The 72,089-nt window shown below is 37.1% G+C and overlaps 2 protein-coding genes and 1 pseudogene across 6 annotated transcripts; 1 reads left to right on the top strand and 2 right to left on the bottom strand.

Moving 5' to 3' along the window:
* The window catches only part of LOC122293255, a 249-nt pseudogene extending 33 nt beyond the window's left edge, over positions 1-216 (bottom strand).
* Positions 217-18,845: 18,629 nt separating this feature from the next.
* On the bottom strand, positions 18,846-33,893 carry LOC122294019 (serine/threonine-protein phosphatase 6 regulatory subunit 1-like). Of its 3 annotated transcripts, none has more exons than XM_043102487.1 (19): positions 33,614-33,893; positions 31,661-31,764; positions 31,357-31,443; positions 31,143-31,218; positions 30,966-31,040; positions 30,801-30,854; positions 29,092-29,151; positions 28,884-29,000; positions 27,693-27,787; positions 27,344-27,552; positions 25,001-25,098; positions 24,595-24,698; positions 24,280-24,445; positions 23,931-24,053; positions 23,372-23,454; positions 22,889-23,030; positions 22,736-22,765; positions 22,414-22,484; positions 18,846-19,965 (listed from the first exon to the last, which is right to left on the bottom strand). In XM_043102487.1, exons 1-19 carry the CDS (start codon positions 33,650-33,652, stop codon positions 19,182-19,184), a joined length of 2,517 nt encoding a protein of 838 aa, XP_042958421.1. In that variant the 5' UTR covers positions 33,653-33,893; the 3' UTR covers positions 18,846-19,181. The 3 variants fall into 3 exon arrangements, with proteins under 3 accessions (XP_042958421.1, XP_042958420.1, XP_042958422.1); XM_043102486.1 differs by having other exon boundaries at positions 18,846-20,010; positions 33,614-33,892; XM_043102488.1 differs by having other exon boundaries at positions 19,836-19,972.
* A 7,150-nt stretch (positions 33,894-41,043) lies between these two features.
* On the top strand, positions 41,044-59,025 carry LOC122294665 (CASP-like protein 5A2). Of its 3 annotated transcripts, none has more exons than XM_043103577.1 (4): positions 41,044-41,199; positions 41,452-41,784; positions 57,434-57,566; positions 58,467-59,025. In XM_043103577.1, exons 2-4 carry the CDS (start codon positions 41,570-41,572, stop codon positions 58,656-58,658), a joined length of 540 nt encoding a protein of 179 aa, XP_042959511.1. In that variant the 5' UTR covers positions 41,044-41,199; positions 41,452-41,569; the 3' UTR covers positions 58,659-59,025. The 3 variants fall into 3 exon arrangements, with proteins under 3 accessions (XP_042959511.1, XP_042959512.1, XP_042959510.1); XM_043103578.1 differs by having other exon boundaries at positions 41,072-41,358; XM_043103576.1 differs by having other exon boundaries at positions 41,073-41,262.
* Positions 59,026-72,089: the final 13,064 nt, after the last annotated feature.

Below are 72,089 nucleotides of genomic sequence, written 5' to 3'. Positions count from 1 at the left end.
GTGGATCTCGTAGTCCTTGAGAGTGATGTGGTCCTTTTAGATGGTGTACCACTTCTGAATACGGATCTTATCGGAACGGGTGCCGATCTGTGCCGCCACCAGCTTCTTGAGGTCGCCGATGGTGTCATCCTCGTTGCACTTGACCCGGACCTTCTTCCCGAGCTGATCGTTGAGCACAACTTCTATCATCTTTGCTTGTCTTCCAAACCTTAAGCTGATCTTTGAACCTCTGTGATGGCCCACTTTTACTTGTATTTTCACTGAAGGGTTGTTTTTAATTAATTAATATATTGATTTATTTATTTTAAACTATTGTATTTTAATTGGTTTTTAATTTATTTGATGTTGTGTTTAATTTATTTAGTCGTTTTACGATTTTTAATCTCGTTTTCAGCAGATCTGTTTTTGGTTTCCGGAGTGAGGATTGGACCTCATTTCTTTTCCTCCACCTTTTCTTTTTCTCTTTTCCTCTTTTTCCTTTCCCTTTCTTCTCTTTTCTTTCTTTTTTCTTTCTTTTCTTCGGCTGTTTCTTCCTCCCCGTGCGATTTCTTTCTCTCTCTCTCTCTCTCCTCTCCCTTGCGCGTCCGTCCAGCCACCCAAACCCGCCGCTCACCGGTGCCGTGAGCCACACCATCACCACCAATCTCTTCCCCTCCCTCCGATGAACCACCCCACAAATTTTCGCTACCAACGGAGCCGCCGTTTAGCCGAAATACCTCCTCCAAGCCGAATGGCTTTTGCTCCGATTTGCTGTCGTCGCTCCACCTCCGGCCACCACCTCTTCACCACTTCATCACCGACTCCTTGCTGTCCTAACCCACCTATTTCCGACCTCAATCCGTCGCCGGAACAGTCCCCACGAGCTAACTCTCCGATTTGGGTATTTTGGCCTCCTACCCCGTTTTCGCCGCCACCCACGGCCAAACTCCACTTCCCTTAACTTCATAAACATCCATAGGTCATTCCCTATCAATCCCAAATTTTGGTTTGTCCCTAAAGTGGGTAATTTATTACCCGCGACCACAGTGTAAATTACACTGTTACGTTGCTTTTCCTCCGCCATTTGTAACGCCGCGAGCTTTCAAAAAATACTATATAGCGCTGTAAGTATTTTTCAAATTCTACTTTTAGATTTAAATGTATTTTACTCTTACAATAAATATTTATCTGCTGGTTGATTGATTCCGGACTGAGTCCAAGGAGTTCGGGGGTCGGATGGATTGAGGACGGAATGCTTGGTTTTGGTTGTTTGTGATTGCTTGGTTATTTGTGCCATGAGGCGTGCGTTACATATTGCATACATTTGCATTTTATTTTAAGTGAGAAAATCATGTTTTGGTTGGCGTAAATGGATTTCGGGTTCATGTGTCTCATGAGCCCAAGCCGGGATGGGTTATTATCTCAATGGAGCTCCTCTGGTCATTCGGGAGCGTAATATACTGAGTGACGTCCCCTGAGTTGTCGCTGGGCGACGACGGGAGCAGGGGCTAGAGGATGCTTGGCTACGAACGCGCTGGGCGCAGAACTGGGCATCGCTCTACGCACCGACTCCGTGGCCCTTCACTGGTGAGGGCTAGAGGATGCTTGGCTACGAACGCGCGGGGCACAGAACTGGGCATCGCTCGTTTAGGTGTCACACGCGTGGTCGTTACCTGCGGTGTGGCACAGGAGTCAGGGTGTGCGGATGACCCCTAGGGGAGGTCATGGTGCATACGGATTAATTGGTTAATGGATATGAGTTGGATATGGGCCAAATGTGACTTTTGGCGCGATATTTGGAAAGGTTATGTTTTTGGGCCAAATGAGATTTTTGGCATGCGTGGAAAATTATGGTTTTATGAGACATGTGCATTACATTCTTTCATGCATGTTGTTTGAGATAATATGTTTTTATCTAGTGGTGTTTGGATTTTACTTACCTACGGTACCATTTTTGGTACCGTAGATTTTGGTGCAGAGTTCGAGGATGAGGAGGAGGCTGAGCCCGAGGATGCGGCTCCGCCGAGGTGCTGAAGTTAAAGTCTATGCTTTGTAATTAGTTTTTAAAACAATATTTGTGATTTGTAATAATTTATTATGTATGTTTTGAACGGTTTTGTATTAAACTAAGAAAAATTCTTGTACTTAGTTATATGACCTTCGTTATCCGCTGCGTTTTCTTTTGCACATTTGTTGCTTATACACACACTTGGCACTCGTCGATAGGGTGGTGACCCATGATGTCATCATCCAGACGTCTCGATTTTTCCGTTTCTGTGCGTGGGGATTTGGGGGCGTCACGAGCACTTGTTGCACCTCAGTGCAACCACACACCTCAAAAGTTCTTTCCAAGTCTCTGACCTACTTTCCAGCTTGAAGTGGATCCTCTTCTCCAGTGAAGTGTGGAGTTCTATGCGCCAGAAAGCACTCATAGGTGCATCCGGCTTGCACCATGCTATTAGGCCCTCCTGGGTAAAGCCAAGGCCCTCCCTGAGATGGCCAAGGACCTCCTTATTGTGGCCAAAGCCATCCTTGTTGCGGCCAAGACCCCTCTTGTTGTGGCCACCCTTGTAGAGCGAGAGAATAATCTGAGTATGGGCTCCCCTCCAGGACATAGGAGACGGAGTTTTTCTGGTGAAGGAAGTAGTTCGGGTTCGCCTCAGAAATTTATTCAGCGGGCCGGGACCCGACCACAAGCGTCCTCAGGTGTTCGTATGGGAGGACGGATGCCAATTTGTAAAATTTGTAATAGAGCTCATGAGGGCGAGTGTCGGCTGAGTGGTGGATCCCAGTGTTATCGATGCGGCCAACTGGGACATATTGCTCGTGAGTGCCCTGTCAGAATTCAAGGAAGCCGTGGAGGTAGACGCGATGGAAGAACAAATTCAAGACAAGCTATGCAAGCCCGGGTTTATGCTGTCACACCCGGAGGTGTGGATGATGAGGCACCAGTGACCCATGATGCTGGAGTAATTACAGGTATGGATTTGATTTTGGTGTGCTTTGATTTCTTTGTGTATTTGGATTTCATGGGTTTATGTGTTTGGTTCAGGGAGAGTCCGTTTATATGAGTTTTATGCTTGCACTTTGTTTGATTCAGGTGCGTCACAGTCGTTTGTATCTTTCACGTTTGCTCGGATGTGTAATTTGATCATGGAACTTTTGCCGAAGTCATTGGTAGTGGCTCTACCCAATGGTGAAATCGTGTGGTGTTCCAAGGTTGCTTTGGGATGCCCATTACATTTTGATGGAAGGTTCTTGGATGCTGATTTGGTGGTGTTCAAGCTGTTGGGTTTTGATATCATTCTTGGGATGGATTGGCTATATCGATATTCTGCGAGTATTAATTGCAGAAGTCGGGTAATTAGCTTTCAGCTTCCAGATGGTGATTGTCTGGAATTTGCGGGGAGTAAGCTAAAAAAAAAGCCGATAATTATATCGGCAATTCAAGCAAGAAGAGAGATTGCATGGGGAGCGGATGCCTTCTTAGTTCAGATGGTGTCTACGCAGTCTGAGAAGAATTCTTTGGTAGACATTCCCGTTGTGGAAACATTTCCGGACGTGTTTGTGGATGACTTGCCTGGGCTACCCTCTGTTCGAGAAATGGAGTTTGTTATAGACTTGAAACCTGTAGCGGCTCCTGTACATAAAGCTCCTTACTGCATGGCACCGGCTGAATTAAAAGAGTTGAAGACTCAGTTGCAAGAGCTGGTAGATAAGGGGTTCATTTAACCAAGTACTTCGCCGTGACGTGCGCCAGTTCTATTTGTTAAAAAGAAAGATGGAACCCTCCGTATGTGCATTGATTATCGGGAATTAAATAAGGTGACCATCAAGAATAAATATCCTCTCCCACGGATCGATGATTTATTTGATCAGCTTCAAGGAGCAGCTGTGTTCTCGAAGATTGATCTGAGGTCGGGATACTACCAGTTGAGGATAAGAGACAAGGATGTGCCCAAAACTGCTTTCAGGTTGAGATATGGGCATTATGAATTTAAGGTGATGCCGTTTAGATTAGCCAATGCCCCTGCTGCTTTCATAGATTTAATGAATCAGGTATTTAGGCCTTATTTGGATTCCTTTGTGGTAGTATTCATTGATAATATTCTGATTTATTTCCGAGATGTTGAAGAGCATGTGTATCATCTTCGTCTAGTTCTTGAGAAATTGATAGAACACCAGTTGTATGCCAAGCTCAGCAAGTGTGAATTCTAGTTGGAGGAAGTCAAATTTCTTGGGCATGTGATTTCCCGAGACGGAGTGACTGTTGATCCTAGTAAGGTGGAAGCCATTTTGTCATGGCAGCATCCGACTACAGTGCGCGAGATCCGGAGTTTCTTGGGACTTGCCGGATATTACCGAAGATTTGTGGAGGGATTTGCTCGCCTATCCGGACCTCTCACAGCATTGACTAGAAAGAATGCAGAATTTGTTTGGTCAGATAAGTGTGAGAGAAGCTTCCAAGAATTGAAAAACAGGTTGACGACTGCACCAGTGTTAGCGCTCCCAAAACCGCATAAGCCATTCGTAGTCTTCAGCGATGCGTTTAAATTCGGATTGGGTTGTGTCCTTATGCAGGAATGACGGGTTGTTGCTTATGCATCTCGTCAGCTAAAGGACTATGAGAAGAATTATCCGACGCACGATTTGGAATTGGCTGCTATTGTTTTTGCTCTTAAGATCTGGCGGCACTTTTTGTATGGGGAAGCTTGCGAAGTATACACCGATCACAAGAGCTTGAAGCACTTGTTTTTCCAGAAGAATCTGAACATGAGGCAGAGACGATGGCTGGAGTTAATCAGTGACTACCAGTTCGAGATCAAGTATCATCTGGGGAAGGCAAATATAGTTGCTGATGCTTTGAGCCGAAAATCGCACTTGGAAGATGAAGTCGAGCCGTCAGAATTGGATTCTTTGCTTTGTGGGATGAGAAGGCTCCTTATTGAGAGTTCACAGCAAGTGGAGGTATTATCTTCAGTTCTTGATATTCGGGTAACTGATTTTGAGGAATTGAAAACTCTTCAAATGAAGGATCTGAAGTTGCTGGATATCAGAAAAAGAGTCAGAAAATCTCAAGGGCCGTTGCACTATAGTATGGATAAAGATGGAATTCTTCGGTTTCGAGATCGTAGGGTGGTCCCTAAAGATTCAGAATTCAAAGAGCGGATCATGGCAGAAGCTCATGCAGCCCCTTATTTAGTTCATCTCGGCAATACAAAGATGTACCGGGACTTGAAAAAAATTATTGGTGGGATGGAATGAAGAGGGATATTGCCTTGTATGTTGAGAAATGCCACACATGCCGTCAAGTTAAGGCCAAGCATCAAAGACCCGCAGGTATGCTTCAACCTCTCCCTATTCCTGAGTGGAAATGGGATGACATCACGATGGACTTTGTAGTGGGCTTGCCGAGAACGCCTAGTGGGAAAAATTCTATTTGGGTGATTGTTGACCGGTTAACGAAGAGTGCTCATTTCTTGCCTGTTAATAACACCGATTCCTTGGGTAAGTTGACCCGCTTGTACGTCAAGGAGATAGTGCGGTTGCACGGCATACCAAAGAGTATTGTGTCGGACCGGGACCCAAGGTTCACGTCTCAGTTTTGGAAAAGTTTGCAGGCAGTATTGGGTACTAATTTGAAGTTCAGTACTGCATATCACCCGCAGACAGACGGCCAATCAGAGCGTACCATTCAGACCCTTGAAGATATGTTGCGGGTATGTGTCATGGAATTTCAAGAGAGTTGGGAAAACCACTTGCCACTTATAGAGTTTGCGTATAATAACAACTTCCATACGACCATTCAGATGGCTCCTTATGAAGCTCTTTATGGGAGGAAGTGCAGATCGCCTTTGTGTTGGGATGAAGTCGGGGATAGTAGGATAATTGGACCCGAAATAATTCAAGAAATGTAAAGCCAAGTTTGGATCATCAGGGATAAAATGGCGGCAGCTCAGAGTCGTCAGAAAAGCTACGCTGATACCAGGAGGAGAGAGTTATCTTTTGAAGAAGGTGATTGGGTTTATCTCAAAGTCTCTCCCATGAAAGGAGTTAAGCATTTTGGTAAGAAGAGGAAGCTGGATCTGAGGTATGTCGGCCCTTTCCAGATTTTGGAGAAGGTAGGGTCCATCACCTATAGAGTTGCTTTGCCAGAATATTTTGGAGATATTCATGATGTCTTCCATGTATCATCCTTGAAGAAGAGCTTTGGACAACAAGAGCCGCGCTTTGTCGACCCAGAGCGTATCCAGTTGCAACCGGAGTTACCGGACCTTACTTATAAGGTTGTTCCGTCGCAGATCATAGATTGGAAAGAGCAACAGTTGAGGTCCAAGACGATACCTTTGGTTAAGGTGGCATGGGGAGATCCGTTAGCTCAAGACTTCTCTTGGGAGAGAGTAGCTGACATGAGGGAGCAGTACCCCTACTTGTTTGAGTAATAACGGTACGTTCTTAATCTTGGTCACAGGTGGTTTTATGTGGAATTATGTGACTTGTTTCAAGTTGGTGTTTGATCTTGCAAATTTCAAGGACGAAATTTGTTTTAAGGGGGAGGATGTGATGACCCGCTTTTACGTGTATTTTCACTGAATGGTTGTTTTTAATTTAATTAATATATTGATTTATTTATTTTAAATTATTGTATTTTAATTGGTTTTTAATTTATTTGATGTTGTGTTTAATTTATTTAGTCGTTTTAAGGTTTTTAATCTCGTTTTCGGCAGATCTGTTTTTGGTTTCCGGAATGAGGATTGGACCTCATTTCTTTTCCTCCACCTTCTCTTTTCCTCTTTTTCCTTTCTCTTTCTTCTCTTTTCTTTCTTTTTTCTTTCTTTTCTTCGGCTGTTTCTTCCTCCCCGTGCGATTTCTTTCTCTCTCTCTCCTCTCCCTCGCGCGTCCGTCCAGCCACCCAGACCCACCGCTCGCCGGCGCCGTGAGCCACACCACCACCACCAATCTCTTCCCCTCCCTCCGATGAACCACCCCACAAATTTTCACTGCCAACGGAGCCGCCGTTTAGCCGAAATACCTCCTCCAAGCCGAACGGCTTTTGCTCTGATTTGCCTCCGTCGCTCCACCTTCGGCCACCACATCTTCACTAATTCATCACCGACTCCTTGCCGTCCTAACCCACCCATTTCCGGCCTCAATCCGTCGTCGGAACAGTCCCCACGAGCTAACTCTCCGATTTGGGTATTTTGACCTCCTACCGCCGTTTTCGCCGCCACCCACGGCCAAACTCCACTTCCCTTAACTTCATAAACATCCATAGGCCATTCCCAATCAATCCCGAGCTTTGGTTTGTCCCCGTTAGAAAGTGGATAATTTATTACCCACGGCCACAGTGTAAATTACACTGCTATGTTGCTTTTCCTTGGCCGTTTGTAACGCCACGAGCTTTCAAAAAATACCATATAGCGCTGTAAGTATTTTTCAAACTCTACTTTTAGATTTAAATGTATTTTACTCTTACAATAAATATTTATCTGCTGGTTGATTGATTCCAAACTGAGTCCGAGGAGTTCGGGGGTCGGATGGATTGAGGACGGAGTGTTTGGTTTTGGTTGTTTGTGATTGCTTGGTTATTTGTGCCATGAGACGTGCGTTACATATTGCATACATGTGCATTTTATTTTAAGTGAGAAAATCATGTTTTGGTTGGCGTAAATGGATTTCGGGTGCGTGTGTCTCACGAGCCCAAGCCGGGATGAGTTATTATCTCGATGGAGCTCCTCTGGTCACTCGGGAGCGTAATATACTGAGTGACGTCCCCTGAGTTATCGCTGGGCGACGACGGGAGCGGGGGCTAGAGGATGCTTGGCTACAAATGCGCTGGGCGCGGAACTGGGCATCGCTCTACGCACCGACTCTGTGGCCCTTCGCTGGCGAGGGCTAGAGGATGCTTGGCTACGAACGCGCGGGATGCGGAACTAGGCATCGCTCGTTTAGGTGTCACACGCGTGGTCGTTACCTGCGGTGTGGCACAGGAGCCAGGGTGTGCGGATGACCCCTAGGGGAGGTCATGGTGCATACAGATTAATTGGTTAATGGATATGAGTTGGATATAAGCCAAATGTGACTTTTGGCGTGATATTTGGAAAGGTTATGTTTTTAGACCAAATGGAATTTTTGGCGTGCGTGGAAAATTATGGTTTTATGGGACATGTGCATTGCATTCTTTTATGCATGTTGTTTGAGATAATATGTTTTTATCTAGTGGTGTTTGGATTTTACTTACCTGCGGCACCATTTTTGGTACCGTAGATTTTGGTGCAGAGTTCGAGAATGAGGAGGAGGTTGAGCCCGAGGATGCGGCTCCGCCGGAGTGCTGAAGTTAAAGTCTATGCTTTGTAGTTAGTTTTTAAAACAATATTTGTGATTTGTAATAATTTATTATGTATGTTTTGAACAGTTTTGTATTAAATTAAGAAAAATTCTAGTACTTAGTTATATGACATTCGTTATCCGCTACGTTTTCTTTTGCACATTCGTTGCTTATACACACACTTGGCACTCGTCGATAGGGTGGTGACTCGTGATGTCATCATTCAGACATCTCAATTTCTCCGTGTCTGTGCGTGAAGATTTGGGGGCGTCACCCATCAATTTTTTCTTCTTTTACTTTTTCCCTCTTCTCGTGTGTTTTGGGTTCTTATTATAAAGCCACGGAATTTGACCGAAAGGAATTCAAATTCTTTTCTTGCATCCCACGTATACTCAACCATTTATAACATTCTTTTGCGTACTGTTTTTATTTTCCTCGTTGACATATTGTGCTTCGATAGGTTTAGATAAAAGAATATAATTTCATCTAATTATTATAATTTTTTTAAATTTTTATATAAAATATAATAAATAATTTAATTTTTCAAATCCTTATATAAAATCTAATAATAATTCAATTTATTCAAATTTTAAAATAAAATTAATATTAAAAAATCATAATATAACAATATTTTATTCAACTTTCAATAAAATATCTTATCTTATATCATCTGAACTATATAACCAAACGAATACAAGTTTGTTTGAATTCAGAGTGTTTCATCTCATCTCATTTAATCTCATCTCACTATTACAACTTTCTCAAATTTTCGCATAAAATATAATAAATAATTCAAGTTTTTCAATTTTTAAAATAATAATAATATTAAAAAATAATATTCTAATAAAATTTTATTCAACTTTTAACTTTTATCTATAATCGTCTCATATTATCTCTAAATCCAAAAGGAGTCTTGAAATAATAATAATAATAATAATAATAAAGTCTTAAATATTTGGGTTAATTACTTAGGAGCAGTTTGAATTCAAAAATCATTTCATCTCATTATTATAATTTTTTAAAATTTCTACATAAAATATAATAAACAATTCAATTTTTTCTAATCTCAAAATAATAATAATATTTAAAAATAATATTTTATTCAACTTTAAACTTTTATCTAAAACAATCTCATCCCGTCTCACTATCTAAACAAGCATTTAAGTCCTTGCAATTTGCTAACTTATCTTTTTGCTCATTCAATTTCTAGGTATTTCGTTAAAATTCTCAAAATTGAGTTTTTTTCAATTAAAAATATTAGATATAGTTTTAAAATAGATGAGTTCTACATATTCCCTTTAAAAAAATTATGAAATCCACCCTTGAAAACCTTTTTCATGCAACGTTTAAACTTATCCATCTTTTAAAAGATTATGTAGAACTTGCATATCCTAAAATAATAAAACTATCTAAATTATTTTCTAAAATCTTTTACGTTTGAAAATTGACGTGGCATGTCACTTTATCACATCCAAAGATTGTAATGATAAAATTGAAAACTAAATTACTAAGGCCTCGTTTGGAATTTAGATTGAATTGAGATTAACTCAATTCAATTTAATTTTAAGTTGAGTCTAATATATAAACATCAAATTCTCAAATCATTAAACTCGTATCAACTCAATACCTATTTATAAGTGGAGTTTACAACCTTTTTCAACTTTAACATTTTTTAATTTTTTATAAATATATATAAACTCATCTTAACATCAAAACACATATATACCCATCTTAGTTGGGTCCTATAAAACTCTTTATCATCTTAACTCACTACTATTCATAAAGAACTTAACATCCATCTTAATTCAACTAAACATTCAAATTGATCCTAAAAAGATAACAATGTAAAATCCAAGAACTGATTAACTCATTAAAGTTCTTGACACAAAATTTTTGTTAGTCACGCTAGCTTTCCAAAGCATGAATCTTACAATAATAATGAGATCTACATTGCTTTTAGATGGTGTTGATGGTATAAATTAGATTTATAAGAAAGATTTAAAAATCCAATGTCTTATAAATCTGACGTGTTATATAAGATAGGCGAATAGGTAATTATTGAGCTGACGCAACCATCTCTTCTACCAACCCGGATTGATGTAGCGCATGACTTTTATAATTTTGGTAACTGCCTGATTATAAAGTGTCACTTTCAAATCATCTATACAGCAATCCAAACAGAGACTTTATTTTTTATTTTTATTTTTTTTGAGAAACTCTTACTTCATTTCATTGAACTAAAGGAAAAATACACTGAGGAATGTCCTCCATTGTTACATTAAAATCATCAGAAATGCTAAGAGAACCTTTTGCTAACAAATGGGCTATGTTGTTACCGTTCCTCCTAACATGAGAAACACGCCACATTGCAAAGTTTTAAGCCAAGTTCTAGTCTTATAGATAAACATGCTGGTACTGCTCCACGCTTCATTTTCTTCCTGTAGTGCCTTTGTTACCAGGAGTGAATCACCCTCCAATTCAATCTGTGTCAGTCCCAGATCCTTGGCAAACTGAACAGCTATTAAAGCCCCATAGGATTCTGTTAGTAGAGGGTCGGGGAGCTGCATCTTCTTGTGCCTCATTGTTGCTATGATCTGACCTTTCTCATCCCTTACAACTACACCTATGCCAATCAAGCATTTTGCTTTGTCTACCGCCCCATCCCAATTGACTTTAAACCAATTTGCAGGTGGACTCTGCCACGTCTCAGCTGAATTCTGTGTCTGTTGGCCCTTCTTTTGAATCTGATTCTTGTCCTTCTCTTCTTTTAGCAGCTGTAGTCTCAAACTAGTTTCTCTGAGTAGACAGTTTGGAGGTAGGAATTTGTTTTTGTAGATAAAGGAATTTCTTCTCAGCCATAACTGTCTAGCTACCATCACAAACTCCTGCATCTCCGAATCATTGAGAACTTTGATCATGTTCTCAAAGAATAAAACCATTGGCAGTTGGGAGCTTGAGCTTTTTTGCAGCCTCATCGAGCATTGGCCCCAGACATCATTGGCTGCCTCGCAGTTCCACAAGGTATGTAGAGTACTTTCTTCCTCTCTTGAGCAAATTGGACATAGGGGGACCTTCACTATCTTTTTCTTGAATAAGTTGAGTTGGGTAGGGAGGGATTCTTGGCATGCTCTCCGCATAAACATCTTGTCAATGGGAGGGACATGGAGCTGCCATATCTTTTTCCATACTTCTTTAAGTGATTTACTGGTTGAGGCTTGGCCTCTTCCTTCCATTTCCCTTGCTTTCTCCATGTGATATGCACTCTTCACTGAGAAAGAGCCATTTTTTGTGCCATGCCATATGAGCTTGTCCTTTGAATTCAAGGAGCTGATGGGAGTTTGGAGTATCACTGAAGCTTCCTCTTCTTCGAAAATTTCTTGCACTAGGTCCCTTTTCCAACTCTTGGTTGAATGGTCGATAAGTTCAGCTACTGAGGCTTCAGAACTAAGGACCTTTACAGGGCTTCTTACCATAGTTGGTTTAGACTTGACTAGCCATTTATCTGACCATATTTTAACCCTGTCTCCTATGCCAACCCTCCACAAAGACCCTGCCTCAATAGTCTGTCTAGCTGATAGAAGACTTCTCCATACAAAGGATGGCTTTGCTCCCACCTTAGCCACTTGAAAGCTCGAGTTTGGGAAATATTTAGCTTGAAGGACCCTGGCAGCAAGTGATGTTGGGTCATGGAGTATCCTCCAGCAATTCTTGGACAGCATGGCTTTGTTGAATACTTCAAGATCCCTGAAACCCAAACCACCTTCAGATTTGGCTTGCCCCATTCTCTTCCATGAGATCCAATGTATTCTTTGCTCCTTCTCTTGCTGACCCCACCAGTAGTTGTGGATTACACTGTTTATAGACTGAAGTAGATTAAGTGGTAGCTTAAAGACACTCATTGTGTAGGTTGGGAGGGCTTGAATCACTGCCTTCAAAAAAATTTCCTTTCCTGCCTGAGAGAGTGACTTGACTCTATGGTTGTTCAGTCTCATCCTGACATTGTCCAAAATATTCTTGAAGGTTTTAAATCTGTCCCTACCTACCACAGGAGGTAATCCCAAGTACCTTTCATAAGGCATAGATGTTCTTATTCCTGCTATAGACAAGATGAATTGCTGGGTTGAATGGCTTGTATTTCTACTAAAAATAATTGAGGTTTTCTCCACATTCAATCTCTGAACCGAGGCTCTTTCATAGAGTCTTAAAAGGCTGATCATTCTCCCCCACTCCAAGGCATTGGCTTTGCAAAAGATGAGGCTGTCATCTGCAAAAAAGAGATGGGATACCCTCATTTTTCCTCTTGCAATAGGAACACCATGAATGATCTCATTCTCCTCAGCTTTCTTTATCAAATTGCTCAGGACTTCTGCACACAAGATAAAGAGGTAAGGGGATAGAGGGTCCCCTTGCCTTATTCCTCGAGTGGGGGAGAAAGCTTTTTGAGGTTCCCCATTGACAAGCAGGGAGTATGTGACTGTTTCTATGCAATTCATCACCAAATCCACCCATGTGTTACAGAAACCCAGCTTAAGTAAGGCTGCTCTCAGAAATCCCCACTCCACTCTATCATATGCTTTGCTCATGTCTAACTTTAAGGCCATATAGCCCTCTTTCCCTATCATTTTACATTTCATGGTATGCAAAGACTCAAAAGCTACAATAATGTTATCTGATATAAGCCTATTTGGGACAAAAGCTTATTGAGATTCAGATATGAGATTAGGGAGAATTCTTTTAAGCCTATTTGCAATAATTTTTTAGATGAGTTTGTAGAGCACATTACAAAGGGAAATAGGCCTGAATTCTGTCACTCTAGTTGGCTTTTTCTTCTTGGGGATGAGTGCAATGAAAGTGCTGTTGATGCTTTCCATTTTGCCCCTCGAGTTGAGCACTTTCAGAACTGTATCACAGACTTGAGGACCCACTATTGACCAGTGTTTTTGATAGAAAATGGCTGGGAATCCATCTGGTCCTGGGGAGCTTAGACCATTCATTTGGAACATTGCTTCTTCCACCTCTTGAATGCAATAAGATCTAGTAAGGAACTCATTTTGGGAGGTAGTCACTCGGGTTTCTAAAGAGGCCAGGCATTCTGTTTGGTGACTAGGACTAGAGGTGGTGAAAAGATTAGTGAAATAGCCTTGGAAAAGGTCCCTAATACCTTCTCTCGAGTGCACCACATTGTCATTGTTGTCTAACAAAGTCTTTATCCTATTTGTTGACCTTCTTTGGGAAGCTGCCTGGTGGAAGAACTTTGTGTTTCTGTCCCCTTCTTTTAGCCACCTTATCTTGGCCCTTTGTTTCCACTTGATGTTTTCAGCCTCTAGCTTGTTATCAACTGCCCTCTGGACTTGCTTGATTTCCTCAATTAAGTTACCTGTATTATCCTCCTGTAGTTTAGAGAGTAATTCTAGTTGAGCCTGAGTCTCTCTCTTGGATGTGCCAAAGGTCTTCTTGCTCCATTGTGTAAGCCTCTGCTGACAGTTTTTCAGGCCTTCTGTGATACTTTTCATGTTGTTGTTGGTCAGTCGAGGTGACTTCCATGCTTCTTCCACCTTTGTAAAACAGTCTTGATTCAATGTCCAGGAGGCTTCAAACCTAAAAGGCTTTGTGTGTCTATTACCAAAGTGTTGGTGCTGTTCCATGGTGATCAAGATGGGGCTATGGTCTGAAGTAAGAAAGGGGAGGGTGTGAACACTTGGGTCTGTGTACAGGTCTAACCAGACCCTATTTCCAAGAGCCCTATCCAACCTCTCCTTTGTAAAGGCTGCCCCTTGCCTGCCATTGGTCCAGGTATATTTGTTCCCTATAAAACCCATATCTATAAGGCCACATTTGGTGATTGTGTCCCTAAACATCTCCATTTGTTTGAGAGGTCTCAATGGGCCTCCCCTCTTCTCCTTATTGCTCAAAATTTCGTTGAAGTCACCTACACACAGCCATCCCTCTCCTGCTACTGGTTGCAGTGCTTGCAGTAATTGCCAACTCTCATGTCTTTTTTCTGTAATTGGGTTGCCATAGAAACCCGTTAGGAACCATGTGACTCCTGCTTCCCTATCTTTTATTGCTAGAGAGATGTGTGAGATTGTTGAGAAGATTACTTCTGCTTCCACTTCTTCTTTCCAAAAGAAAGCTAGACCTCCCTTGGTCCCTATGGGATTGACCACAAAACTATGCTCATACTTTATCAAGCGCCTAATTGATTCCATTTTTTCTTTTTTACTCTTTGTTTCCATTAAGAAAACAAAGGATGGGAACTTTGTTTGCACCAAGTGGCACAAGTTATTAACTGACCGAGGGTTCCCAAGCCCTCGGCAGTTCCAGCTCAAGCAACTCATCTTAAATGGTGGGGCTGGATCCCAGCCACCACCATATCATTCTTGCTAGCTTCCATAGCATGTTCCTTCTCCATCTTTGGTTTCTTGAGGGCCTTAACAGATGCTGATCTAGTTATAAGGCCTGCCTCTCTCTTTGATCCAGTTGGTATGTTTTCCTTGTTCACTTCTGTTAAGGGGCCTGCACTGCCTTTGTTCCTTGCTTTCCTTTTCCATGTGGCTTGACTCTTGAATTTCTGTAGGGCTAGGACTTGGTCCGAGACAAAGTTGGCCATAGAGGATACTTGGCCCACCAGATCATTGCTACTGAGGTTCAAGACAGGTTGTTGGGCCTTGTCCTTGCTGGAGGTTTCTGCCTTGTTGATTGGCAAAACAGCATCCTCAAGGCCTTGCATCAGACAAGGTCTTGCATCCTTTGAAAACTATTCTGACTTGCCCACAACTAGCTCCACGTTTGTTTCCTTAAAAAGGACCTGACTACTTCCTGTCTTCTGATAAACAAAAAGGTGGTCTTTCACAGTTACCCCTTTTGTTTCTGTGCTGTCCCCATCCTGCAGGTTAGCATTCTGACCCCCTGGTGTATTGTCATGCTTTTTGGTTGGTGTGTCGTCCCTGACCTCTCTCTCCCTCCCCCATGGTTGCTCCTTTGTTTCTCTAGGTGGACTTGAGTTGCCATACCTTTTCCTTGAGAGGTCTCCTTCTCTGGTTGCTGGTGCTCGAAGCCAAGGCCCATACTGGAGCTTACTGCTGTCTGTTTTCATTACTTGGCAGCCTCTTTGTGCATGCTTTAAGACCCCACATTTGAAACAAAAAGATGGCAAACGTTCATATTTAAAAGGGATCCAGGTTCTCTTACCTTCAAAAGACAAGAAAAGACCTCTTTGAAGAGCCTTTGAGATGTCAACCTCCACCTTGAGTCTCAGGAACTTACCTCATCCTATGCCCCTATCATCAACTTGTACTGAGAGAGTCTTCCCTATCGTGTCACCAATCTTTTTGCCTACCTCTTCAGTTATACTTGCCAAAGGCATGTTATATGCTTGAACCCAAAATTCTTCCAAGATGAAAGGAACTTCATTGATTGATCTATCCCCTTCATACAAGTGAATGCAAACCAGCCACCTATCAAAAGACCAAGGCCTACCACGTATAACCTGTTGTAGATCCTGCTCTAAGTGGAACTCAACTAAGTATTTATTGCTTCCAACTTCAATGAATTGGATCCAGCTTTTGCATCTCCATACTCTTGCCATAGTTGTCTTAAAGGCTTCTCTATTTACCGGCCTTTCAGCTATGATCATAGCCAGCAGACAGTAGTTACTATGTAGCTGTTTTGTTGCTGTTGAACCAGGGACCAGTACTACCTCCCCCTTCTCCTTCTCCGTGAGACTCAGTTCTTCCCACTATTTTGTTATTTCCTCTGCCATCTCTCCTCTTCAAACCAGCCAAAACTAGCTTAAGAGACAAAAACTCTGCTAGAGAGAAAAAACCTCAACCTTGAGAGGAGAGGACAGACCAGCCAGAATCAAATAGAGACTTTAGGTTGTGTTTGGTCGTTGAGTGATCTTAATTAGAGTGTAATTGGCCGGTGTAGTCTGTTTTTAATAAAATTTAAAACTAAACGAGTAACACCGGTTTTACATTTTTTAAAATCGATTTCACATCGGTTATTGTCATAAACCGATACTTCTAATTTTACTGGTTTAGTCCGGTTTTCGGTTTTAATATATTATGTATATTAGTATTACTAATGAATTTATCAAAAGAAATAAGTTGAGAATTTATTATACAATAAAATGTATTTAATATATATATTTTATATTTAAAACAAATGATCAAATAAATATTCATGTTTAAGATTAAAATGTTATGTTATAAATTATAATATAGCATTTCATACATAATTATATATTATATATAAAAAAATTATAGATAATATAAAATGTATTATATATAATATTAAGAATTAATAAAATATATATAATATGTGAACCGGTCCGGTCAGATGTTAGAAAATATAAAATCAATTCCGCACCGGATTTAATCAGTTTTTAAAATAAAGAAACTGATTCCGAACCGAACCGATCGAAAGCCGTACCAAACCAACCAGTCCGAACAAGTTTTTCCGTTTTTCGGTTTATTTTTACAACCCTAATTTCAACTTATCTTAACTCAATAATTGATGGGACACACTACTTGTTCAATTTCTTATAAAAAAAATTAAACTCATTTCAGTCTATTTTATACATTTACATATATGTCTCAACATATTTACATTCAAACGCATCTCAATAGGACCTACAAAATATTACTATTCACAAATCATCTGACATCATTTTAACATCCAAACGCAACCTTGACTAATGTAAAAATATAAGAAAATTAACCAACGTGACAATAAAAATGATATTAAATAAACAATAAGGTATAGAGTATAACCGATCTTTCAAAAATACATAGCTATAAAGCCAAAAAAAAAAACTCCTTTTTAACGGTTGAGTCGGATAAATAGTAAAAAGAGTGGCTGATTAATAGGTAAAATGCACGAATTTGAGTAATTTTGTGATCATATTACAGAGGATAAATGATATTTGCAGTCATAGAGTTCATAAACGCTATACTATCTTTTTGAAAAAAGGAGTAAATACGGAACTCATATTAAAAAAGTAATAAGTTTTTAATAATAGACTTTACTCTTTTTCAAAACGATTGCATAGTACTTGTACATTTTAATACTATATATAGCATTACTATTACATAAAGAATGATAATTTTGAAAGAATTAATTTTTTTTTATTTTTTTTTTAAATTCTGAAGTGAGATTTTTCTGCTTTAGGGCAAACCATCTTTTAACAAAAATATATTGTGATGGACATTAGAAAAGAAATGTATCTGGAGTGTCAAAAGATCGTCGTTGTAACTAAGGCGTCGCCTTAATAAATACTTACCGTCATTATCCTCGTGCTATGTAGGTGTTGGTTGTATGCGACGGGTTTTCATTTTTCAAGGTGATCGCCTTAACAAAAAAATTTAGCTCAGTAACCTTTAAAACGAAACAGATCTTTTTGAAGCCTTTTTAGGGTAAAAATCAATGTTTATTTCATTTCATTTACGTTTGTAAAGCAATATTTTGGGCTCTTCCATACGGAAAATGTGCATTCTTCAACAAACTCTTAATGGTTATCCCAATGTCACCCAGTATAGATTCTTTTTATATATAAAACCCCCATGATAAATAACTATGCAATTCTTTGTGTTATAATAAAAAGAAATTTGCTTTGCAAAAGTAAGAGAACATATAGACACAATAATACAAAATTTTACAAGAGTTAGTGTGATTGTGAAAATGTGTTGTATAGGTTTGTTGCTCGAGAGTCTCTTTTGGGGTTACTACTATGCCATTTATGTTCATCAGATTCGAGGATCGTTGTGGATTTTAACCATATGCTTTGTAAATTTAGCTAAATATATATATTTTTATTACCTTTTTTATTTATTTTTTGTTGTAAGTGGAGATAGGTGGTTCCGTACCCAAGTTTTCTATTAGAAGAACCGGACTACATGTCATCTGATTATCAAGCTCTTAACTTTTTTTTACCTAATTTTGGAACTTAAAGGTATATAGAAAGTCCGTACATAATATATAAGATATGAGGTTATTAATAATGTGTCAAGGGACTGAGGAGATATCCTCCACATTCCCTTTAAAATACACTTTATATTCGTCCATTTACCTTATCAATAGTTAAATTTCACCTTAGGTAACTTTACAATTGATATCACCAACTAGCCATTATTGGATATCACCAATGTTAATATAGATCCAAACTAAGTTATGAACAGTGACATATAACTATTGCGCATGTGAACTCAAATTACACATCAGCATTCATAAAGTGGCGAGAAAAGGTTAGAGCATATGTTTGTTTGCTGAGAAAAATACCAAAATTTTAAAGTTCGTTTATCAAAAGTTTTCATGTCAAATCAGTCCATTTTTTTTCTTTTTTCAAAAGCATCACTTTTCTCTACTCTTTCTACTGAAGGATTGTAGTTGAAGTGATGGTAGATGGTACGACAATCTTTTACAAGACAATTATATTGTACTCGTATCTAGTTTCTGGTGTTCACTCCCAAGTTCCCCCCAACTGTATAATTTCACCTATATCAATATAATGTCTGCCTAGGGAAAAAGAAAAGAAGAGTTTGGACCAATATTGATTATTATAGAATCACAGAACAAGGAAACAAAAATCAAACAATATCTAGTTTCTGGCAAGAATATATATGATTATGATGGATCTGGGAAAACCCCCCATATGGAATGATAAACAAAACCTGGAATGATAAAACAACGAAGAGTAAAAATAGCTAATAGACAACAATTACCATGACACAACCTACCATCCAATTCCCATATGGAAACAAAACTATACTGTACATATGTTTGCTGCATAGGCCCTTTGCAAACCCAAAACCTGGATCGGTGTCATCGGTCCCCGAGTTTAAGTTGAAACAGTCTAAGCGGAGTCAACCCACAATCACTCCAAAACAGCCACCTCTTGATCAACCCTCCAATAATTAGCATCATTGAACTCCTTCATTCCAGGTCCACCCTCATCAGATTTCTCCTCCGGCGCCTTTTGTTTAATGTTTCTCTTTAATGCCCCTGCTTCCCCGACTATCCCCTCCTTGAGCGCCTGCTCCATAGCCTTCTCGGTACCTTCTAATTCGACACCTACAAACTCAACATCCTCTTCGAACAATGAGGGCACAGCAGCAGATCTCTGGCTTGAATCACTTTCTGCTGAACTATCACTTGAGGTTGCTGTGGTTGGAGAACCATTTGGTAGTACGGATACTCCACTGGAAAGGGAACTACCATCAGAAGTCACTAACTGAGCTTGACTAGAAGGATCGACATCAGAAATGTAGTGATCCTCAAAGGGATTCACGCTAGAACTACCAACTGGCAGATCTGATGAATTGCCCCATGCCACCCAATCAGGTAAAGGCCTATCTCCAAACAACTCCTCATTGTCGGGTGTTTCGAACCTGAAGAAGCCCATATCATCGGAAGCACTTGCCTTCTCGTTTTCCTTCTTCAAAAATTCACCATTCACGGACCCACTCCCACTAAACCCATTCAGGAATTTTGCATTGGAACTAGATGTCTCATTGACAGAGTCTTTACTTTCAGCCAACTCCTCATCATCCTCGCCAACCACCACTTCATCATCACTACTGCTGTTACCACCATTTGCAGTTCCATTAAAGTTTATCCCATCCATAATCTCTGATGTGCTAACAGTTGCATTCCCAATTCTGTCATCTTGGAATGCAAACCAGTTGGAATTCGTGAATAGGCTACTGCATAAAGGGAGGGGGGGGGGGGGGGGGGGAATGTAAACTTTTCATCTTACTGTTATTGTTAACATGACTTGCTTAACCAAAAAAAACAAAAATCAAAAATTATGATAATTCACAAAGTTGAGCAAATATGAAGCGCTTACACTACTAAATACAACAAACTAAATAGTTTTCATCAACCGATGAAACAAATTAGAGTGAGAATTTCATGATGCTGGAACCTTTGCCAGGTTTCTGAAGGCATTGATTGGCAGAGCTAAATCAAGGGCTGTCAAGGGGTTGAGTATAGTCTGAATACAGTCCAAATTCAACCTTTTCATAGGCAACCAACCCTTCCATAGGATATTAGCATACCAAATAGATCCTACAAGTATTATGCAAATCTGATTCTTCATATTTGATAATAACAAGAATGAATTTGGGATTAACTAGATTCCATCTGTTTTGGATCTGAGTTCCATTTTAAATAAGTTATTTTTAAATAGTTATATATAACTCGAACAGATATATTTTTGGGAAAAAGTGGAATGATATTTAGATGGCTCCAATTTAAATTTTTGGACTTCTGTGCGGATTTGAACTCCTATAACTTTTGGACGCCCTGATTTTGCCATATGACTAGGATTCTGCACAGCAAGTCCAATACATTGATAGCCCTACTCCAATCCCTTAGAGATAGGTTCTGAGGACCTAGACCTTAATACTCTTAACTCACACTCAAGTACTGCACAATTATGTATTTCCTTTTATGCTGAGTGTGTGTACAGTGTACACTCCCGGGATTAGTCGGAAGGCTGTTTCCAGACACCCGGTACCAATAAAAAAAAAATTATGTATTTCCTTTTATTTTTTTATAAGTAGCACAACTACGTATTCCCAAGAACCTAGGTTTCCAAGAACCTAGACCTTAATACTCTTAACTCACACTCAAGTACTGCACAATTATGTTTGATAGCCCTACTCCAATCCCTTAAAGATAGGTTCCGAGAACCTAGACCTTAATACTCTTAACTCACACTCAAGTACTGCACAATTATGTATTTCCTTTTATGCTGAGTGTGTGTACAGTGTACACTCCCGGGATTAGTCGGAAGGCTGTTTCCAGACACCCAGTACCAATAAAAAAAAAATTATGTATTTACTTTTATTTTTTTATAAGTAGCACAACTACGTATTCCCGAGAACCTAGGTTTCCAAGAACCTAGACCTTAATACTCTTAACTCACACTCAAGTACTGCACAATTATGTATTTCCTTTTATGCTGAGGGCGTGTACACTCCCGGGATTAGTCGGGAGGCTGTTTCCAGACACCCGGTACCAATAAAAAAAAAAATGTATTTCCTTTTATTTTTTTATAAGTAGCACAACTATGTATTTCAATGGGTGCTTTGATAAGAATTATAGGAAATACCAATAAAATCCAGATTTTACAGGTGTTATTCATTTTCATCTAAACAATGCCAGTTAAAATTAAGTATAGTTCTGTCTATATGGAATAATTTTGAATTCTGCATCTTTCTCGAATTTCAGAAAGAACACATTTTTAGTATATATATTTTTTCCTGGGAATTTCAGGTCTGCCAATGAGATACCCAACCTTCGGCAACTAAAGAGTGTCACTCAAATTTAAACGACTTCATATCTCATTTCTAATCGTCTTGATAATGCAGTGGGCATGGAGGAGAAAGTTTTAAATGTAGCTTGCATGTCCAATGTGTTTCTTGCATGCAGAAAATCCATAGCCCTTAATTCGGCCTCTTTCTTTGAAAGGTTCAAACTAAATTTTCTCACTGGTACCAGAAGCAGCACCACCAACAATGGGAGTGTATTCACAACACTGAAAACTGAAGTCATGAAGTGGTTGGTCCAGCAGATAAGAGAACGGGAGTGATGCCATTTGGCATGTCCTCTGTGAATTTCTTCAGTCATTGAGGACTCTTTAAAGAAGTTCAAGTAGTTTTGCAACAACCAGATTATGGCTATTTGGAAGATGATTCCTATTTGCATCATGTGGTGTGTGTGGTAGGAGCGCAATGAACGGATGTTCGAGGACAAAGAGAGATCAATGGAGGAGCTGAAAGCTTTCTTTCTTAGAACTCTTTGTACTTGGGCCATTGCTGTTAATTTTAATGGCCAAGATTTTCATGATTTCCTTGTTTCTATTGCTCCTACGTAGCTAGGACATTCTTTGTATTGAACATGGCTTTTGCCTATTCTTTTATTAATATATTTCTTATCAAAAAAAAAAAAAAAAAGAGAGAGAGAGGTTCAAAAGTGAAAAATGCAGACTATATGATGAAGAATCATTGCGCCCAAGCATATTTTCCCACCGAACTGATTGGTAGTGTGTCTGAATTGTAGGTAATATAATTTCTCCAAAACAAAATCATTCAGAAACTAACCTCCCTTGGTCATCGCCTAGCCTCAAGGATGATATTACAACTTCGGCAGATTCATCATCGAAGTACACGTCCTGAATTTTAATAAACAAGAAAAAAAAAAGACATTTAAACATCCAATTCAATGATCAAAATAAATAAATAAATTTCATCTACGGTTCAGTCCCATTGCCTCCCTATACATTCTAGATCCTTCTTAGTTTTCCATGAGCGACTCAATATAAATATGGCATAACCACACCTCAACTTTATACAATCAAATTTCATGATTACCTACCAAAAAAACTTTATACAATCAAATCAATAGTTTGAATACACCAATTACCTCATCATCACGATCAAGAGCTCCATGATCCTGCAACCATGACGATTCAAAGATCACATCAATGAGTAAAACCAGCCACCCAGGGCAGCAGAAGGGGAAATTACATATAAAAGGGATGGTTGTATAATGACTAAAAAGCATCTAACTATATACCTCTTCTGCATCTTCATTTCCGTAGATTTTGTAGCGAAAGGCCTGGCTTAAATTGTTTGCTAGAGCCGCTACATCATAATCTCTATCATGAAGCTCATCATCATCACTGTCCCTTGTCCTATCTTGCAAGGCGGTCGGACGGCTGCAAACAGTAAGTAGGAATAAAAAAGATCCATGATGTTGAATACTGGTGAAGAACATGGCAGACAGACTCAAGTCAAGATCCACTCACATATAAACTCGGATAACATTTTTCACTAGACAAAAACACCACAATAGTACTGAAGTGCAACCGTAGTCAGGGAGAACAGATACAAATATCTTATCCTGATAATGCTTTTACATTTGTTATTATTTTTTTAAGTAATCAAAAAAATTTCAATGACAGAGGTAAACCCCCAAAATCTCATATTTTCCAAATTGCTTAGACTAGAATGCATAAGTTTAGAACATGCACGGCACATAGATGAGTTAAGATCATACCCACAAGCCCATCGGAATACGTTTTCAACCACATTGCATTCATGCAGAACAGTAGCTTGCCATTCACTCCATTCACTATTTTCCTAAAAAGAACAAATGAAAGTAGTGGTGTTAGTATCGGTATTCAGTAGTACAGATCTGTTCGAAAGAGACACTGAAAAATCATCTTTAAATATATTATTATAAGTTCTTTCATTTTATCAATTACAGGTACCCACGTTGCACCAAATACCCACACAGGAATCAGTAAGAGGAAATACAGAAATTGTAACATATATTTAAAAATTTTGAATATCATGTAATATTTCAGGAGCACATAAAAAATTGATCTGAAGATAAGTTCAAAACAAACAATATTGCCAGTTGTAAATACCAAAGATTCAACAAATATCATACACGATTTAACACAAAAAATAGTCATACTGTAAAGTGAAAGAGGCCTTTTTCAAAACTCCTTTGCTATTAACCAGAGCACCAATGAAGTAATCCTTAGAAAGAAATAAACGTATACTTCCAGTCAAAGAATAGCACACAGTAGATTGCTTTACCTATAACCCACCTGAAGACACGCCTGAATGTGGCTCTGACTGTTTCCCAACTGAACAAGCTTATTAGAAATTCTCCTAATGTGTCCAATGTTTCCTACCCGAGGTGCCCGCTTTCCAGCAGCAGGAATTGTTGGCTACAATTTCAGGGAAAGTATAGAAGAATCAGAATTTCTACTGCAATCAACAGCTAAGAGAACATAAATATTTATGCAACCACATGATATTACACATAATACACCGAGTATCTATTTTTTCTTTTTCTTTTTCTTTTTGTTTTTGTACCTTTATTTTAATCTTGTTTGGTTCAGCAGAGCATTATAAATGTGCTACAATGATATTTGATAGTCATAAAAGATTGACCTGATTACTGTCATCAGAAAGAATGGGTTCTTTATCTGTTTGGAGAATCTTTCCAATTAAATTGCACTCTCGAAGAAGATGATTGGCGATGCTATCACTCTTGCTGTCCAAACAAGAGAATACAATACTCTCTACATGGTGGTGCAGCGAGTTATTGTATGGGTACCTGCGTCATTGAACACAGACGACTAACTAAAACCATGCATCTTCAGTATTACGAAAATAAAAGCAATTTTTCTTGCACGCTAAGACCAACAATTCTAAATAACAGTAACTTGGCCACTCATGCATTCAAAGTCAAAATGAGAAACTTACTCAAAGAAAAGATCAATGACTCGTCGAATGGTTCCTGTGCTGACCAATTCATTCTCTGCAGCATCATTGGCAGTTTTCAATAGCACTGCGATGAACTCCACAATCTGGAAAGAAAAAGAAAAGAAATATCAGGAAAATAAAAATGGATATCCAAAAGACAACAATAAACTCTGTTTCTGGCACAAACAAGAGTTTTTAGCCTAAACTCAAAAGGATACAACATACAAATATTGACTATGGGTAAAGAATATATGACAGCCAACTGTGTCAATTTTACTCCACTCAAGTTCAAAATTGGATTATGCTTTCTCATTAATGAAATTAATTGCTTATAAAAAACTGGGATTAGGCTCAATTATGTCTTGCAAATTAAATATAAAATACATAAACAAACAAACAAACAAACCTTTAAACGATGCTTCCCAAGAGGAGGCCTCAATTCTCCATATGTAGTAGGCAGTATCTTCTCATGAGATGACACATTCAGAAGTGCAAGCAGGTCACCTATATAATAAGAGTTGTATAATTGTAGGTTTGGGAAGTATAGAAACAGCAGCATTAGAAAGGCTATTAAGCTGTAATTGATACAGCCTGTATGGAATGATAGGTAGAGCGACCAGTCCCCCCCCCCCCCCCCTTGACGGGTCGTTCCTCTCTAAATAGTTTTATTATTAATCAGAAGATGCTGGCTTTATTCCAGAAATGACAACAATTAAATCCCTGCATGCCAATAAAGTAGGCATAAATTATAATGTTACATACTTAGTTATCTCAATATAGGAAATGGCAGTATGATTATATAGGCCCACACCATTATACATAGTCTGCTTTGTTCATCGAATAAGATGGTTCTGGATCCTATATTAAAGTGATAAAGAATTGTCATGTCCATTCGACAATCATCTTCTCCAACTTGTTTCACTATGTCATGAATGGCCCTACCAAAACGTCAAGATTCCTATGAAGAGACAAATGCATCAAATGATGGAGTATTGATCTTGGGTCATGTCTCAACAGGTGGGAGATTTGCTGGCTTCTTGTTGTAGTTCAATTAGTACCCATAGAACTCTTGAGGTTTGGAAGATGGTTCCCCTGTGCATATGTGGTGTCTTTGGTGGGAACAAAATGCTCAGACTTCTGAAGACTCTGAGAGGACGGTGCTAAAAGTTAAGAGCTCTTACATTCAATTCCCTTTATGCATGGATGTCGGCACAAAATGGTTTTCGTTCCTATAACTTTCTATATTTCACGGAATTTTGTTCTTTTTCTTTACCCATATAGATGGGTGTTTCCTACTATATACTTCTGGAGTACTTGGGCTGCGCCCCTTTGTGCTTTCAGTAAAAACTACCTCAATTATCAATATAAATAGACACTTGCTATATCAACTTCTTGGCATGCATAAGATTTCAAGCAATTAAAGTTTGTCATATGTGAGTCCTCATCTTTGTCTGTAATACCACATCTCCTAACTTAAAAATATTTTGCAGAAGTAACCAGTATGATGCATCAATGAATGCAGAATGCATGAAACTAATCAATGCACTTTATGATGCACCTCAATTATCAATATAAATAGACACTTGCTATATCAACTTCTTGGCATGCATAAGATTTCAAGCAATTAAAGTTCGTCATATGTGAGTCCTCATCTTTGTCTGTAATACCACATCTCCTAACTTAAAAATATTTTGCAGAAGTAACCAGTATGATGCATCAATGAATGCAGAATGCATGAAACTAATCAATGCACTTTATATATAAACCCAACATCAAGTAGTTGGAGATAAGGCCTTTTCAATTCCATTCAAACCATTAGTGACAAATAAACTATAAAGGAGATTTTTTTATAACCATCTATAAAATTGAAAATTTAAAATGTGATGGAATTTATAACATATATCTGACAACCAATTTTGAAACCCACAGATTTAAGTTTGACAACCATTTTTTTATAAGTTAATTTTGTCAAATAAATCAGAGGTAATGCTTTATTTTAAGGTCATCAAGCAAAATAATGAACTAAATAAAACAGGACTTTGCTCAGTAACTTAACTGACCAATAAAAGACTAACAATTTTTTTTTTTTTTTATTGGCACCAGGTGTCCAGGAACAACGTCCCGACTAATCCCAAGGGTGCACAAGCCCTTGGCAAGGAGTTTCCCGCAAGTACAACTCGGGTAATTTAAGGGAAAATCCCCCAGTCTGATGGCCCCTAGAGTGACAATCAAAGCTGTATTAGACCTGTGGGGAGCAATAAAAGGCTAACAATTTATTAGCAATGCAATTGGGAGATTCTAAAAATTCAAATCAACACAGCTTTGATTGTCACTCTGAAGAACAAGATTCAAACACCAAGCTTTATTGCACACGCCTAGATTCATTAAATTGTCTAGATTTATCAAAAAATCAATCAGTGAAAACCTAAAGCCAACTAAGGTTGAAATAACTGTTTTTCATGCCTAACATCCATCCAGTGACTTGTTAAAAAACATATAATACAAGTGATCTTCAGCATACCGTTCCAACATAAAATACACATTTAAAACGAACCTAGATAGATTTGAAATTCATCTTGAGAAAAGTAAGTTCAGACTTGAAAGATGAAACTAATAACTAATAAGTAGATATAAAATAGCATCTTCTTCTACCAAGAATCATCTCTTCCAGCCAAAGCATATAATAGTCCAGGCAAACACTTCAACAAATTTCACTAAAACCAAAAGTAAAAAACATCAACATACTCACCAAGCTTGGGGAGCATTGCACTGATTGTCTCAGGTTTAGCAGAGATTGGAGGCTCATACATATGTTGACTTCGAAAAGAATGAAACATGAAAGTAGATGCTGTCGATCTTTTCGGGTCTAACAAAGAAATACAGACAGAAAGCGAGTGCAAAAGGCAAGATTTTGATTGTGAATCTTCCAATGCATGACCGAATATCCTTGCAACAAAGCTGATATCAACAAGTTCAAAACTTATTACATAATATGTACAAACAAATAATAATATGCATTTGTGCCTACCTGGGTATAAGTATCAAATTAAATGTTTTTTTTGGGTGAGTAACAAACTAAAGGCTATCTCAAAACAAACCTTGGGCTAGAAAGTTTTGTGGCTAGAGCTGATGAAGCATTCCGTGTTATAGCACACAGAGTTTCAGCTGCATTAGCATGCACCTCAGGAGGACTCTGGTCCACGTAAAATAAGCTATTAGAGAATTTATCACCAAAAATGCCTGATTAGAACAGTTTAATATGGAAAAACATATCACAAAGTTTAATGCGCTCTTATTCTCCTCTTTATAGCTTTCCTTTTCTCATTGCTTACTAACTATATATTGTACATATAAGGGAAGTTCCAATGTAGTCCTCAGATCTTTTTCTATACGTATCAATATTTTCTAGAGTGTTACAAAAGGCATGACCCAAGTACACGGGGACATATACAAGAGAAACGTCATCCCTAAGTATTTTAATTTTGAAACAAATGAAGTCCTATCACTTAGACCAATATGCCAGCATAAAATTCATTCAGTGAAAAGTATCAGCATTTACTGGGTTATCAATTTTTGTGCCAGTACTGTCAACATTTGCCATGGAAGGGTTACTTATCAGAACGAGCCACATTGTCAAAATAAAAAATTTACAGATTTTAGATCCAGGCACCAAATTAAAAGTTATTCCATTACTCTGTGCCCAAGAATAAAATCTTTAGTGAATGCAGTAAAGTGAGCCAGTATGACCTTGTCTACATACTACGCTAATGTGGGAAAACCAAATTTGGAGGTAAAGCAACTATTCAGTAATTCCACAGTGGGCCCATCAGAAATACGCTCAAACACCACTGGCCATCATGAGAAAAGGAGCAAGAATGAAAAGACACTAATCAGACATGGCTTTAAAATCCGTAAATGTTGGCCATGTTTATCTGAATTTTGACAAAGAATGGAACCCTTGCCAAACAAATTTCACCACAAAACAGCCACCCAGATTCTAGGCTTCTGATCAGTGAGAAATACAAGAAATCTACGGCTTCATATAATTCTAAAAACAAGCATATAACTATAACCAGCTTCAAAGGTGGGACGTGCAGAATGCTTGAACATTCACTTTAAGAAACCTTCACCAGATTCACTGGTCAATCAACAAGTTGGGTTCTTTTCTTAAGGTAGTGAATATTCCGAATGCATGATATACATGTATACTCAACCAGTACAAAAATCCTTTATTAAAGGGTTAGAAGAGGCTTTTGTGATCCTAAAATAAAGTGCATTGTGACACTTACTGATGGACTGAGTTTATCCACAATCATTTCCAGCAGATTGCTCTCAGCCAACCATTGCATCACATCTACATAATTGGGATACGAATGGTCATCAGCACCTACAAGTCGAATCAAAACCTGCATTAAAAGTTCACCTCAGACCAATATAAAACTTGGAATATAAAATGCAATTATTAAAATAAAATATTACAACTGAAATATTTGTTACCTCCATGATAGATGTAATTCCTATCAAATCAACCAGATGGCGAAAAACATCCTGATGAGCCTGTAAAGATCCACTTATGTCTGAATCCAATATATTTTTGAAGTCGACAAGGAAATCAAAACATACAGACAACATTTTTTTTATAGATTTGTTTTTTTTATTGGAACTGGGTGTCTGAGAACAAAGTCCCGATTAATCTCAAGGGTGCATAGGCCCTTGGCAATGAGTTTATTGCAAGTGCACCTCAGGTAATTCAAGGAAAAACTCCCCCAGTCCGATGACCCCTAGAAATTGTTTGCACCCAAGAGGATTCAAACCTTAGACCTAGAGGGAGCATACCACCAAGACAAAGGCTTTTACCACTCGAGCCAAGCCCTAGGGAATGTAGAATTTTTTTTTTTTTTTTTTTTTTTGATAAGTCCCTAGGGAATGTAGACTTTAGAGAATGTAGACCGCAGTCGTGACTATTTCTGACAGGCAATAGCTAACTTGATTAAAAAACATTCGTTTTTCTTGTGAATAAAACTTCTTGATTACCTACCAATTAAAAAAAAAAAAGACATTCATTTCCAAGGTACCAAACCTAGAGAAGAGACTTTAGAGGCAATACACTAACCAGTGATCCAGGAATCAAATTTATACTGTGGATTAAATAAAAATCCACCACTGGAACAATATGCAGCTGAGTCCCATTTAACGTTAGGAGGTTCAGGGAAAAAAATAAACCTAAAATTTATGCTCATTAACCAACTATGCAAACTAATGAATATCAAAGAAAGGACAGAAGGCTCAAACTAAAGCATTTAATTACTTACATTCTTGCCTATGTTCATTTATGCGTCAAAAACTAGTGGCCAGAAGTTCAGGAAAAAATTTAAAGAAATTTTTATGCCAGTGGAGAATTATTTTTTTCCAAGTGATGCCAGTGGACAAATCTAAAGAATAGCATTTGAAACAGGCCAGCCCACAATAAAGTTTGATTGCACAAAGCCATGCAACATAACAAGAACTTTCACGCAAAAAGAAACTCCAATACAACCCTGGTTGGAAGGCCTCCTTTTCTGAACATTTTAAAAGAAGAAAAATTCAAAAAATCTAGCATTTTACGAATGCTTCGGACCCAACAGTCAAAGTGGTTACACGAGCATCGACATACGAGTCATAAGAAAGCACCATAGGCACTACACTATAAAGCCCAAGAACCAACCAAGCCACTATTTTGCAAAAAAACGAAAAGGAAGCCTTCAAAGATGCACTGGGTAGACAGGATAGCAATGAATTCAAGGTAATTGTAACCAAAATGACAGATTCAAAAGATACTCTTTTCAGGATCTTATGGTTATGTTACCCAAAGTATCTATTACCACTAGAATGAAAAAAGTTTGATATCAACAGTCACCCTTGCATGAAAGGACCCCAATAGCAGCAAAGAACTCTGACCATCCAGATGCAACAACATTAGTAGGGGCAAAATACCAGACAAAGTCATTCATATATTCATGAACACAAGCAAAAATCCCAAGTTGTTCTGAGGGATCAGTTGAGCCACAATATTAAGTAAAAAAATCATTCAGGCACATTAGCTTGATGTTTGCCATGAACAAGAGGAAATAAACTTCAATCTAGGGCACATTGTTGCATCTAGAACGTTGGAAAAGCTCATAATAATTCAAATCATAAAACGATGCAAAGTTGAGCAAGTTGCTTACTTGGACATAATTCATAAGGGGGACAGTCTTCCGTATCATAATACATATGACGACCTAAAATGACACCCAAAAAAAGATTCAAGAATTGCTTTGCCTGAAGAAGTAGGATTAACATTGCCCAAGAAAGATCACGGAAACCAAGTTTCTCATATCATCACAGCATACCTTGCTGAAGTACCCAGCCAACAAAGTACTACGTGGACGATTAGGTTCCAAGAAGGAGAAGAGTAAGTTCATCAGCTGCAATCACAGGGAGATTATAAGAATCAGTAACAAAACATTATTAAATCAACTTCCACCCTTTTAGATGATGTGTGATCATGAACAACCGTAGACATGTACCTCCTCTTCGTCCACCAAAGTCTTCAAAATAACATCAATTTCACATGTGAAAATCTCACATGAAATGAATGGGAACCTAAATCATTAAACAAATTTTGCCAATAAAATTAGAAGCAAGAAAGAAAGTTTCAGAACACATGGAGCATTGAAATCTGAAAACTAATGAAGATCCCTTTGTTTTTTTATATATATTTGCCGAGTCAGAGCACTTTACTTGAAGACTCGTTTGCTTTCAGCATCCTCTGGGGCTTCATCAACAATATAGTGTAATAACTGCTCCACCTGGGCTCTATCCCGGAGACTAAAACATAAACATCAAGTAGTTTCCAGCATCAGCTTCTATATTATCCAACAAACAGTCTGCAGCTCATATAAATTCTAGTAGCTTCAAAGAGGCCCAGATACGTAGAAACTCAAGGAAATTAAGCTAATAGCTGATAAAGCTTGAAAAAAAAACAAAAAAAGGAAGAAGAAGAAGAAGAAGAAAAGATGGCCGAGTTAGAATGGAGAAGAAATACAAGTTAATGAGCCGACTGTTTAATGCTTTGCATTCTTGAATTATTTCTTCTTCATCCAGAAGCTCTTGCAAAGTGAAGTTCTCCTTGTCTAATAATGACTCCACCTGTACACAAGAAAAAAAATAACAAGCTTAAATAGATTAATGATGGGGATAAAAGGAAAAGAAAAAAGTATGCAGGCAGGCAAACCCAAGTATTCATAGGATACTGCACTAAAAATGAATTACGGCCAAGTACCCATAAGCAGTAAAACATCTTTATGAGTTCGCTGTAAGTAATGTAACTCAAGGAAAGCACCAGCCACATCTATGCTATATCCCAAAAAAGGCTAACCATTTAACTTCCCATAGAATCACTTATAAATTCCAGCTTCACCTAATAAGTAGCCAATGTGGGACCTGGCACCATGACTATCTTTATAACCTACCCACTCTATGTGGACTATTCATATTCCCAATCTGGGACTTGGGTATTACAAGTAATTCTAAGAGCATTCACAATGATTTATTTCCACTTTTTTCGAAAATAGACCAAAGCCATTTTATCTATTTTGGCCAATGGCTTTTAAAATGTACTCTTCATTGGCTTATCTATTCTTTTCTTATTCTTTCTTTATTCCTTTTAGAAAATAATGTGATTGTAAGAATGTAAAGAAAGAGAGATAAAGAGAAAGAAACTATAAAAAAATTTATATAAATTAATAGTGCTTATTCAAATGTAGTCACTGTAGCACATATGAGTTTTGAATATAGTTTACATAAGCTGATGGAGATCATTTTTTGAACCATTGTTAGACATTTTGCATTCTTGTGCGAGATGGCTAAAGCATTGTGATTGCTCTAATGCCTTGAAACAACTGTATTAAATTCCTAGATATTGTTCCAACTTCAAACCCATATGACTAAAAAAATCTCATAGCTGTCGGTATGTTAGATTATTAACTTCTTTTTATTATAAATGAAATTTAATAAAATAGATATCTTTGTAGACTTAACACTTCTCGTGTGAGATTGGAGTGTTAAATACTCCCCCTCTTAAATTCCTAATGTCCTTGTGCCATGCCATGAAGTGGTCCAAATGACTGGCCTTACTAGGGCTATGATACCATATGTAATGACCTAGGAAAATTGCTACACACATCTAGGCTATAACTACCAAGAGAATAATCAAATTCAAGTTTCCCAAGAATCACTTGTAAAGCCAAATTTCAACAAGTACCATATGTAGCACTTCGCACCCATGACTACATTTATAACCAACCCACTCTATATGAGTTATTCATATTCTTAACGTGGGACTGGATTGTTACAAGTAAACATTAATGTATTGGTAAAACTATATTGAATTACTAGATATTGTTCCGATTTCAAACCCATGTGATTAAAAACTTCTCAAAGCCAATCATTCCATCCATATTCCCAGCAGTGAAAAGAAGGTGATAAGAATGTTATAAAGAAAGGTGGGACTCTGCTATTTCAACAACATTCCCAGTAAAATACCATATTGATAGGCAAATTAGAATCCCAGAGACTGAATCACTCAAATCTATACAACAAGTGACACCGTAAACAAATTCATGTAGTTTACAACTGGAAGCACAAGTATTCTATCAAAGAAGTGAGCCACTAGATGAAGTTCATGAAAAAAACAAAAAGCAGCGGCGAAAAAAGTACACGTATTCATAAACTAAAACTAGCAAAGCTCACGTCAATCAGTCCAAAGTAAATTCGAAGGAACATATCATCAAGTCGAAACAAAAGCTAAATCTTCAACAAATCAATGAAACAAAACGAGGCTAGCTTTCCATTTCCAATTACAAAAAAGAGTAAATTCGGCCCAGAAAAATACGAAAAGAAAAGACCAAATCTAAACACCGTAACCTATTTCGTCGAAATACAAAGCCAGAGAAGTAGCATTATTAAGAGTCAAGAAAATTGGGTTGAAAACACTTACGGGTGAGGAGGTAGAGAGAGATGTGATCTTCCAAAACATGTCGAAGAAAGGGGAGGATTCAGCAGAGCTCGAAGCAAGACCTGCGCAGATCTGTAAAGCCCTAGAAACAAGAGGAAATCTAGGTCAGGGAAAGACGCGGAGAGCTCGAGATTCAAGGGAGCTGTGGTTGGAGCTGGAAACCCTAATTTTTCGCGAGACGACGTACTGACAGAGCGGTGCTGGCCAAACAAAAAATCGGAGGCGAACGGAATTAACCGCTGAAGTACAGAATTTCCCAATTTGGTATGAAAAAAATAAAAACTAAGGCCAAATATTTGAGAAAATTTTAGAATTTTGATAATTATGTTGAGATCGAATTTTGATAAACTAGATAATAATTTGAGTAATTTTTAATTTAAGAATAATTATTGTATCGAAGATCTTAAAATTGAATAAATAAAATTAAAAAATAATTTGGATAATTTTAATTTTGAATTTGTAAAAATTTTATTAATTTTTGTGTTTATCTAATAATTGAATTAAAATTTGAAATAAAAGAAATCAAAATAGAAAATAGTTGAAATTAAAAAAATATATATAAGATTTAGGCTTAGGTTATACAAATTAGATGGGATGTGATTAAAATTGAAAGTTAAATAAAATATTGTTATAATATAATTTTTTAATCTTATTTTTATTTTGAGATTTAAAGAAAAAAATTTGTATTTTATATGGAAGTTTGAAAAAACTGTAATAATTGGATTAGATAAGATAGTTTGTAAAAAAAATTGTTTTTTTACACAATAGACTCCGTTAAGATGTTGAGATGGTCTCATGTCACCTAATCATAACAACTTTTTTAAATTTTCAAATAAAATATAATGAACAATTCAAATTTTTTAAATTTTGAAACAAAAATGATATTAAAAAATTATATTCTAATAATATTTTATTTAACTTTTAATTTTCATTTCATCTCAACTCACAATCCAAACCAGGTCAATTGATATGAGATGAGTTGATATGAAAGTTAAAAATTGAATAAAATATTGTTAAAATATTATTTTTTAATATTATTATATTTTAAGATTAAAAAATTAAATTATTTATTATATTTTATATAAAATTTTAAAAAAATTATAATAATAAAATAAAATGAAATAAAACTCTTCTGATATCCAAACACGGCAGTATCAATTGTCCTTCGTAACGACTAAACATTATTAAATCCAATCAAACGATTTTATTACAAAAAGTCAAAAGCATAGCCAATCCAACATCTTGGCTTCAATAACTATTGATATTAAATAAAATAACTAGTATGTTCTACTCACTTCAATCCTTTTCAGTAAGTGTAGATATTGTTCCGATTCCTTTGAGGAAGTTACAACTTTTCCCACAAATCCAATACATAAAATATGAAATACAATTAAATAACTACATATAACATATTAAAAATAATTGAAAAATATACTCGTTGAATCATACATTAAGTTTTTTCTAATGCCAATCCGAATAGGGTTGAGCAAAAATTTGAAAATACAACTCCAAATCCAACTCCGCTTTGACTCCTACAAAACGGAGTTGGAGTTGGATTTTTTTTTTTAATTTTTCAGTCGGAGTTAGAGGTGTCACTGGACCAACTCCAATCAGATCCGACTCTGACTTTATGCTCCGAATCCAACTTCAACTTTACCTTCTAACTCTTACTTTGACTCTGATATTATACATATGTTATAAAAATAAGTATTTATTTATATATTTATCATATATACTAGTATAGTTATATACTATATAACTAGAATTTATATAATTAAATTCAATAATATACTAGTATTAGTTAATTATTATAAAATAATATATTTATACTATAATATAAATAGACTAATGATAGTTTAGTATATGTAAATATCGTAGTATTACTACCAAGCATAATCAAGTATAGAAATAAATCAGACACTAATATTTAAATAAGTCTAGTATATAATTAAGATAGAAATGAGTTAAACATTAGTATAATAATATGTAATACTAATGTATAATAACATGTAATTAGACACTATAAATAATATGTAATGCTATAGTATGATAACATGTAATTAGACACTATAGTATAAGTCTAGTATAAAAATAAGATAGATATTAATATATAAGTAAATTAGCAGTTAATGATTTAGTTTTAATTTTAGAATGGGCTAAACATAAAGCTAAAACAAAGCCCAAAACTAAAAGCCTAAATCCAATTTCGCTCCAACTCCGACTCCAACAAGTCGAAGTCAAAGCCGAAGTTCAGATTTGAACTCCAATAAAGTCAGAGTCGGAGTCGGATTTAGGGGAATCCGACTCTGATTAAGTCAGTGCTCATCCCTAAATCCGAACAAAAGAAGAATGAAACCAATTCTATTTACAAATAAGGGATTCTACCATAATTAAAGACAAACTATTTCCAAAAGAATAAAGAATGTGACCTGTCATGCTAAATGAAAATTTAGAGACCAATGTAGATATTGAAATTGCAAAAACATATCGCACGACTTTTGAAATCATACGATATCTCAATGAATTAATCTTCACCAAGCCAAGATGTCAAATTCTTTATCATCTTCCTCACAATTTTCAGCTATGTATCTATTTACTTCTAATTTTCTTTCAAAAGAGTTTTTCGATTGCAAACGCTTCTTAAACGAAGCCAACCTCAATGCTTTCATATCCTCAACTTTAGTATTTATGCTACTAGTTACATCTTTGGTTGAGGAACTTATGTTTTAATCTTATGTGTAAGAACTGTTCTCTCTTTTATTTTCAATGTATGCATTGTATAATAGGTCAGAGAATCTTTCACATTCATCTTCAACTCAATCGCTCTTGTAGAATCATAAACATATATTATTTCAAAGAAAATTCAAGATATTGCAACATGAATCAAGGATCAAGAACAAGCTCCACAAACAAAACATATTCATATTTTCAAAATGCCCAATACTTATCAAAATTTTGTCTCATTTTTTCTGAAACTTTCCTTCAGCCGCTGATGTTTGGGCAGAAAAGAATGGGGTGCTTCAGAGGTGGCCAAGAGGCATAGAAGATTTTATGGAGTTATGGTAGAGGCTGATGGTAAAAAAAGCTGAGGAGGTGGAGTTGATATCAACTATTATGAGGAAAATATGGCTTAGGAGGAATGAACGGGTTTTAAATGGCAAATTTTCTAGTCCAAGTCAGGTGACTAGGGAAGCAAAAGAATGCCCGGATGAGTTTCACCAAGCTACAAGCATTCGAATAAGCTCCATGCAAAGAAGGGTCTCTGGACTAAGGGATAATTCAAAATGGTCTAAACCTTGCCATGGTTTTATCAAAGTAAATTGGGATGATGCATTGGATTAAGAAGCTAATAAGATGGGGGCTGGAGTTATTGTCAAGGACCAGAATGGGGAGGTGCGTGTGTCAGTATCTTCAAAAAGCCCGTATATTAATCATCTAGAAACTGCAAAAGCTATGGAATATGTCTCTGTCAGAATTGGAGTAGCTATGGTGGGCAAATTGAGAATCTAAGGAAACTTATGAGTACCGCTCAATCTTGGAAAAGTTCAATACATCAACAGAGTTGCAAACGGGGCTGCACATCAGCTTGCAAGGCTGGCTCCTGAGATTGAATTGGAACAGGTGTAGATGGACGATTGTCTGTCCGGGTTAAGTCATATTTTTTTTAAACAAACCAAAAAGACTTTCATTAATTAATTAACATTGTTTCAGCAATCACAAGAGCTTGAACACAATCACGGACAATCTCAATCAGAATCATATGTCTCTCTTAAGTCCACAGCAGACTTTGCTAGATTACAAGCTACGCGGTTTTGATCATGTTTTACATAATTGACTTTCTAGTGCTGCATGCAAGATAGAAATTGACTGGTATCTAGGATTAGATGATCATAATCGTTGAAGCCTTCAACTTCCATCTGTATAAGCCTCCACCACTTTTTGCATCACCCTCAATGACTATAACTGAATCCCAATTCCATACAAAAGAGCACCGTCATATAATGTCTCCAGGTCTCAGCAGCTTGTGATGTTGGACAAGCTTTTCTTGGTAGCTATCTAGATGCTAGCACTTTACCCCTTTCATCTCTAAGAATAATGCCAATGCCCATTTTCTTTGTTTTCGTATCCAAAATTATATCCCCATTTGCTTTGACAACACTTGCTTCTAGTGGCTGCCATTGTTGTGAGCCTTCCTATTGAACTACCTTTTCTCTTGCTACTTGCTGCTTTAGTTCCTGAAATTCTTTCAGAGATCCTTGTGCTAAAGCTAGTTGGGAGGGATGATGGAAAGTGTTTTCCTGGATGACCTAGTTAGTTGTTCCTTCCTAATCATAAATCTCTCGCTATAACAATCATCTGTTCCACCTCAGCCTCTAACTTAACAGACAAGGTCATGAAAATATCCAGAAAGCTGAGATCTTCGAGACTGCAATTTTGAGTCTGCTTACTACAAATGCCCCAAGCATCCTTTGCTGAAGGGCATTCCCATAGAAAAAATGTTCTGTAATTTTCTAATCTAGCTCCCGTATTGGACATAATGATTCTTGCATAGCATATTCCTTTCTTAAGGTTTGCTCGAGTTGGTAGAATATTACAACATGCTTGCCACATAAAATTATTGATTACTGGCGAAACATTTGAGTTGCAAAACGTCTCATCCCCACCCTGAGAGGAACACAACTTGTCCCATTGTATATCTCCTGCTGCAGATGGTATGCACTTTTGAAAGAACATCTACCATTTGTTATGCATCTCCACACTAATTTATCTTCACTATTTAAAGGGCTGAGAGAAAGATTCAAAATGACTCCAACTTCCTCTGTATTGAAAATCTTCTTTACTAGGTCTTTCTTCCATTCCTTCGAGTTTTGGTCAACCAATTCCTCCAATTTTGCATCCTCATCCAGGATCTTAAATTGAGATTGTACTGCAAAGGTACTAGGCTGTGGTATTCATTTATCTTTCCACATGCATATATTCTTTCCATTGCCCACTTTCCACCAAAGTCCTTCATAGAAAAGATCTTGGGCTGAAAAAATGTTTCTCCATGCATATGAAGCATTCTTAAGCAATATAGCATCTTGTAAAGAGTTACGAGGAAAATATTTGGCATTGAGGAATCAAATGATAGAGAGTTTGGAGTCTGCAGCACTATCCAAAGTTGGTTTGCCACCAAAGTCTTGTGTTGAACCAAGATCCTCTTGCTTCTTTGCCCTTCCCTTTTTTGTCATTCAACCAATGCATTCCGGTTTCATTTTCCTTGTGGCCCCCAAAAATTCTTTGCATCATTCTATTTATTTGAGAACATAGTGCTTTAGGTAGTCGAAAAATGCCTATACAATAAATTGGTATTGCTTGAATAGTAGCTTTAAGAAGAATTTATTTCCTGGCATGAGACAAGAACTTGGGTTTCCAAACAACATGTTACTTCCAAAATCCTATCCGTAATCCCTTTAAAACTTTTAATTCTAGCTCTTCCATCCATTTAAGGAAGTCCAAGATATTTCTCAAAACAACCTGTAGATCTGACCTGTGAAAAGTTTATTAACTTTTTCCTTATCTCCCTGCTTGTGTTTCAGCTGAAGTGAATTGAAGTTTTGTCTCGATTCTATTTCTGTCAAAGATCCCTCTCATAAATGTCTAGAGTTCCTTGCAATGTACACCACACCAAAGGATTTGCTTTAATGAAATGCAAACTATCATCAACTAAAATATTGAGACGCTCAAGCAATCCTCTTGCAATTGGCACACCACAAATGGCACCACTCAGATTAGCATGTGTAATAAGACATCTTAGCAACTTAGAACAAAGTATGAACAAATAGGAGAAAGGGGATCAACTTGGCAAAGTCCACCACAAGGTTGGAAAGGTTGTTGTGGTTCACCATTAACTAACATAGAGTAGGACACAGATAAAACACACTCCATAATTAGAGTTATCTATTTTGTACTGAAACTCATCTTAACCATCTTGTCTATCTTAAAAAAATCTCATTCTACCCTATCATAAGCTTTACGTCTAAATCTCACTGCCATATAACCTTCTTTTCCACATAACCAGAGTTTATAGTATGAATTATTTCGTATGTGGTATTTTGTATGTAGCAAGAGTATTGTCAGTGATAAGACTACTCGGAATGAAATCACTTTGATTTAGAGAAATGATTTGACGCATTTTGAGCATATTGGCTTAAATTTTTGATATAATCTTGTAGACAACATTATAAAGACTTAATAGTCATGAAATCATTTAACTTGATAGGACCCTTGAGCTCTGGGATGAGAGTAATGACATGAGTTTCATTGATGGCCTCTAGAGATATTCCTTTATGAGAAAACTTGAGGGCACGGTCGCATACCTTTTCACAAACAGTTGCCTGTAAGTTTGGGAAGAAGAAGTTCCATTAAGTCCTGGAATGGTGACATCTAGTCAGCTCCCTCTTCGTATCTTATGAAATACTTTGTTCTTAAGTACTAAAAGAGAAATGTTTAGTTACAAAATAACTTTATAAAAATAAATTTATAAATTAATATATTTTGATTATAGTCACGTGAATTTATAAATTTAATTTTATAAAATCTATTTATAACTATAACACTTATCGTATTGAAATAAAGTTTCAAACACCCTCAGTTTTGAAATAGAAAATAGACTTTTGAGACAAGTCGTGAAAACAGTTTTATAAGTTAAATCTTCTTGCAGGAAGGTGCCATTTCCATCTTTAATTTTCCCTATTTCAAGTCACTTGTATTCTATGGTTTGCACATATATGAATATTATATATCTAAATAAATAAATAAATCTAGAATCTATATAAATAAAATAAAATAAAATAAAAAATTACCTTTTACTAATAGAATCCGTTACTTTTTAATAAAATGTACGGGGGTGATACACTTTAAACATTACTCCCCTGTAAATATCTCAAGCGAAGAAATGGGAAGTCATTTTACCATCATTGCAAAAAAGAGTAAAAAACATTATCTTTCCAGTGTACCGCCAGCTCTTACCGCTCGGTGAGCCCCCAGTGCAATCCTACATGTTTTTTAAACATTTTTTTAACGTACAGAAACTAACTAATTGTAACTGTTTTTTTTTTTTTTTTAAGAAAAATGATAATTATAATTATAAAAATAAATAAATACGAGATTGATGTAAAAAAATAATTTTTTAATAATAAATTTTACTTTTTTTTTAAATAATTGTAGGATATTTATAACTATAACATTATTATTTTGTATATATTTTTTTAATATTAAAAAATATTCAAATGCATTCGTGCTAACAGTTTTAACCATTTTTTATTAAAAAAAAACATTAAATATACTGACGTCAACTTTGAAGAGTTGAAAATAATGGACTAACTAGCATTATTAAAATAAAATAAAATAAAATCCACAAATGCAGCAAGTACACAATTTTTATAGAACAACGAACAAACGGAAACAGTGTACACAGTACAAACATGAAACCAGTTGACCACTTTGCTATGTTACCTCATAAAAACCAATTTCTTCTGTCATACTCGTAGTATCATCATCAACGACAACCACCACCTGGATCTGAGGTTCGCACCCAGAATCCTATCTTATTCCATACGAGAAACCAATTTTCTCCGCGATTTAAGAAGGTTTTGTTTATTTGACCTTTTGTTTTTTCTCGATCGGAACCGTAGCGTCGTCCACTCTTTGATGAGTAAAAAGATAAGATTAGGAATTTTTGAAATGTGGGATACTATTGGTTCTTATGGTTGTTTTCTTGATAAATTGTTTTCGGCTTAAAATTTTATTTTCTTTTGCTCGTTTTTCTTTTCTCGCAGTGTCTACACGGTTCGGTTGGATTGGATCTTGAAGTTCTGTTTGGATACTTGCGATCTGCTACAGCTATGAACTAAGATTGCATGTAAGTTTTTCTTCTGATATTTTTTGGGGGAGGAGATGAACGTGAGCCATGCGACGGTTCACCCAGTGGAAGATCTTCCAACGACAGACGGCGGTGGTGGGAACCCACCGAGGGTGAGGATGAAGGACTATTCTGGAATGCCCGGCACACCCGGTGGGCTGGGCTTGCGTATTTCCCAGTTTCTCTTTGCGGTTGGGGCGCTTTGTATCATGGCTACCACCAGTGACTTTCCTTCCGTCACTGCTTTCAGGTATTTACACTTCCTTTAATCTTATTATGTTATAATGATTTCCTTTACTAAGATTTCTCGATATGGAAATATTTGTTGAATTTTGGATTTGGAAACTGACACAAAACTTTGGATGAATAACTTTGATCCCGCAATTTAGAACATGAGCCCCAATTTGGGTTTGTAATCAATCCGACTCCAGTTTTAGACAGTCTTATGTGCAGTGATCTTAGCAGTTTGATTGAAATGTTTAGAATAGAAGGCGTCGGTTGAGATGCACTTAAGTACTGTTTGGCCACATAAAATTCTCATCTCATCATTACAACTTTTTCGAATCTCCATACAAAATATAATAAACAATTTAACTTTTTCTTAACTTTTTCAAATCTCAATAAAATAATAGTAATAAAATATAATATTTTAATATTTAATCTTAAAATTCAAAATTTTTATCTGAAAAATCTCAGTGACCAAGCAGAACCAAGACGTTAGAAATTTCAGTGTGAAGAAGTAAAGTGCTCCTAAAGTTTTGGTAGAAAGCCTTTTCTTTCTACACAGCCGGATTGCTATGCGTTGGAAGCCTTATAGGAGAGTACCATAGGAGTTATGATGCTTCATGTGAGATATATGGTCACTAACCCCTAGGTGTTGGCTCAAGTGGTAAAGGCTTGGGCTTGGGGGTATGCTTCTCCCAAGTCTAAGGTTCAAATCCCCTTGGGTGCAAACAATTTCTATGAGCCATCAGACTGGAGGATTTTTTCCTTGAATTACCAAGGTACACTTGCGGAAAACTCCTTACCATGGGCCTAAGCAGTCCTGGGACTAATCAGGATGCTATTCCCGGACACCTAGTGCCAATAAGAAAATATTGTCAATCATAATGTGGAAAGATATCTATTGGTTTGATGACTTTATCCCCTTCGCAAATTTGGATGCAGTGATAGTGGTTTTATTTTATCGGTGTGCTATGAAGCATATATCTGTAGTATGGAATTTGTGAAATGGTGAAGTATCAATCTTGGAGATGTTGGGACAAGGGTTAGGAGAAGAGAAGAAAAATTAAATTGAATTGACCGTTACCTCCCTAATGCTTACTCCCTTGTGGCTTGGTGGATAAGAGGTCATAAGTTAGGTGGGGTTTGGTTAAAGCCATGGCTCAAGTCTATCTTGAGGGAGCACCCACAGCTCCTCACTATCTAAACTATTCTTGTGAATGCTACTATGGTCATGTCCTGATAGAGGGTACTAGCCTCAAATCTCCCTGATGCAGCGTGCAGACCAAATCCGATGCTATGAATGCAACGATATAGACAAACACGGATACCTCTTCTGTAGATCTTAAACATCTCACTCTAAGATAATAGGATATAGAGAAAAACTCTTTCAAAGAGTATTTTCAACACACTTAAAATGACCCTAGAGTTGCCTTTTTATAGGCATACAATTTCCACACATCAAATAAAATAAAACTCTATGACAAAATCCTAACAAAATTTGTGGCTATTGTCTTTCAAGATTGCAATGCTGATAATAAATAAAAGACTCAAAATAATAAAATGTCTTGGTAAGACGTAAACTCATAAATGACTTCTAATAAGTTACAACGTCTTTCTTTGACCTTTGACAGAAATTGACGCTAATTACCTCTTTTTTTTAAGGAGCTCATTTGAAATAAAGACTTCAAATTGACTTAAACAAGGAAACTGCTTATCAGCCTAAAAAGTAGGAACCATAGAGCACCTATTGCACCCAAATGGTAGATGTTTACATTTCCCCCAGCATTCCAAACTAAGAACAATTCTGCTATGATTGGGCCTGCATCACTCCCCCTTCTCATCCTTTTTACTTAAAGAAAATAAAATCTAATTATTCAGAGATGATTTATCGTCTAAGATTTGGGCATCCAGGCCATTTGGCACCTATTGATTGATAGGTCCCAACAATTGAGATAATGTTAATGTAAAATAGCTTTCTCTTCGGATGAGAAATAAACCGCAATAATTGAATGAAATTTTCTGATTAAACCATGACAATTTCTGGGCTGCTTTAAATAAGCAAAGCCATTTACATTCATGCCGAAAATGAAGGAAAAACTAGCAGCTAACTAACCGAAACTCAAACACGTAAACACACGTAAAACAGAGCTCAAAACAGAACAACACTAACGGAAATAAAGATGACGTAAAATGCGTAACTGCCGTAAACCCATTCGCACGTAAAACTCTCGCCTATCAAGACCCAGTCCATGTCTGCTTTTCACGTACTGCATGCATGCACTGGTTCATCACGTCCATGCACTAGTTCTTCACGTCCCCACTTATCCCAAGTATTTGGGATTTGGCTTATGGCCCCTCTCCGAACGACGTGGCCTAACAATACCTCCCCCATCAAGTGGATCCTTGTCCTCAAGGTCCAAATTTGGAAACATCTCCCGTAATGTTTTTATTGGCTCCCATGTTGCTTCTTCGGCTGGAAGGTGCTTCCGTTGCACTAAGCATTCTTCAACCAGGTGAGGTCCTTGCTTGACCCAGCGGTAGTCTAAAATTGTGTGTGGCTCTAATAAGACCACCCCTCCATCGGTGAATGGTGGTAACTCAGTCTGTGGCTTTTCAACGTTCCTCCCGTCATCTAGGTACCGTTTGAGTAGTGACACGTGAAATACCGGGTGAATGTGTGCCCCGTCTGGTAATTGTAATTTGTATGCAACTAGCCCGATCTTCTCTAGGATCTGATAGGGACCATAAAAACGGCTGGCTAGTTTCTTATGGACCCGTTTGAAGATTGTTTGCTGGCGATATGGGTGTAACTTCAACAATACCTTTTCGCTGATATCGAACAAAATATCTCTGCGCTTCTTACCGCCATTTGCTTCATTTTGTTTACTGATCGTTCTAAATTGGCTTTCAGTTGCCGAAGCAGTTCATCTCGGGTTATGAGTTGCTGGTCAACTTCATGTACTGGTGAGAGTCCATCTTTATACGTTGGAATGGAAGGTGGCAATCTCCCATACAACGCCTGGAAAGGAGTCATCCCCGTTGAAATATGGTATGTCGTATTATACCAGTATTCCGCCCAAGGTAAATAGCCACTCCATTTTCGTGGCTACTGATGAACAAAACACCCGAGGTATTGTTCGACGCAGCGATTGACGACTTCCGACTGGCCATCCGTCTGGGGGTGGTAAGCGGAGCTGAGCTGTAATTTGGTGCCCGATAGCTTAAAAAATTCCTTCCAGAAGTTACTAATGAAGATTGGGTCCTGATCACTAACAATTGATCTGGGTATACCGTGAAGCTTGATGATGCCTTCAACAAATTTTTCGGCTACCATTTTTGCTGTAAAAAGGGTGACTTAAAGTAAGGAAATGAGCGGACTTACTAAGTTTGTCGACAACCACCATGATGGTGTCCTTTCCTTGCGACGCTGGGAGGCCCTCGATAAAGTCTAAGGTGATATCATCCCACACTTGGCATGGGATTGGCAGCGGTTGAAGAAGCCCAGCTGGAGCCAATGTTTCGGCTTTTATTTTTTGGCATACCTCGCACCCTTTGATGTAGTCTTGCACTGAGTTATGCATCCCAGGCCAATAAAGCTGTTGTCTTAGCTTGTTGAATGTTCGTAGGATTCCCGAATGACCCCCTACCTTGGTGTCATGCATTTCGTGTAACAGTTTTGCCCTTAAGGACGCATCGTTCGGCACGATGACCCTTCCTTTGTATAGTAACAGTCCTTGACGCCACATAGATGATCCTCCCGGTTGCTCAGTGGCCGCACAGCCCTTTGACTGAATGTATTGGTCTTCTTCTGCAGCTTTTTTAATTTCCTCCCATAAGCTAACTTGCGGAAAGGAAATTCCATGAAGAATGGGGCTGCCCTGTTTTCAGGAGAGAGCATCTGCTGCGGAATTCTCACGGCCTGGTCTGTATTTAATTTCGTAGTCGTAGCCCAGGAGTTTAGCAACCCATTTTTGTTGCTCCGGTGTTGCGATTCATTGCTCTAGAAAATATTTGAGGCTGCGCTGATCGGTCTGAATATAGAATTTGTGGCTGAGAAGATAAGGCCGCCAGGTACGTATGGCTTCGACGATAGCCAACATCTCCTTAGCGTACGTCGAGCATGGTTTTTTTGTCATTCTGAGGGCTCGACTCATGTATGCCACTGGTTTGCCTTGTTGTGATAGGACCACTCCAATTCCTTCTCCAGACGCATCTGTTTTGATAGTGAAAACATGATTGAAGTTTGGCATAGCTAATATCGGTGTGGTCGTCATGGCCTGTTTGAGAGCATGGAAAGCGTTCTCAGCTTCTTCATTCCATCTGAACTGGCCTTTTTTGAGAAGGTTGGTGAGAGGCTGCGCTATAATGCCGTAGTCTTTGACGAACTTTCGGTAATAACCTGTCAAGCCTAAAAACCCACGTAGTTCCAAAATGTTAGTAGGTTGAGGCCAAGCTATCATAGCAGAAATTTTTTGTTCATCCACCTTCACGCCTTGGTTGGTGATGATGTGCCCCAAGTACTCCAATTCTTGCTGCCCGAATGCACATTTGCTAGCTTTAACAAAAAATCTGTGTTGCCTCAGTATTTCAAAAGTCTGCCTTACATGCACTAAATGTTGATCCCAGTCCGGACTATAGATCAAAATATCATCAAAGAAAACTAATATGAATTTTTGAAGATGATGTCGAAAGATGGAGTTCATGATCGCTTGAAATGTGGAGGGTGCATGCACATATATATATATAAAAAAAAAAAATTGAAATTTGAGCATCTTGGTGGAGTAGTTGAGCGGGATCATTTGTGAAGATTTATTTTCAAGTTTAAACATAGAGCATGATTTTTGATGCATCATATTATGTTGATATGTGGCTTGAAACACCAGGATGTTATAGTTATTGAGATAAAACTTGATAAAATTTTTGTAGAACGAAAGGCAAAGTTTGAAGGACATTTTGCACATGCTTACGCTTGTAGTGTTCCTTATTTACCATTCATTGATTTAATACTGGAGAAGTAAACTGCAGGACTACCGAGCCATGCCAAAAAGAAAAAAGAAAAGAAAAAAAAAGAAAAAAAAAAGGATTGAAAAAAAAAATAAAAAAAGAGAGAGAAAATGAATAAAGGCAACTTAGTGAACTTTCCTAAATAAAAAGGGCTAGAAATAGTTATCCAAGACTTTGGGGGTTGAGTATCCAACCTTTAAAAACAGAGCTGGCGTGAAAACTGCTAGTCCCTTGGGCTTTGAGGTAGTTAAAATCAGCAATGATTAAATCTTAAGGTTGAAAAATCCTATGACAAATCATGGTTAGTAATGAGGAACACAACCAATTTAGCTCCACACACACATTTGAGTCTTGAGATGTTTGCCTTAATTCTATGTGAAATATTGTTGAGATAGTCTTGGTGGGTATAACCCTTGGGGGTTGAGTAGTAACATGCCACTTTTGTGAGAATTCAGAATTGGGTTCGATTGTTTTTGTTTGGATTTCGATTTTTATACAATATTCATCTCAATTAATTTTCACTATTTTGCTCACGAATTAGCAAAAAGCTAGTTGGGGGTGTGATTGAGCTGAAATATTGTATATTTTAACTATTTAAAACCAATGTATTTTAAATTCATCATGACATTATTATTGGTTTTAAATGGAAAAATGATTAAAATGAATAAATCAAAATTGTGATTTTAATTGATTAAAAGCATGAATTTCTGCTTGAATTCTACCAACTATTGATTACTGTGCATTCTAGTCCATAATTTTTCTTGCTTTCCATTATCATTTGCATTTGTACCATTGTTTTTCTTGTTCTTCATGTTCATAAAGTTTCTTGGGCTATCTTTCCATCTTTTGGGTTCAATTCATGAACCTCAAAAGATAGAAGCACTTCTTGCCATCTTTGAATGGAAGTTGCTCAAGCTAATTTTTCATTTGTGTTATTTTGTTGTTAAGTGTTTTCTTTTTTTTTAATCTCCATCTCCATTTTTCATGCATACCATGGTTAATTATGTTCATGCCTTGTTCATACTTTGTCTTAAGCTTTCCCACCATTTAAACAATCCCAACTCTATCTAACCTCATACACGGCTACACCAATCACCCCACAAATCCACCAACTCATTTCCAACCCACCTAAATTATACATTAATTGGGAGGCTGCTTGTTTGGCTTAACTTACATCGGTTGGTGCAGCTAAATTAGTGTGAGGAACATGTGATGGATTGGTGCAATCAAAGGCTGCTGCTGTCCACCGAAATGAAGGAAGAAGTTGGTGCAATCAAAGGCTGCTGCTGTCCACCAAAATGAGAAGAAAATATAGAGAAACATGTGCTGAAATTAAAGTGCATGATGTGCTGATTTTTCTGGGGTTGAATGCTGGAATAATTTAATTGGTTGGGATTTGTTTTGGTTGATTGTAAAGGGAAGTAGTCGGCTATTTGTGAAATCATTGAGGAGAGTCGGCTGCTTATGATATGAAAAGTCAGTGCATGATTAAGTGGGGGATAGAGAGAAGTTGAGGTCGGTTGAAGAGAGGGAGAGAGAGACGTGTAGGGAGTGAGAATTGAGTAAAAGGTGCAGGCGAGATTGAGTGAAAGAATTTTCTGTCGATGGGTGTTTGTATTTTGCTGAAATATAAAGTCGGTGAGAGGCATTCTTCAAGTCAAAGGGCAATTTCCAGAAATAGAGAGAGACGTGTGAATGAAGTATTGTGTGCTGAAATTGAAAACAAAAAGATTGAAGAAGTCGGCTGGGAGGCAATGAAGAAACCGTGTATGAATTTGCAAGAAGTTAGGCATGAAGTTAGTTAACAAGTTAGGCATGAAGTTAGTCAACAAGTTAGGCATGAAGACTTGGTTGTTTGGTTTGAATTAATAAACCAATTGAATAAAATGAGAAAGGAGGAATGCAATGCAAGACACGGCAATTAAAGAGGAATGCAAGTGGCCGAAATTGAGGTGTGAATGCAAGAATGAAGTGTGAAACCAATTGAGGTGTGAATGCAAATTGAGTGTGAATGCAAGATTGAAGTGTGAAACCAATTAAATGAGAGATGAACTAGCCAAGATGTTCGGCTATAAAATGGGTGCAGTCCGAAGCTTACAAGGGAACAACTAGGACAACTCAAACTTAGACAAACACAACTCAACACACACAATTTTCTGCTATGTACTTGAAAGAATTAGCTCCTTTTTGTTTTAAGAAATTTTGTTTCTCCTTTTAGTTTCAAAACTTTGTTGTTTTAGCATTTTTATTAAGTGTATTAAGATTTGTTCTAGACTTTTATTTCATTAAGAGTAATACTAATATTAAGTGTGCTAGTTTGTTTCATTACTAGTTTATTTCATGTAACAAAAAGAAATTGTTTTAGAAGTTTTAATCAAGTGTGCTATTTTGTTTCATAAAGAATTATTTTAGAAGTTCTAATTAATTGTGTTACCTTAATTTATTGCAAGAAAGGTTTGGTTTTAAGCTTTTGTTTTTATTTTTGATTTTTCTGAACATCATACGTGGAGAGCAAAGGAATTGTTATAGAGTTTTTATTAAAGGTTTAGAGATTAATTTTCAAGAGTGATACGTGAGAAATTGTTCCTTTTTGTTTCGAATTTCAATTGAATAGTGAAAGGAAGTTTTCGTTTAGACTTTTCGTTCCCTATTTTATTTAATTTCAGTTTAAAGTTTATAGAATACTTTTGAGTTTCTGTTTACTTATTTCGTGTTATTTATTTTTCTTACTTCTTTAAGTTTTCATTTAATAGTGATTACAACTGTTATGTGTTATTTTGAGAATTCGTGATTTAATTACAAAGATGAATTCTAGAATCTTGGTTTTGGGCATTTTAAATTTTCCGTTCATGTTTTGTCAATTACTTTCTAATTTAGTTTAATGCTTAATTTAGTTTTATTAATTTCTGAGTTTAATTTATTAGTCCTTTACATTCCAATCCAACAAACAAAAAAATCAAAAGACATGAATCTAGTCCATGACTAATACCCTTTTCCATCCATTGTATATACCATCATTTTATTTTCTCTTTGTGAAGTTTTTCACATCTTTTCAACGAGTTTAATTTTAAACAACTTTCCCTGAGGAGACGATTTAGGAATTTATTCCTAATTATTACACGACATCCTCCTGCACTTGGGATAGCATTAGTGCTACTCATTTTTGAGTGAGTCAAGTTTTTGGATTGGGAGAGCTGGGATCTCCAAACTTCTGAGGAGTCTCGCTCAATATTAATGAACTAACTTGCTCTGTTAGGAAAGCTTTCTTCTTCACATTCAGCTTCCTCTTCACCGTGCACAAGTCCTTCAAAAATTTTGCATATGAAGGTACTTGTTGTATGGCATCCAAGAGTGGAATATTAATTTTCACTTGCTTAAAAATCTCTTGAATTTCCGTGTGATACTTGTTCTTTTTGCCAGCTGCCAATCTCTGAGGATAGGGTACCACAGGTTGGTATCCCTTACTAGTTTCAGCATCTGCACTCACAGGCTTCTTCAGTTCTGGTTTTGCTACCTCTGGCTCTTTTTCAGCTTCATCTGTCTCTGCTGCATCTTTAGGCGTAGGAGCAATTACCTCTGTGTCTATGGTCATCTCATGTCGGGAAACTTCCTTCCCACTTCTCAAAGTAAGAACAGCTTTTGCTATCTCAATAACGTCTCCTGAGACATTATGCACTTGATGTTGTTGTTGTCTGTATACTTGAGGATTAGGTTGAGGTTGTGCAGGAAATTTCCCTTTCTCTAGGGTGCTCAAGGTTGTGCTCATCTTATTAACAGTGCCACGCAACTCATTTATGGCCTGAGTATTTTGATTATTTGTGGTGGCCTGAATCTGCATGAATTGCTGAAGTGTATTGGCCATCTGTGCCATACTGTCATCTAGAGTCTTCTTGGCAGATGATGAAGGCTGAGGACCTTGTGCAGCTACATAAGGCTGAAATCCAGGAGGAGCTACATAAGGATAGCTCTGAGGATTTTGATATGGCGGATATGGGTGCTGAGGAGCACCTTGATTAAATGGCTGCTGCTGAGGTGGTGGGGACCGACCAGGCTGATCATTTCTCCATGAGAAATTTGGGTGATTTCTCCACCCCAGATTATATGTGTTGGAGAAAGGCTGATTCTGTGCTCGATTAACCCAGTTAGTTGATTGTATTGGCTCAGACCCACCTTCTTGAAATACTGGCATAATTGGGCAGTCTTGGGTCTTATGGTTTGAATCAGCACATATAAAACATGCCTCTGCTACTTTCGCAGCCTTTACCTTTTCCATTTCCATGACCTCCATTCTTCTAGTCAATGCAGTTATTCGGGCTTGAACATCCGTGTCTCCTTTGAGCTCATATCTGCCCCCTCCAGAAATAGCCCTCATTGGCTGTGCTGTTAATGGAACTCGATCAGTACGAGTGTTCCATTGTTGTGCTCTCTCAGCAAGGTAGTCGAAAAATGATAATGCTTCATCAGGTTCTTTGCTGAAGAACTCCCCATTGCACATTGTCTGAACAAATTGCTTGTATTCCGGAGTGAGACCAGTATAAAAATAGCTCACCAGCCTCTAGGATTCAAAACTATGATGTGGACAAATGTTCACCAAATCCTTAAATTTTTCCCAACTGGCCTGAAAAGTCTCATCAGGTCTCTGATTGAACTGGCTGATCTGCTCCTGCAAAAATTGAGTTCTCTGAAAAGGAAAAAATTTCTATAAGAATTCACGCTGCATGTCAGACCAACTAGAAATGGAATTAGGCCTCAAAGAGTTAAACCATATTTTCGCTTTATCCTTTAAAGAAAAAGGAAATAAACGAAGTCTAATGAATTCATCAGTAACAGCCCTAGTGATAAAAGTAGCACAAGCCAGCTCAAAATCTGTCAAGTGCTGGTAAGGACTCTCAGAATCCATCCCGTGGAACTGAGGTATCACTGACATCATGCCATGCTTGATAGAGAAATTAGGTGCATTTTCAGGTAAAATTATACATGAAGGTGTAGTGGTACGAGTGGGTTGCAAATAGTCCTTAAGAGTGCGTGGTGCAGGTACAGCCATGTTTTCCGATTCAATTTCAATTTCGTCACCTGGCTCACTCAAAGAAAAGACAGACGAGCTATCGATCTCCAAGCTGTGTATACTACTCTCAACACTCGATGTGACTCTAAGCAACCTATTTGAAGTGTCTCTTACCCATGACATGAAACATCAATCTAATATGGTAGAGATGAGTGGTTGATGCAAATGAGATGAGTAACCAGAGATAATATGGTAAAGAAAAATAAAATAAAATAACAAGTTTAAATTTAAGTTAGACAACTTATTCCCCGGCAACGGCGCCAAAAACTTGACTCACTCAAAAATGAGTAGCACTAATGTTATCCCAAGTGCAGGAGGATGTCGTGTAATAATTAGGAATAAATTCCTAGATCGTCTCCTCAGGGAAAGTTGCTTAAAATTAAACTCGTTGAAAAAATGTGAAAAACTTCACAAAGAGAAAATAAAATGATGGTATATACAATGGATGGAAAAGGGTACTAGTCATGGACTAGATTCATGTCTTTTGATTTTTTTGTTTGTTGGATTGGAATGTAAAGGACTAATAAATTAAACTCAGAAATTAATAAAACTAAATTAAGTATTAAACTAAATTAGAAAGTAATTGACAAAACATGAACGGAAAATTTAAAATGCCCAAAATCAAGATTCTAGAATTTATCTTTGTAATTAAATCACGAATTCTCAAAATAACACATAACAGTTGTAATCACTATTAAATGAAAACTTAAAGAAGTAAGAAAAATAAATAACACGAAATAAGTAAACAGAAACTCAAAAGTATTCTATAAACTTTAAACTGAAGTTAAATAAAATAGGGAACGAAAAGTCTAAACGAAAACTTCCTTTCACTATTCAATTGAAATTCGAAACAATAAGGAACAATTTCTCACGTATCACTCTTGAAAATTAATCTCTAAACCTTTAATAAAAACTCTATAACAATTCCTCTGCTCTCCACGTATGATGTTCAGAAAAATCAAAAACAAAAACAAAAGCTTAAAACCAAACCTTTCTTGCAATAAATTAAGGTAACACAATTAATTAGAACTTCTAAAACAATTCTTTATGAAACAAAATAGCACACTTGATTAAAACTTCTAAAACAATTTCTTTTTGTTACATGAAATAAACTAGTAATGAAACAAACTAGCACACTTAATATTAAGGTATTACTCTTAATGAAATAAAAGTCTAGAACAAATCTTAATACACTTAATAAAAATGCTAAAACAACAAAGTTTTGAAACTAAAAGGAGAAACAAAATTTCTTAAAACAAAAAGGAGCTAATTCTTTCAAGTACATAGCAGAAAATTGTGTGTGTTGAGTTGTGTTTGTCTAAGTTTGAGTTGTCCTAGTTGTTCCCTTGTAAGCTTCGGACTGCACCCATTTTATAGCCGAACATCTTGGCTAGTTCATCTCTCATTTAATTGGTTTCACACTTCAATCTTGCATTCACACTCAATTTGCATTCACACCTCAATTGGTTTCACACTTCATTCTTGCATTCACACCTCAATTTCGGCCACTTGCATTCCTCTTTAATTGCCGTGTCTTGCATTGCATTCCTCCTCTCTTATTTTATTCAAATGGTTTATTAATTCAAACCAAACAACTAAGTCTTCATGCCTAACTTGTTGACTAACTTCATGCCTAACTTGTTGACTAACTTCATGCCTAACTTCTTGCAAATTCATACACGGTTTTTTCATTGCCTCCCAGCCGACTTCTTCAATCTTTTTGTTTTCAATTTCAGCACACAATACTTCATTCACACGTCTCTCTCTATTTCTGAAAATTGCCCTTTGACTTGAAGAATGCCTCTCACCGACTTTATATTTCAGCAAAATACAAACACCCATCGACAGAAAATTCTTTCACTCAATCTCGCCTGCACCTTTTACTCAATTCTCACTCCCTACACGTCTCTCTCTCCCTCTCTTCAACCGACCTCAACTTCTCTCTATCCCCCACTTAATCATGCACTGACTTTTCATATCATAAGCAGCCGACTCTCCTCAATGATTTCACAAATAGCCGACTACTTCCCTTTACAATCAACCAAAACAAATCCCAACCAATTAAATTATTCCAGCTTTCAACCCCAGAAAAATCAGCATATCATGCACTTTAATTTCAGCACATGTTTCTCTATATTTTCTTCTCATTTCGGTGGACAGCAGCAGCCTTTGATTGCACCAACTTCTTCCTTCATTTCGGTGGACAGCAGCAGCCTTTGATTGCACCAATCCATCACATGTTCTTCACACTAATTTAGCTGCACCAACCGATGTAAGTTAAGCCAAACAAGCAGCCTCCCAATTAATGTATAATTTAGGTGGGTTGGAAATGAGTTGGTGGATTTGTGGGATGATTGGTGTAGCCGTGTATGAGGTTAGATGGAGTTGGGATTGTTTAAATGGTGGGAAAGCTTAAGACAAAGTATGAACAAGGCATGAACATAATTAACCATGGTATGCATGAAAAATGGAGATGGAGATTAAAAAAAAAGAAAACACTTAACAACAAAATAACACAAATGAAAAATTAGCTTGAGCAACTTCCATTCAAAGATGGCAAGAAGTGCTTCTATCTTTTGAGGTTCATGAATTGAACCCAAAAGATGGAAAGATAGCCCAAGAAACTTTATGAACATGAAGAACAAGAAAAACAATGGTACAAATGCAAATGATAATGGAAAGCAAGAAAAATTATGGACTAGAATGCACAGTAATCAATAGTTGGTAGAATTCAAGCAGAAATTCATGCTTTTAATCAATTAAAATCACAACCTTGATTTATTCATTTTAACCATTTTTCCATTTAAAACCAATAATAATGTCATGATGAATTTAAAATACATTGATTTTAAATAGCTAAAATATACAATATTTCAGCTCAATCAGTGCATTACATAATCCGAAGGGCATAACCAAGTATTCGTAATGTCCATTATGCGTTCGAAAAGTAGTTTTATGAATATCACTTGGTTTAACTCGTACCTGATGGTATCTCGCCCTCAGATCCAGCTTGGTAAAATAAGAAGCACCGTAGAGTTCATCCAACATGTCGTCCACTATGGGAATCGGAAATCGGTCTTTAATGGTTGCGGCATTGAGCGCGCGATAATCTGTACAAAATCGCCAGTTTCCTTCTTTCTTTTTTACTAGCAATACAGGAGACGGGAAGGGACTAGTGCTGGGTCGCACAAGTCCGGATTGCAGCATATCTTGGACCTGCTTCTTGATCTCGTTCTTTTGATAGTGTGCATATCTGTAAGGCCGAACGTTAACCGGTTCGGTTCCTTCCTTGAGGGCAATACCGTGGTCAACCTCTCGTGTTGGTGGTAAGCTTGAAGGCTCAATGAACAAATCTGAAAATTCCTGCAATAACTCACACAAGCTTGGATGAATATTCTGTGGAAGTTCCGTTTGGGCAACCTGTAGGCACACAGCAAACAGAGCATGGCTGGGACGAATCCCCTTAGTTATCTCTTCGATTGATGCCGCTTGGATATTTTGTCCGTCTATGCCCACCAATTTCTTGGTCTGGTTTTTCCACGTGAATTCCATGGTTAATTTCCTCCAATCACACTCCACAGAACCAAGAGTTTCAAGCCATTGAATTCCCAATACCACGTCTATCCCTGAGAGAGGTAAGGAATACAGAGTTAATGAAAAAATGGTGCCGTGTAAATTGATTTGTACCTCCTCAAACCTCCCTTGACATTTGAGATTTTCTCCATTAGCAACTCGGACTGTGAAAGTTTCCGTAGGGACTACGGGTAGACGCAGCAGATTGGCCATACGCTCACTAATGAAATTGTGAGTCGATCCGCTGTCGATTAATACGATGACGTCGTGGGCGCAGATTTTGGCTGTGATTCGCATGGTTTTGGGAGCTGTCCATCCCGTAAGTGCATGCAACGTAATTTCTGGTTCAGGAGGCCCTTTGAAATTCTCTTCAACTGGTTGTTCTTCGGTGACATCATCGCATAACAGGTTGCCGTTATCCATGCAGTTCTCCAACATGAGTATTCGTGGGCCCTGACACTTGTGTCCTACAGTAAAACGGTCATTACAATTAAAGCATAAATTTTGGGCCCTTCTCCGCTGCATTTCTTCCCAACTAAGATGTCTCACGGGAACAGCAGGGTTTGGTGTTGTTGCTCGAGTAGTAGGGGGAAGAGCTAGGGGAGCTCGCGTTGGTGGTGCAGGTCTTACAAACCTCCTTTGTCTAGCCAATTGATCATCCTTCATTCGTGCTAAACTGATTGCTTCTCTTAATGTCTGGGGCTTAAACATCCGTATACCATCCGAGATCTCCGTCTTTAAGCCACCCATAAAAGTTCCTACAAGAGCTCTTTGCGTCCAGCCTCTAACTCGATTGCCCAAGCGTTCAAATTCCTTCTGGTACTCACGCAAGGAACCAACCTGTCTAACCCGTGAAAGTGCTTCATCGAAATCCTCGCAATCCGAAGGCCCGAAGCGAGCCCAGAGTTCATCCTCAAAATTCATCCATGACAGCACGCGCCCATCTTCCTGGAATGTCCTACGTATCCACTGTCACCATTGGTTGGCCTCTCCTTCCAAATGGTAGGAGGCCAAAGAAACTCTCTGGGCTTCGGGAGTATTCTGGAACTCAAAAAATTGGTTCACACGGTTGAACCATTCCGTCGGATCATCTCCTGAAAATCGAGGAAATTCAAGTTTTGCTGTTTTAGATGATACAACCAGCCGTCCTCCATCGTTGCCTTCCCCGGTGATGGTGCCCATGGATGGGATTCTCTTGGTTTGCTAGCAAAACATCGGAGAGACGGTTGAGAGTTTCTTCCACATGACGAAGCCGGTCAGCCATGCCGAGCTCCATCTTGTGTAACCCCTCTTGCACTCCATCAAGTCCCGCTTCCAGCTGCTCGATACGCTCCTTATTGGTTCCCATAATAAAACCTGGCTCTGAGGCCAATGATAGGTCTCAACAATTGAGATAATGTTAACGTAAAATAGCTTTCTCTTCGGGTGAGAAATAAACCGCAATAATTGAATGAAATTTTCTGATTAAACCATGACAATTTCTGGGCTGCTTTAAATAAGCAAAGCCATTTACATTCATGCCGAAAATGAAGGAAAAACTAGCAGCTAACTAACCGAAACTCAAACACGTAAACACACGTAAAACAGAGCATAAAACAGACCTCAAAACAGAACAACACTAACGGAAATAAAGATGACGTAAAATGCGTAACTGTCGTAAACCCATTCGCACGTAAAACTCTCGCCTTTCAAGACCCAGTCCATTTCTGCTTTTCACGTACTGCATGCATGCACTGGTTCTTCACGTCCCCACTTATCCCAAGTATTTGGGATTTGGCTTATGGCCCCTCTCCGAATGACGTGGCCTAACAATACTCCTTGCACCTCAGACTCGTTTTCTGTTGCTTTTGTTGTCCATTGTCTATGAAAATATATATTTAAGCTCTTTTACATATGTTTCTTGTTGCTGTATCTAAGTTCTTATATGCTTAGAAATGTGAAGTCGGATGAATGATTTGTTATTTTCAATCCACTTGGAGTCCTGCTATTTAAAGTTCCATAACATGAAATGCTTTTTAATTTTTCTTTCTAGCTACCTTGTTGCGGCTGCTGGCTTGCAGTGTTTTTGGAGCTTTTCATTAGCCATCATAGACATCTATGCCCTTTTAGTGAGGCGTTCTTTGCAGAATTATCGACTTGTCACTTTCTTTGCTGTTGGTGATGGGGTAAGATACAAGTAATTCTAGCAAGATTGTAACTTTACAGTACATGCTGCACTACTCATGCTTTGTTATTTTAATGGTTCCGGCTAATCCTTGAACTATTATTCCCTGCCCCTCTGGATGTATTACTTGCACATTTCCCATATTTATCACTGCGGGCTTTATGCATTCACTGTTCCTGTCACCGACATTTATAAGCAGCACACAAATTTCATGAGTCATTTATGAAGTGCTTAGTTAGCCAGCAATGCTATGGTTATTCAGTAATGTCTTTTTAATGAATTGAAAATAGTTTTCTTTCTCAAAAAATTATTTTAAGGGGAAAAAGTCAACTATTCCATTGCTTTCAGTATCCTTCGCAAAGCAGAACCTTTTTGTATAACAAATTAATTACTTACACGAAAAACAATCTCAAGGAAATTAATCTTGCCTGAATAATGTAGTTAGTCCAAGTTGGCTCAGAACTAGTAGGAAGTCTAGGTTTCTGCTGATTGGAATCAGTTCAAATGACTTGACACTACGCCAAATCATTGCAAGTCATGTTTTAACATGATAGATAATTTTTTTTGTAGATAAATTTATACACTGCTCTTTTAGTAAGGATGGATCCAGAGTTAGCAGCTCGTGCAAATTGGTAATAAAACATCTGAATAATGTACATTCCTGTACTGTGGAATCTTGAAATATGCTTGATAATGAACTCTATTTTTGCATGAATATCATAGAGGAACTGTCTTAGTTATTTCCTTTAATTATGTGCACCATAAATGTCAAATTTATTTCATATTTTCGACTTTGAACCTATGAATTATGTTAAGATTTTGGCTTGTGAGTCAACCTTCCTGCTCAAAGTGCCGCAGTATGTCATATCACTGACATGTCTAAGATGTCTTTGCATTGCAGATCACATCCACTCTCATGTTTGCTGCAGCCTGTGCATCTGCTGGCATCACAGTGCTTATTGACAATGACCTTGATATCTGTTCACAAAACCACTGTGTGGAATTTGAAACTGCTACAGGCCTGGCTTTCATTAGTTGGTTTGCTGCATTACCTTCTTTTTTACTGAACTTCTGGTCATTGGCATCCCGATAAACTTAAAGGAAGAGAGAAAAGATAGAGGCCACTTGGAATACCATGTGAAGTATAGATCCTGTTGGCGTTTTCTCTCTTGCCTGTTGTGATTTGCAACGCCCGAAGTACAGAAATTCAGTTGTGTTGCAATACATGTATATACCATGTATATCAGGTTGGAATGTTCTTCATATAAATAAAGTGATGAATATAAGGATTGATTTTGTCAGTGGGTGTCCACTAAACTTCATCTTGGATTGATGACTTATTTTCTTGTATGGTGACAAGAATTATACATTTTTAAGAGTTTGAGTAACATAACTAGGGACAGGATCATCCTGTTATGACTCGGTTTTGCAAGAGCCGAATCATACTGGTTTTTGGTTTACTAATGATTCTTGGGCTGCCATCTAGAGTGTTACATAGTGTAGAATCCATGGCGTCCCGAGCATCTTTCATGCAGGCAACATGGATGGTAATGTTATAATCTGGCAAATATGTGGACTGCTTCCCAGCCATTTCCTCTTAGGATGCTGCCTCTGGGTCTTACCGCTTTCGTAAGCAGAGCTATAGACTAATTGAAATTTACAGCAGAGCATAGCTAGAACTTGAACATGAACCAAAAAGGGGCTTTTCGGAGTTGTATTTGTAGGGTTGCATAAATGCAGAGGAGGAACGTCTATGAATCTGAAAAATGAGTGATATGATCAAGGTGAGTATTTTTCTTGGGTAAGTTATGGAAATAAAGCCATCTGCTGTTCGTGGCTATATCTTAATTGACTATTTCTTCTCATTCAGGTGAAGGATAAGATCATAAATTCAGGATCCATGTAGATACTTTAAAAACTCGTCAATAAAAATAAAAACCAGATAACATTAAAATAATATTATCCCAATATCTTTTCACTTTTTCAATTGAAATAATATTAAAGAACAGATGACATAATAAAAACAAATCACAAACCAAGTGGGTGGCCACCACCAGCCGGCTCTGTACGGCACGAAGTTGGCCACCCCATGAGTGGCCCGTTGCAGCCTCCTACAAGCTGACTTCACCCCTTGTCACTTGGGAAGCTTGATATAAGTGTTATGTAAGGAAAAATAGTCTGTCTATTCTTGGTTATTGTATTAATTTAAATAGAAATTATAAGGATGAAAGAATTTGAAATATAATCTGCTATACATGGGAACTGTCGACTACAAAATGCGTTGAAGGAGAGAATCATGGCAACGTGTATGTGAAGGAGAGAATCATGGCATTGTGTATGTGCTATCTTGTCATTCCCCCTCAAGCTCAAGGTGGTAATGGGCTAACGAAGAGCTTGTGACGATTTGGGAGGAATTTAGCAGCAGAGAGTGACTTGATAAACACATCAGTAACCTTGTGTTTGGTGTGATGATGAGATGCATGATTTTTTGCCATGTTAATAGTACAAAGATTATCACATTGTAATGTGGGTGGAGGGAGATGATAGTCAATACTCTTTAAGAGGTGCATGAACCACATCAATTTAGCTGTAGTTGTTGCTAAGGCTTGATATTCTACCTCGGCTATTCAGCGAGAGATGGTGGTCTATTTCTTTGCTCCCAAAGACGATAAATTATTACCCATGTAAATGGCAAACCAGTTGTGGAGTGACGACAATCTATGGAACCTACCCAATCTGCATCGCAATAACCGTGAAGAGCAATGAGTGGGTTTTTGCAAAGTGAAGACCAAGATGTACAATACCCTTCAAGTAGCAGAAAATTTGCTTGATAGCAACAAAGTGAGGGTCATGACCCTTTGATCTTCGTTGAGATTGATTTGGGTGGGATTATTGCACCCTCGACCCCCACAAGCCCCTTTTGAACTTGAACTAGGGTGATGACGATTTGTATAGAGAGAAATTGTAGAGGATGTAGCATCGGCAGCACTAATACGAAGTTCAAAGTTCCTATGTTTTCCAATAACACTTTCAAGTGGAGGAAATGTATCTCTAGCATTGATGGCAACAACTATAGGATCGAATTCGGAACCAAGTCCTCTTAAGTATACAAATGATGAAATCATCATCATCAAGGAATTTACCAGCACCTCGAAGAGACAAAGCTAACGATTTTGCTTTATGCAAATAGCCCTCAAGAGAGTAGGAACTTTTTGTGAGAGATTGAAGTTCACTTTTCATGTGCTGAATTCGATCTCTAGTACGAGTGTCATAGAGAGTTTCCAAAACCATCCATGCATCATGAGAAGATTCACTGTGGATTACCTATGAGAAAGGTGCATGAGACAGGAAACTATTGAACCAACCTAAAATAAGTTGATCAATGCGCAACCAATGTGCTACCACATGATTTTGGAGCAATTCACCATTATCTTTAGGAACAAAATGAGGTAGACACAGCACTTCATTCTTGACATAGCCAAAGAGTCCATGGCCTCTTAGAAAAGGAACTACTTGTGCTTTCTGCTTTCCACAAGAGGTAGTTGCTGGAGGCTAGTTTTATGGTAACATCAAGTAAGGTGGATTTGGATGGAGAAAATTTAAGGAATGAGGATGTGTCCACAAAAGGGATCGATGAGGTGGAAGACGATGCCATGAGTACCTCTAGGGTGTCTGATACCACATAAGGAAAAATAGTTTGCCTATTCTTAGGCATTGTATTGATTTAAATAAAGATTAGTAGATTACAAGGATGAAAGAATTTGAAATATACAACTAAACTACAGCTATACATTTATTATAAAAGGAAGTATAATCTACTATACATGGGAACTGTCGATTACACGTGCTGAAGGAGAGAATCATGGCATTGTGTATGTTAAGGAAAGAATCTTGGCATTGTGTATGTGCAATCTTGTCATGCGGGTGTGACCAACATCTACCAAATTGTGGGCGGCCACCCACATGGTGGCCACTTGAGTGCCTACAGTGGACCACCATCACCACCCCATCTCTAGCCTTGTGGTGGTGTAGGTTCACTTTTATTTTTTATTTTTTATTTTAATAATAATATTTTATTTTTATGACGGGAAACCACCCCCACAATGTAATAGCAGAGCCTTTAGAACTCACCCATGGAACCTAAACCCTTGAGGAGACTAGCATAGCAACCCACTGCCATGACCTCTCACTTAAATCACAATTTGATTATAGAGTAAATCAAACATGCTACATAGAGGACATGCACACACATTTGCCCTTACCACTAGGGGTGGGCTCCGACTCCAACAGAGTAGGTAATGGCCAATTCTGACCTCCGACTTCGACTAGCATCGAAGGCCAAGTTGAGTAGGGTTGAACAAAAATTCAAAAATCCGACTATGACTCCGACTCCGCTTCAACTATGCTCCATCGGAGTCAGAGTCAAGAGTTTTTTCCCCTTGGGAAGTCGAAGGCGGAGGTGGAGGTATGCCAACTCTGACTCCGATATTGCGACTTCGACTCCGACTTCCCATTTCAACTCTGCCTCCTACTTCCCATTTCAACTCTACCTCCAACTTTGCTCCGCTCTTGTACATATTTTATAAAATATGTGTTTTTCTATATATTAATCATATAAATATAAATATAATAACATGTAATAATAATGTATAAATACTAAAAGGCAGAATAACATGTAACATTGTAATAGTAATGTATAATAACATGAAACAATAATGGATAAACACTAATATATAAATAATAAATTTATAATAACATGTAATACTAATGTACAATAACTAAAGTATTGATTATATAGATTTTATATAATTATATCTTATATAGTTAGATAATCTCAAAAATATACTAGCATGGCCCCATTGGTTAATTATTATAAAATAATATATTTATACTATAATATATAGACTAAATTGACTAATAATAGTTTAGTGTATGTGAGCATGATGTAACACTAAATTACTAATGTATAAATATGTTTGACATGTAATATAAATGTATAAACACTAAAATGCAGAATAGCATATAACATTGTAATACTAATGTATAATAACATGTAACACTAATGAATAAACACTAATATATAAATAATAAATTTATAATAACATGTAATACTAATGTATAATAACTAAAGTATTGATTATATAGATTTTATATAATTATATCTTATATAGTTAGTTAAACTCAATAATATACTAGCATGAGCCCATGGATTAATTATTATAAGTTAGTCATTGTTCCTAAATAATATAAGTAGACTAAATTGACTAATAATGACATGTAAATTTGTAATACTAAACTAATATATAATACTAGTTATTATACATTATCATTATTCATTACATGTTATTATAAATTTATATTTTATATGACTATAACTTATAAGTTATGTATTTCGTTAAATTCAATAATAATATGAGCTAGTTATTGTTTCTAAATAATACAAGTAGACTAAATTGACTAAATTTATAAAAATCATAGTACAAGTCTATAAACTATAACATGTAATTAATTACTATAGTATAAATCTATAGACTATAACATATAATTCTTAATAACATGTAATAATATAGTATAATAATATGTAATTGTCAGTAATCAATACTATAATACAACTACAAGATTAATAATTTTCATTAATCAATATTAACAATTGAATCATAAATTGATTATTGAGTGATGCAAAAAATTATAATTATAAAAATCATAAATAGAATCATAATTATAATTATACTAACAATATCCTATAAAAAAGATTAAAAAAAAAAACAATGTCAACGGCGCCATTTATGATTCATGATAATTCATTCCCATAAGGATAGTTGCTTCTTTCCTGAGTTAGAGTAGAAAGATAGCTAAAAGATTGGAATAAAAAATCGCTTAGGCATTTTTGATCAAGTGTTAAGGCTGAATATCCTCAACCCAAAGTGTTTTTTGGCTCGGGAGATTAATTAATGACGATATAATGGTGGCCTATGTGTTGTTACACTTTATGAAATCTAGGAAGAAGGGAAGGGTAGAAAGTATGACCATAAAATTAGATATGTCAAAAGCCTATGATCGAGTTGAGTGGCTTTTCTGAGTTAGAGTAGAAAGATTGCTAAAAGATTGGAATAAAAAATCGCTTAGGCATTTTTGATCAAGTGTTAAGGCTGAATATCCTCAACCCAAAGTGTTTTTTGGCCCGGGAGATTAATTAATGACAATATAATGGTGGCCTATGAGTTGTTGCACTTTATGAAATCTAGGAAGAAGGGAAGGGTAGAAAGTATGACCATAAAATTAGATATGTCAAAAGCCTATGATCGAGTTGAGTGGCTTTTCTTGGAGGCTATTATGAAAAAATTGGGTTTTCATAAAAAATGGGTGAAACCGGTCATGAGTTGTGTCAAATCTATATCTTTTTATGTTCTAATAAATGGCTTCCCTGGGATTAAATTCTGGCATAGAAGTGGTTTGAGGCAGGGTAATCTTTTGTTACCCTACCTTTTTATTCTTTGTGCATAAGGGTTAAGGACTTTTTTGAATTCCTATGAACACCAAAAGCTTACAAGGGTGGTGCAAGTGGCTCGAGGGGGTACTAGCATTAACTATTTGCTATTTGCAGATGATTGTATTCTTTTTAGGAGAGCTAAGTTAGATGAATGGCATAGACTCCAAGATGTGTTGAAAAAATATGAGAAAGCATCAGGCCAGTTTTTGAATAAGGAAAAGACTTCAATGTTTTTTAGTAGTAATACAAAGGATGGGGATAAAAAGATTATTGTGGAAACTGGAAATTATGTGGCATGTGGTAGTTATGAGAAGTACTTGGGCCTCCCTACTATAGTTGGAAGATCAAGCTTTAATACCTTTAGAGTTTTAAAGGAGAGAATATGGCAAAAGATAACAAGCTGGAAAAACATTTTCCTTTCCCAAGTTGGGAAAGAAATAATGATAAATGCAGTCTTACATGCCATTCCCACTTATACTATGTTAGTTTTTAAACTTCCCAAGAAGCTATGCCATGAGATAAACATGCTCTTCTTGAGGTTTTGGTGGGGGAAGCAGCAGGAAGGAAAATCTATATATTGGAGGACATGGGAGAAGATGGGAGTGCAAAAAGGGAAGGGAGGATTAGGATTTAAGGACTTTGAGACTTTCAATTTGGCTCTACTAGCAAAGCAAGGGTGGAGATTGATTAAGACCCTAAACTCCTTAGCTGGTGTGGTTTACAAAGAGAAGTATTATAGGCAGTCCAGTTTCTTGGATGCCAATCTGAGTTCTAAGCTTTCTCTGATATGGAGACGTATTTGGGCTGCTAGGGATCTTGTGAAAGAAGGCATAAGGTGGAGAATGGGAGATGGTAGTAAAATAAAAATATGGGGTGCAAAGTTGCTGCCTCCCCCTTCATCTTTCTCTATACAATCACCAATTTCTGATTTGCAGGCGGATGCTAAAGTTGAAGAGTTAATAGATAAGCAAAAGGGGGAGTGGAATAAAGCTAGAATTCGAGCCATTTTCAAATAGGAGGAAGCTGAACAGATCCTAAGCATCCCTCTTAGCAGTGGGTTAGCACAAGACAGGTTGATATAGGGCCCTTTTAAGAAGGGTGTTTTTTCTATTGGTAGTGCATATTACCAACAATTGGAGAGAATGAAGAGTGGAAACGGGGAGTGTTCAATGGGGAATGATATGGATGAAAGGTGTAGGAACATTTGGGATCTTACAGTGCCTAGTGTAACAAAAATGTTTTTGTGGAAGGCTGGGAACAATTTACTACCTACAAAGGAGAATCTTTTTAAAAGGAAAGTAGTAAAAGAAAGGTCGTGTCCAGTTTGCAATGCAGAGATAGAAACTGTTATGCATGTTCTTTGGACTTGTCTCACAGCAAATGATATCTGGGCAGAAGTTGAAAGAAGAGTTCATAAGTGGAGCAGAATAGAAGATGACTTCACGGGGCTATGGGAGAGACTGATGCAGAAATTGAATCAGAGTCAGTTAGAAGAAGTGGCAATGGTGTTCAGAAGAATATGGTTGTGCAAGAGTATGTTTGTTTTTTAAAAAAAGATTATTTTCCCCAAAGCAGTAATGAGGACAGCTATTGAAGCCTTTTTAGAGTATAAGAAGGCTTAGACTTCCCAGTCTAATGCAAAACAGATCCAAGTGACTGCTAGGGGGTTACAAAAGTGGGAAAAACCAGGGTGTGGTTTTGTCAAAGTGAATTGGGATGCTTCCATTGAGGTGAAAGAGAAGAATGGGAGTGAGAATCATTATTAGGGATGAGGAGGGAGAACCGATGGTTGCTGTCTGTGATCAAAAGAAACATGTTGAAGTCACTGTGGTGGCACAGTGCATTACTTTGAGGATGGCGTTGGAGCTCTACAATGAACTTAATATACACAATGCAATTTTTGAAGGAGATGCAAAGAATGTTATTATGGCAGTTCAAAGGGAAGGAGAAGAATTTTCATACTTTGGTTCCTTAGATGAAGATGCAAAGTTTTTCTTTAGAAGTAACCGAGATTGGCAATTGCAATTTGCATATAGAGAGAAAAATACACTGGCACATTGTTTAGCTAGAACAACCTTAGGCTTGTTAGAAAAAACTGTTTGGATAGAAGATATGCCAGCCTTTGTTGTAAAGGTTATGGACAATGATAAACATTGTAATTCTGAAATTCATCAATGAAATACTGAGGTTTTCTTTTTTCAAAACAAAGTGTCAAGGCCGGAAGAACAAACTTCAAACAAAGGCATACACTAGACTGAAAGGGCCCAGCGGTTCTCCTCTCCCTTCTAGTCAATCAACCTCAACACATCTAGGAAAAATCCCTACCCTCCCTTGGAGCCATCGCCCACCCTCTTACTCTCATGTCGTTGCCAACTTGCCAACCCTCTCATTCTCACACCGTCGCCGTCAACCCAGACGTCGTTGGCCAGGTTCTCCTATCTCTTCCCCTTTTTTATTTCTTTGTTTGTTTTTTTCATGAGTTCCCATGTCTCGGTTTTTAATCAAATCTTTGGGTTTTAATTTGCTGATTGGGTTATACATACAAAGTCACAAATTTGGCCCTTTTTTCTTTTCTTTAAGCTTCAAAGATTTGGCTATTTGTTTTCCAATTTAGTTTCGTCTAGTTGTTTTTTTTTTCAATTTAGTTTTGTCTGGTTGTTTACATATATATTTTGCTCTAAACAGTATACCAATTATATTATGGTTAAAGTTTCTTATTATTATAAGTTGTTGTTGGATTAAAGGAATGATGGTGTTTTTGAGGCTGTTGGGGCTATGTTGAATACTCATTGGGTTTTCATTTGATGATTGGTAATTTGGGTTTTAATTTGCTGGTTTTGTTTGGGGAATCCATTATCCAAAAATATATCATTTCTGATGTTGTTTTAGTGGTGTTTTCATCCATAACTTTCTCATTTTCCAAATCCACCCGTATTTTTAATATACTTTTCTTTTTGTGGCACAGAAGGAAATACCATTCTATCTTCTCGAATTTTAGACTTTGGAACATTTGCTCTGTAGATTAGGCATTGAAGTATTTTCATGCATTATCTATATTGTATGTAAATAAGCACGCAGATATGAGTTGCCTGGAATTAATATCCCTTTTTGTTAAAAAATGTGCTTGGGATGAACATATTATGTTGCTGGTTCTGTTAATTTTGATGGTTCTATGTTATAACTTATCAAGATGGTTCTGTTGATGATTTGGAAATTTAAGCATGTTGCTACATTTGTTAATTGTGCACGTTTAAGACTTAAAAGTTTTAAAGTTTTAAGAGTACTGCTAGTACCCATAATATATATTCCAATGCTTGTTGTGATGTTTAAAATTGGCCATTTAAGTATGTACACAAGAGTACCTTTCAGTCATGAGTGTTGGTGATATGATCTGTGTAGTGAGTTTATGATATGCATTTGTTATATTATTTCTTTTATATATGAATCTATCTTTTATTTATACTATTAATATTATTATTTTTAATGATAATCATGTGGGTTTTGGTATAGAAGTGAGAATGAGTGGGTGAGGAAACAGGGAGCAAGCTGGGTTTTGTTGGATGGGTTGAAAATGGAGCAGAGAAAGGTAGCAGAGCAAGTTGGTGTCTGGAAGGCTGGAATTTGATTTATTATTGGTAAGGAATACAAATAATTAATTATTATGCATGAGATAATACATATTTTTGTATACATACAGATATATGCATACTTATCCATATCTAATTTTATAAACATATTTTTGTTGATCTCCTATATTATTTTAGGACCCAAATTCTATTTCTGGAGCATGTTAGTGCAGGAGTCAGAAACCACATTAATCTAGTGCCAAAATACGTACCTTGCAACTAAGCATTTCCTATGCTCCTTTATGTTTTCTTTACTAAATTTTTCATATTTGTTTCAGGCACAACTTGGAAGTTGGAACATTTGGAAGTTTGTAACATTTACTTACTTTATTTTGGTTCATTTGTTGGGATTTAGAAGTTTGTTATTTGGAAGTTTTTAATTTAATTTATTTTGGTACATTTTGGAAGTTTGTAATTTAATTTATTTCAGTGCATTTAGAACTTTGTAATTTAATGTATTTTTATTTTTTAATTTTTGAAAGCATGTTAGTGCTTGTTTTTAGTTGTATTTTTTGTTGTAATCAAAAGTGAATTATATAGTTTAGATTATAATTTTTGAAACAACTGAAATTTGAGAGCACACACAATTATTTTTTAAAAAAGTGGGCCAAATATGAAATTAAAAAAGAAAAGAAAAAAAAAACTCAAAATCTAACTCTGCTCTGACAAGTCAGAGTTGGAATCAGAGCTGAGGATGTGCCTGTCGGAGTTGGAGTCGGAGATCATCGACTTCTGACAAAGTCGGAGTCGAAGTCAGAGGTTGGCCATATCGATGACGACTTGGTCGGTGCTCAACCCTAAAGTTAAGCTCCAACTCTGACTTTGATCAGAAGTAGATTCTGACTCCAATCGGAGCTCTGAAGTAGGAAGTCGAAAGCCAACTCGAACTTAGCGTTTTTTCCATTTTTCTTCCCACCATCCAAATGTAATAACCCGCTCCTTATTTCTTCTATAATTATGAGCTTCGTTTTACGTGCCATACCTCGATAGCGTGTTTTAAAAGATACCAAGCGAATTTTAAAGCAAGCCTATTATTTTAAAAGCTTACGAATATTTTAAATATTCTGAAAATATTTATATGTGATATTTCCAATGCTATTAAACTAAACTTGTTTGTAACATAATTATAATATTTGTGAAGAGTTCCAAAAATATTATAATTGTGAAAAATTAATTAAATTAAAATATTTTAGTCATTTAAAAATATTACGAGATTTAAATTTATGTTGAAAACTCTAAATTAATTTAAATGGTTTTATTCTTTTCAAGTAATTAACAAGATTTCATCATTTTAATTAATGATGAAAGAATATTATTTTATAAACTTTAGTTTATAAAATAATATTCTATCTTAATTCCTATCAGTGTTTTAATTTAAATAAAATGTTTACACATTTTCAAATCGGTATTTAAACTCACTGATAGATCATTTTGAGGATCCCGAAACAAATGACCTGGATTAAATACCCAAGCCCTCTCTTTTTCTCTTCACTTTTCTCTTTTTCCTTTCTCTCTCCTCTCCCTCTCTCCCAGCCTGACATGCACGGCTTCCCCTTAGCCGAACCCTTCCCTCCTCCAGCCCAGCCACCGCTGGCCACCCATGGTCTCACCACCAGTCACCAGCTGCTCCGCTCCCTCTGACCAACATCTCCCCCCACCGACTAGCTCCCACGTGCCCTCCTTCTCCTCCCACGGCATCTCATCCACATGCACCGCCATACACGGCTAGCCCCTCTCTTGCCTCACACACACGAGTGGTTTCTCCACCATGCACCACCATGCACGGCTACCCACGCCACCATACCACCACCAACAACCTCCCCTAACCACCATGACCTTCCCTAGCAATTCCCATGCCCAACCAAAGTCCCTATCTCCCTCACTCTCCCCCACTCTCCCATGCACGGTTTGCACCACTCACGGCCAGATCCGCCACCACCTCGCCACACCTCCCTTAAGCTCCTCCATGCCTAGCCATAACGTCCAACCTCTCTCTTACCTCACACGCACTCTCACATTCTTGGATGCACTGTTCACGGCGTGATGCCGCCGTGCTTCTCCACCCAGACCACCCTGAGGCCACCTTGAGCCTTTCCAAGACCATGTCTAGCTATCCCTAAGCCCAAACCACCACCTTATGTGATGGACAACCACCATGCAAGGTGTGACGCCCCTAAATTCCGTTTGGAATCGGACGGACATTTGAAGCATCGAGACATGCAACACAAGGTTACCTGCCCCCGTTCATGACATATAAGATGCAATGTTCCTAATATGCATCTAACATTATGCAATATTCACAGCGGATAATTTTTTTCTTTAGCAATACTATGCACCAAATTGAAAATATCTCAAATGCTTAAAACATACTTCATACATAAAGACCCATTGAATAGATCACAACACTAGTCCAAAATGGTTATGATCCAAAAAGTACTAGAGATGCAACTCCATTGTACAAGTAGTAATTTACGTTAACTACTATATTAACATTGACGTCGCACCGTCGCTTAGTCAACTGTGTCTAGTTGATCAGCTCATGATTCTCCTTCAGGTCCTGTAACAAAATCTACCATTCGGGGGGAATGGTAGTTGGGACTACCAAAGTGAGATTTGATTACAAATCTCAGTAAGTTAACAAAAAACTTCCACACAAGCTAATGATGCATGGATGACAGTAAAAGCATAAATGCATAATCAAATTCATAAGTAATTAAAGCATAACTTGGCGTATAACATAGCATAATTGACATAACTTAAATTGAAACATGAACTGAACTTGACTTGACATGAACTTGATCTGAAACTTGACTTAACATGAAAAATACATACTCCACAGTTGTTGTGGTATCATGTATTCTACGTGTAAATACATACTCCACAGTTGTTGTGGCCCCATGTATTCTACACAAACTTGACTTAACATAAAAAATACATACTCCACAGTTGTTGTGGCCCTATGTATTCTACGTGTAAATACATACTCCACAGTTGTTATGGCCCATGTATTCTACGAAAACTTGACTTAACATGAAAAATATATACTCCACAGTTGTTGTGGCCACATGTATTCTACGTGTAAATACATACTCAACAGTTATTGTGGCCCCATGTATTCTATGGAAACTTGACTTAACATGAAAAATACATACTCCAAAGTTGTTGTGGCTCCATGTATTCTACGTGTAAATACATACTCCACAGTTGTTGTGGTCCCATGTATTCTACGGAAACTTATTCTTTAACTGCTTAAATACATACTCCACAATTGTCGTGGCCCCATGTATTCTACGTGTCACAATTGCTGTGTCTCACGTAGTGTATACGTCACAATTGCTGTGACCCCATACATAAGTAATCAAGATGAAACGTGACTGGAATACGAAATGACTGAAGCCCTAACGTAACATAACGTGACTTGAACATAACTTGAAATACATGACCAACTTGAGATAGAAACATTTCGTAACATGGTATAACATATAATAGACAACATATTTAACATGACATACTTGCAACAGTAAATATTACATGACTTGACATACATGTAATAGATGGTATACTTAGCATGACGCACTTGTAAGGTACAGTAATACATGACAGAATATATTATGTAACAGATAAAAATTGATGACAAAATAAATTCTGTATAATAGACAATTACGTGATAACTTGGCACGGTATGACATATATGATAACACACATACATACACTGTAGTTCCTTTACTTAGCACACATACATAGTAGACTGCTAGTAAGTTAAAAGCTAACTTACCTCGATCTCCGCGTTTCTTATAAAACTTTAAGCGCGATCACGAGGAACTGTAATTAGTGATTCTAAAAATTAGCACTAAATCACTAATAAATTGAAATATATAAAATACTAACTTAAAGGGTAAAATTTCCATTTTACTCTCTACATATAGGAAAATGATCGTTTTACCCATAACTTAAGAATTTTGCATACTAACTCCAAAAGTCACCAAAATTTACATGCCTCATGTAAATTTTATCCTCAACTCAAATATCAATTTAGAAAAATTTAAAACTAATCACAACTATTAAAACTCCATAGGGCCGAAATTTCCATATGCTATTTCCATTGATTTTTGTTTCCAACTTGTTTTGATCAACCTTTTGATCTATGACTTATAAATATGTGATCTTCAAACCAAACCATCACATGGTTTAAAAAGATGTCCTAAAACATATATAAGCTTCTAATTCAAGATCACATGGTTAAAAATTAACCAAAACATAAATTTAGCCAAGAACATCCACGCTTTGGCTTATTTGAATATCTCTTTACATAAAATTTCATATCTTTGAAAATAACATCAAATATCTTCAAAATAATAATATAACATGTATATAAGATGCTTAGGATCCTCCAATAAAATTATCAAAG

The sequence above is a fragment of the Carya illinoinensis genome, chromosome 14 (assembly GCF_018687715.1).
Source record: "Carya illinoinensis cultivar Pawnee chromosome 14, C.illinoinensisPawnee_v1, whole genome shotgun sequence".
Classification (NCBI taxonomy): domain Eukaryota; kingdom Viridiplantae; phylum Streptophyta; class Magnoliopsida; order Fagales; family Juglandaceae; genus Carya; species Carya illinoinensis.
The sequence above is the reverse complement of the archived record's forward strand: the minus strand, read 5'-3'. Positions and strand labels throughout refer to the sequence as shown.

Coding starts and splice junctions, on each gene's coding strand:
- LOC122294019 (XM_043102486.1), bottom strand. CDS start 33,652: ATGTTTTGGAAGATCACATCTCTCTCTACCTCCTCACCC. Junction 29,152..30,800: donor CCCTTATGAATTATGTCCAA/GTAAGCAACTTG, acceptor GGATCTTTACAG/GCTCATCAGGATGTTTTTCG. Junction 22,485..22,735: donor CTCTTGATCGTGATGATGAG/GTAATTGGTGTA, acceptor ATTAAAATTCAG/GACGTGTACTTCGATGATGA.
- LOC122294665 (XM_043103577.1), top strand. CDS start 41,570: ATGAACGTGAGCCATGCGACGGTTCACCCAGTGGAAGATCTTCCAACG. Junction 41,785..57,433: donor CCTTCCGTCACTGCTTTCAG/GTATTTACACTT, acceptor TTTTCTTTCTAG/CTACCTTGTTGCGGCTGCTG. Junction 57,567..58,466: donor TCTTTGCTGTTGGTGATGGG/GTAAGATACAAG, acceptor TTTGCATTGCAG/ATCACATCCACTCTCATGTT.